This window comes from Solanum tuberosum, unplaced genomic scaffold (genome assembly GCF_000226075.1).
Source record: "Solanum tuberosum cultivar DM 1-3 516 R44 unplaced genomic scaffold, SolTub_3.0 scf00098, whole genome shotgun sequence".
NCBI classification, from domain to species: domain Eukaryota; kingdom Viridiplantae; phylum Streptophyta; class Magnoliopsida; order Solanales; family Solanaceae; genus Solanum; species Solanum tuberosum.
Window position 1 is genome coordinate 718111 of NW_006239026.1, and position 70897 is coordinate 789007.

At 33.9% G+C, this 70897-nt stretch overlaps 7 protein-coding genes across 9 annotated transcripts in view; 4 read left to right on the forward strand and 3 right to left on the reverse strand.

Annotated features, from left to right (window-relative positions):
- The first annotated feature begins 1533 nt into the window (after positions 1 to 1533).
- LOC107060828 (aluminum-activated malate transporter 8-like) lies at positions 1534 to 5663 on the forward strand. Its single transcript, XM_015309196.1, has 6 exons — positions 1534 to 1819; positions 2132 to 2275; positions 2734 to 3006; positions 3451 to 3575; positions 3948 to 4091; positions 4638 to 5663. Exons 1-6 carry the CDS (start codon positions 1534 to 1536, stop codon positions 5661 to 5663), a joined length of 1998 nt encoding a protein of 665 aa, XP_015164682.1.
- Positions 5664 to 6598: 935 nt separating this feature from the next.
- LOC102578535 (digalactosyldiacylglycerol synthase 1, chloroplastic-like) lies at positions 6599 to 11577 on the reverse strand. Its single transcript, XM_006348406.2, has 7 exons — positions 10966 to 11577; positions 9878 to 9910; positions 9432 to 9519; positions 8518 to 9002; positions 8159 to 8425; positions 7644 to 7993; positions 6599 to 7431 (listed from the first exon to the last, which is right to left on the reverse strand). Exons 1-7 carry the CDS (start codon positions 11533 to 11535, stop codon positions 6900 to 6902), a joined length of 2325 nt encoding a protein of 774 aa, XP_006348468.1. The 5' UTR covers positions 11536 to 11577; the 3' UTR covers positions 6599 to 6899.
- Positions 11578 to 14497: 2920 nt separating this feature from the next.
- On the forward strand, positions 14498 to 16951 carry LOC102578879 (uncharacterized). 2 transcript variants are annotated; one of them, XM_006348408.2, is made up of 4 exons: positions 14498 to 14659; positions 14764 to 14837; positions 16073 to 16712; positions 16746 to 16950. In XM_006348408.2, exons 1-4 carry the CDS (start codon positions 14640 to 14642, stop codon positions 16753 to 16755), a joined length of 744 nt encoding a protein of 247 aa, XP_006348470.1. In that variant the 5' UTR covers positions 14498 to 14639; the 3' UTR covers positions 16756 to 16950. The 2 variants fall into 2 exon arrangements, with proteins under 2 accessions (XP_006348470.1, XP_006348469.1); XM_006348407.2 differs by having other exon boundaries at positions 16073 to 16951.
- Positions 16952 to 17252: 301 nt separating this feature from the next.
- LOC102579428 (serine/threonine-protein kinase rio2) lies at positions 17253 to 22491 on the reverse strand. Its single transcript, XM_006348409.2, has 13 exons — positions 22346 to 22491; positions 21833 to 21953; positions 21706 to 21752; positions 21543 to 21613; positions 21329 to 21442; positions 21071 to 21246; positions 20905 to 20993; positions 20065 to 20182; positions 19767 to 19840; positions 19570 to 19617; positions 19182 to 19350; positions 18286 to 18408; positions 17253 to 17918 (listed from the first exon to the last, which is right to left on the reverse strand). The coding sequence occupies exons 2-13, from the start codon at positions 21914 to 21916 to the stop codon at positions 17652 to 17654; spliced, it is 1380 nt and encodes a 459-aa protein (XP_006348471.1). The 5' UTR covers positions 21917 to 21953; positions 22346 to 22491; the 3' UTR covers positions 17253 to 17651.
- An 8529-nt stretch (positions 22492 to 31020) lies between these two features.
- LOC102579753 (receptor-like kinase TMK3) lies at positions 31021 to 34782 on the forward strand. Its single transcript, XM_006348410.2, has 2 exons — positions 31021 to 33807; positions 33995 to 34782. Exons 1-2 carry the CDS (start codon positions 31425 to 31427, stop codon positions 34501 to 34503), a joined length of 2892 nt encoding a protein of 963 aa, XP_006348472.1. The 5' UTR covers positions 31021 to 31424; the 3' UTR covers positions 34504 to 34782.
- Positions 34783 to 38176: 3394 nt separating this feature from the next.
- LOC102580073 (testis-expressed sequence 10 protein homolog) lies at positions 38177 to 60052 on the forward strand. Its single transcript, XM_006348411.2, has 20 exons — positions 38177 to 38332; positions 38424 to 38496; positions 39393 to 39515; positions 40247 to 40416; positions 44060 to 44209; positions 44706 to 44855; positions 45859 to 45916; positions 46706 to 47028; positions 47764 to 47895; positions 49395 to 49514; positions 49831 to 49917; positions 50158 to 50277; positions 50411 to 50528; positions 50634 to 50759; positions 56542 to 56676; positions 57238 to 57386; positions 57492 to 57632; positions 57957 to 58280; positions 58777 to 58895; positions 59166 to 60052. Exons 1-19 carry the CDS (start codon positions 38276 to 38278, stop codon positions 58873 to 58875), a joined length of 2655 nt encoding a protein of 884 aa, XP_006348473.1. The 5' UTR covers positions 38177 to 38275; the 3' UTR covers positions 58876 to 58895; positions 59166 to 60052.
- A 7446-nt stretch (positions 60053 to 67498) lies between these two features.
- Positions 67499 to 70897, reverse strand: part of LOC102580399 (coatomer subunit beta-1) — a 9471-nt gene continuing 6072 nt past the window's right edge. For both annotated transcript variants that reach the window (XM_006348412.2, XM_015309235.1), the window contains exons 3-6: positions 69813 to 70322; positions 69231 to 69316; positions 68251 to 68494; positions 67499 to 67847 (exon numbers count right to left, since the gene is read on the reverse strand). In XM_006348412.2, coding sequence (XP_006348474.1) covers positions 68290 to 68494; positions 69231 to 69316; positions 69813 to 70322 — 801 coding nt within the window. In that variant the 3' untranslated portion in view covers positions 67499 to 67847; positions 68251 to 68289. The remainder of the gene's footprint in view (positions 67848 to 68250; positions 68495 to 69230; positions 69317 to 69812; positions 70323 to 70897) is intronic.

Sequence of the window (70897 nt, forward strand, 5' to 3'; positions counted from 1 at the left end):
GATTTTAATATGTATTAATGTTAATCTCCTTTCAATCAAATTTTAAATAACTAAAATGAATTATGTCATATGTACATACTATAAGATTTGTGACTTTCATGTTCATGTCATTCTTTCGAAAAATTCAGTGCCAGACATATATATTACAAGAAAGGAATCACACAAGTTAAATTTAGTGACTTTTTTTTAGTATCTCCATCCTCTTTTGTTTTATTTGGCTATTAGAGTAGATAAGATATTATTGTTATCAAGATAGTTTTACTAGTACTTATAATATTTCGACTTTCTATAACAACTTGTGTGTTCTACGTACAAAGCTAAATATCATTGTTGATATTAGTATGTACGAATGTTAATGTCCTTTTGATCACACATTAAATAACTAAAATGAAACAAATATCATATGTACAGGTTTATAGTTTTTATGATTGTGTTATTCATTTGGAAAATTCAGTGTCAGACCTACATAAGTAAGGAGAATCAAGCAAGTCAAATTCAATGACTTTTTTTTTCAAGTATCTCTCCCCACCACCCCCTCTTTTGTTTATTGGGCTATTAGAATAGATAAAATATTATTATTATTTATGACAGTCTTAATTTTACAAGTACTTGTAATATTTTGGCCTCCTATGAAAACTTGTTTGCTCTACAAAGCGAAATTAACCTTGTTGATTTTTAATATGTATTTTTGTATATCTCCTATTAATCAAGCTTTAAATAACTAAAATAAATGAAATGTCATATGTACATACTATGAGATTTATGACTTTTATGTTCATGTCATTCTTATGAAAATTTCAGTGTCAGACATATATATTACAAGAAAAGAATCAAGCAAGTTAAATGTAATGACATTTTTTTAGTAGCTTCATCCTCTTTTGTTTTATTTAGCTATTAGAGTAGATAAGATATCATTTTTTTAGTATCTTCATCCTCTTTTGTTTTATTTAGCTATTAGAGTAGATAAGATATTATTGTTATCAAGATAGTTTTTACTAGTACTTATAATATTTCGACTTTCTATAACAATTTGTGTGTTCTACGTACAAAGATAAATATCATTGTTGATATTAGTATGTACGAATGTTAATTTCCTTTTGATCACACTTTAAATAACTAAAATGAAACAAATATCTTTTGTACGTATTATTATGAGGTTTATGATCAATTTTCATGATCATATCATTCTTCTGGAAAATTCAGTAGCAGACCAATATACCACAAGAAAGGAATCAAAAAAGTCAAATTCAATGACTTTTCTTTACTAGTATCTACACCATTTTTATTTTATTTTATTCGTCTATTAAAGTAGTATGATATCATTATTATTATAAGATCACCGATTGGACACTAAAATAACACATACTCATGTACAAATATAAATTGTTAAAATATTCCACCTCATTTTTTTTCAACTATAAATTGAGGTTCTTGAGATTCTTTTATTACACAATTCTCATTCCATCACCTTTCACTCGTCTCTCTTCTTTCTCTTCCAACACACTTCATTTATCCTAAAAAAAAAGTATCTTCATGGAGATTGATTCAACAAATCAAGAAAATCTTAGTATTTTCACCAAGTGGTGGAACAAGCTTAAGGATTTTCCAAGAAAATTTCAAAAAAAAATTGAAAAAATTGCTAAAAACACAAAGCAAATTGGCAAAGATGATCCAAGAAAAATTTGGCATGCCTTTAAAGTGGGATTAGCTCTCACTTTAGTTTCTTTATTCTATTACACTGAACCACTATTTCATAACTTTGATCAACCAGTAATGTGGGCTGTCCTTACTGTGGTGGTTACTTTTGAATTTACCGCGGGTAATTCTTTTCTTTTTTTCATATAATAATTTTCCAATTTTTTACACCTAAAAAAATAGAAATTATCGATGGACAGTTTCTATTGTTAAACAACAAAAAAAACTCACCGTTCATCCTATTTAACTATGGATGTGATAAAAAAAAAATATTAGATGTCAGTTATTTAGCGATGAAATTCACAGCTAATTTCTAAATAACAAAAAAAAATTTATATCTAATCCTATCAAATGACGTATCAGCGATGAATTATCAAAAATCATGTTAGATACGAATTATCTAGATTTTTGATGTTTTATTTATTTATTTATTCAGGTGCAACCATATCAAAGAGCATAAATAGAGGAATTGGTACAGCACTAGCTGGTGCATTTGGTCTTGGAGCTAAATATTTAGCTGAATTAATTGGGAGAGAAGGGCCAAATCCTATAATTCTTGGGGTTTTGGTCTTTATTGTAGGTATGAAAATGTAAAGCATATTATATAATAAAATAATAGCAAAAAAAAATGTTAAACTGAATGAAGTCTACTATGTAAACATATTTGACTAATCAACAAATAAGTTTCAGAAAAAAAAAACATATATTGAAATTTATGGTCCTAACAAATATACTATACAAAAATACTTTTGAAATTGATGGTCATTTTCCAAACTGTCTTTAAAAGATACTCATAGATATGGAGTTTCAACTTTCAAGATTGAAACTCTATGACAATAATTATTTTTCTACTGAGCTAAAATGTGGTTGTTTGTAAATTTTTGCTATGTAAGTATGTCATAACATTTGCATAGTTGTAAATGTTTAAGAAAGATGTTATTTTTATTGGATAAACTAGAAATTTTAAAAAATAGAATTATATAAATTGAAACGAATTAAGAAGTACAAATTTAACCTTATTTCTAATGATATATACAGGTGCTTTAGGTACATTTACAAGATTTTACCCTCATATTAAGAGGAGGTATGACTATGGAACCATGATATTTGTCTTGACCTTTAGTTTGGTTGCCGTCTCCGGTTATCGATCAGAAAATATTTTTCAATTGGCTCATCGACGGATATCCACTATTCTTATTGGTGTCTTCACTGTCATGATCATCTCCATGATTATTCGTCCAGTGTGGGCCGGAGAAGATCTTCATAAGCTTGCTAGTACCAATCTTGAAAAGCTAGCAAGCTATCTAGAAGGTACGTTTTAATTTATATGACTTTATTTTATTTTTAATTTAGAAACGATTTAACTTTCAACTTCTTATTTACCTAACCTTTCAAAATCTGACCCCTATGTCATACTCCCTATGGTTCACATTAAATGATTTTCTAACCTTTTAAATTTAGTCTTATCTAGTTAAGCAATATTCCCTCTTATTAATTAACATTATTAAATAATTTCTTAATAGGAGTGTCAAAATGTAAAAGGAAAAATACTTTAAATGAACCTAATGAATTATATAAGATCGTAATTTTTTTTTAAATAACTTTTTTTTTCTAAACTCTATATATAATCAAACACATTCACATAAGCTGAAACATGCTGAATAATATCTAACCTTTTGTCACATGATCAGCTTAGGAATTTATGTGGAGCAACAAATTGAAAAAATTAAATATTTTTTTTTGTTGTTTTTACAGGATTTGGAAGTGAATATTTTCACATTTCTGAGAATAAAAGTGTTGAAGGCAACAACAATAATGAAAAGGGATTTCATGAAGTTTTTTTAAGTATTCTTGGTTCTAAGGCCACTGAGGAATCTTTGGTAAGTAAATCACATTACAATTCTCATAATTTTAAAGAAAAAAAAGTATAATTTTTCATCACTAGTCAAAACTTTTTTTTTCATTTTTTTGATAACATCCAAAAGAGGTTACTATTATTTGAGTATTTATTATTTGTCTGATTATGACAAGACATTTTCTTTAACTTTTTTAAATCACCTTTGTAACATGCATGAGTGTTACTTTCTAACGACTTTCGGAATTTAAGTTTTATTCACTAACGATATAAAAGAAATTCATAGTATGGATAAATTTAGTTAACAACTTTGATTGATAACTTAAACTCGATAGTCAGCAACATAATATAATAAATTACATTATATTGATAATATATAGTTTATTTGATGTTTCAGGCAAACTTAGCATGGTGGGAACCCCCTCATGGAGGTTTCAAGTTTAATCATCCATGGAAACAATACTTGAAGATTGGTAGTCTTGTTAGAAAATGTGCTTGCCATCTTCTAGCTCTTAGTAACCACATAAACTCGAAATCTCAGGTACATATATAAAAACACTCTTTTTATCAATCCCTTTTTTTTTTGTCACCTTGTGACATACATTTGGGGGGGGGGGGTATTTGTACGAATTACTAGAAACAGTTAAAAAACACCGCGTCTCATGACATTTATTTAAGAGGATAACCTACTTGCACAATAATGTACCGCGATATCATTTTATAATTTGTACATAGTAAAAACCCGAATAATTACTAAAAGACTATCAGTGTTTAAAAATTTGAACAACTTAACACAATTACATATATTTTGAATGGTCTAACATTTTGTAACACCAAAAGACAAAAAAATCAATAATGTTACATAAATTGAAATGAATTATAATATAATATATTTTTTGTTTATTGAGAAATTAAAACTTCTGTTCAAACATTTAGGATTGTATAAGAGCTTCTAATGTTTTTAGAAAAATGAGAACTTCTTTTAGTAAATGATAGTATAAAAATTATTCGTACTGATAATATATATAACTTAAATTTTATCATATATATAGTCAAATTAACATATTATTAATGATTAATTTTGTAGGCACCAAATGAATTTGAGAGGAGGACAGAAGAAGCATGCAAAAAAATGATTATGGAATCTAAAAAGGCATTAAAAGAACTTGCATTGTCCATTAAAACCATGGCACAACCAATTTCTTCGATACGTAACACAAAAAATGTCATTGATGACCTAAAACTCACACTAGGCACCTCAAAAACCCTTTTTCAATACGATGAATCGCGCGTCCTGGACTTTGTTCCCACCGCGTCCGTCGTGTCCTTACTCATCTCTGTCACTAAATGTGTCGATGAGATCTCTGAGGCTATCAAGGAGCTTTCGAGCAAAGCACGTTTTGAGAAGAAGAGTATGTCGCCGCCTCCACCATCCCGGTCGCATTGGCCGCAGATATTGCACCGTGGAACCGTGAATCCTATTGTGGAGGATGAGGTGGATGGTGGTGATTTGGTTACGATCGAGATCGGTGACAATGTAGAATCAAAGAGGAAAGTTGTAGTAGAGGAGGTGAATCCTATTGTGGAGGATGACGTGGATGGTGGTGACTTTGTTACGATCGAGATAGGTGACAATGTAGAATCAAAGGGGAAAGTGGTTGTAGAGGAGGTGAATCGAGTGAATAATCAAATAAATGCAACAAAAGAGGAATCTTTTGTTATTTGGATACGTGGAAGCACCGCAATGGCAATAGTGGAAGAGATGAAAACGCCAAAAAAGATGGGAGATTTTATGGACTTAGTTGATATAAAGCTTTATAATAGTACTCAATTTCTCGAATCATCAGAAGGAGTACTGACAGTTCTAGAGGGGGCGAATCAAGTGAATAATCCACTAACTGTGACGGAGGGAGAATCTGTTGTTATTGGGATACGTGGAAACACGACAACTACAAAAGTGGAAGAGATGGAAATGACTAAGAAGAAAGTAGAATTAACAGACTTGACAGATATAAAGTTTAATAATAGCATTCAATTTCTCGAATCTATATTGATGACCGTAACAACAGTAGTGGAAGAGATGAAAATGACAGAGAAAAAGGAAACTTTGTAAATTTAGTCGATACAAAGCTTTATGATAGCATTTAATTTTTTTAATCAATTGAGATAGAAAATTGTAAATAATTGCAAATGAAAGTGTAAGTAGTGAAATTTGTTAGAGTACTTCCCTTTCAATATTATTTTGTATGTGTAATACAAGTTAGTTTTTGCTCTACAAAGTGAAATTATCCTCATTGCTCTATCTACTAGTACTTGTAATTAATATTTTAATTTGAGCTTGATATATTGGACGCAGTGGCAGAGCCAGGAATTTCATGGACGACAGAAAAAAATGAAAAAAATAAAAAATAAAAATTGTTGCTACTGGCTCTTTCAAGGCGTGTAAATTCACTGGGCTACAACACCTTGTTCTGTCAAGGGTGTCCAGAATATGTTGATGAATAAAATTACAAAGCTAAGTGGAGCTTAAGCTCGACCCATTGTTCCAAATTGCAGCCGATAGCTGCTTTGCAAAAACTAAGATTCTGACAAAAACACTATAAGTTTTGCGCAAACTTACAAGTCCAGCGTGATAAATAAAATTAGCTATAGCATCTCAACAGTCAACTGGATCAATTCTATACAAAATAATTCTTCCTGTACTTATGCCTAGGGACTCCATTTGTATGAGATTAAGTTTGTAAGGTCCGATAACTGCTATCGATGGTAGGTGAGCATGTGCAAAAATAAACTTTATTTTTTATTTATTTAACAAGCACTAGGAAGCCAAGGGGTTTTCGAAGATTGATTTGAGATCTTGTATTAGGGACTATATGTAAGCACTGTGAGTTTCTTGTAATGTCGTTTGGATTAACAAATGCATATTTTGATAAGTTGGTGATTATATTTATCGAAAATATACTTGTATATACGTCTCTACGTTAATTTCATATATTTAATTTACAAAGAACCATGATCAACATGAAAAAAAATATTTGACACATTAGATAGACAAGAAGATATATCATAATTTTACAAATTTTACACATCCTATTTACTTTTCTTGCAGGTTTAACTGCATCACTAGCTACAAAAATTATCAAAACAAAACCTGGAACACTAGGGCAGGGGTGGAGCTAGGGAGCACGAAGGGATACATCGGAACCTCTTTGCAGAAAATTACACTATATATAAGATCAAAATTACTTTTTACGTGAAAATCCTGGTTACGACACTAATACCAGGTAAGGATTGGAGTTATGAGTATCCAAGTTACATCACACCTATACAGGTCAAATAAGGTATATAACTACCAGCCATAAATTGGGTTTTCTACCTGGGGAGGTAAGAGATGGAGATCTTCACAATGCTGCTTGTCATAATCTCGTGTTCCCGGTGTTGCACCTGAACACCACCTCACGAACTCGTTCCCTGTGAGACAATATTGTGCAAATGCCAGACTTCCATCAACCATCCCTCCGAGATTTGGCATGGAAACTGATTTTCCTATGCCCTTGATCCTGCTTTTTCTCCTGTCACCGCCTTTTTCACTAGTCAAAACCTTATCGAGATCAGAATATTCGATGAATCTCTGTGTTGCAGCTTCCCACGAAAGCTTATATTGTTCCTCGGGAGTGAGAGGCTGAGGCTCACCGGTCATTGCCTCTTTAACCTTTTCTACAAAGTCTTCTGATGTCTTATAAGTCAAGCAGTTAGGAAATGCCTGGAAGAACTCATTAGACGGATGATCTGCACAAACTACAAATTTCCCCATAGCGAGTGCCTCAGCTGTAGCTGTACAGAGTACATCACTGATACTAGGATTTATGAAGACTTTATAACTGCAAGCAAAAATTTATCGATCAGGAAAGGTGAACCATGAAGTACGAGATGGAAGTACATTTTTACGCAAGTAACTAACAGTCGCCTTTCAAATCCATTAAAGAACCAAAAAATATGCTTTCAAGTCAAAGAAAGTCTATGTATGCGTGTGTAAAGTATAGGTAGCACCTATGTTCTATCTAAACTTCGAAGTTTTAAAGCAGCTTTATACCTATGAAGAGAATCATCCGCGTGGTCTCTGCCTTTCATGAAGTTGACATTCAAATTTAACGTCCTAGCTGTTGTCTGCACTTCATGAGCATCTTCCCCGTTGCCAAACACATCCATATTAAAACCATCAAGGTCACTTTTGTGCTTCGCTAAAAGGTCTATTAACTCCCTGTAACCCTTTGCCCAAACCATTTTCCCTAAGAAGTATGCACCTTTAGAGAAAACTTGCTGACCGCTTTGTCTTTCGGCAGCCATTTTTTCTCCAATTTTTAGAAACTTCGGATTTACACCATGAACATTGCAGACCACAGACCTGGGTAAATCCTGTGTAGCAGCAGAAAGGCGAAGCACCTAAACAAGAAAATTAGCATTTCCATCAGAACCAGGATAAATAAAATAATTAGACATGATAAACACATGTCCAAGTGCTAACGCGTCTTTTGGTCTGTAAAGAATTTAATCAACAAATTTTCCTACTCCCGTCTTGGAGAACTCAATCAATCTGTAAAAATTTACCTTGTCACAATGCGCTCTTGTGACCCAATTATTTACGTGTTTCACAAGGAAAGCTTGAAGAGCCCCATTCTTCTCTCTTTTGATATACTCCAAATAATTTGTGTGAACAATACCAACGACATGGTTAAACTTATCAGTCCAGCGTTTGCCATGATGGTACCAATTTAGATGTTCTGGCTCCTCTAAGATTGCAATATCAGCATCCCTTGATGGGATAAACTGAGTAGTATCTCCAGCTGGTAGTATACTTCGCCTTTCCTTGGAGAACTGGAGAGGAAAACAAAGTGTCAAATAATCACAGCATTTCAGTAGCGTCTTTTTGTTTACTGAATAATATGCAATTAGTTTGCCAGGAATACCTTTCCAGGATAAAACGAAATCTTGAAATCAGTCTTGAAACCGACTCTTTCCTCAAGCCAATTCCGTATGTAGAGCTCCTGCTCTTCTGGTGAACTAAATGTAAGATTGTTTGGATAAACTAGTTCTTGGTCCGATTTACATAGCCATGGAACCAAGAGTGTAACATTCTGCCTTTCAGACTTGGCCAAATAAGCCGCTCGGAAGAGAGGATTGACAGCTGTTCCAGTCATCCAAGGTAGGCTAGCAGTTGTGACTATGGCTACATGTCTTTTACCATCTGATATGTTTTGCTTTGTAGAATTGCTCCAAAACCCACCTTCATAATGATGACCAGTACTTTGTAGCACACTGGCAATTCGTAGTTCTAGTTCATCATTCATATTATCGCCTTCGATCAGGGAAGAATCTCCTTCAGGTAAAGCACGTAATAAAAGTTTGTTCCGCCGTTTGCCGCATAAACTCTCTACGATCTTATCGGAGATATCTATAGTGAAATCAAAGACCCAGAGGAAATAGCATATGGTTTTAGTAGACAAAATAATATTGAGGTTAAATAGTATCAAATCAATTTTAGTGGCTACAATCAACAAAATGCACATGGTCCAATTAAATATAAAATGAATAAAACGAAGCAAATTACGCAAAAACGAAGCACATGAATCTCAAACCAGAATTATCAATAGCATCTACATCACAGAGACAGAGACCTCCAATAATCACATTTTGTTCTAGAAGCATGTCTACTTCAACAGATCAAAAACCAGATTGGATAAATCTAGCAGGTCGTCATGAATTAATATGATCGTAGCAAATGAAAAGAGAGAATATTGCAAGTAGAATAATCCAGAGAAACACAAACTCAGATCAAACCTACAAGTTTACAAAAACCACAAACCGTTTGACAGACTATTACCTCTTCTTATGCCAATTTGATCCAAAAATGGGCTTGACTGTCTAACCAAATAAGCTAACAACTCTGGCACGTCCAGTGGCGGAACTCCCTGCATAGACGAAGATCATGTAAAGGAACCAATAGCTTCAACCTCAGTCAATTTCTAGTTAAACATTAATATGTCCACTTTTCAAAAAAGATGTAGATCCAAAGACAGCTCCACTTGACATGTCATCGCTACTCCAATTTGTGTATTGACCTGGCTATCCTAATTTACAATTAAAGGTTATAATGGTCAGTTTATAAAGTTGTGTTTCCTTCGCTGTTCTTCAATCAAAATCGTCATTTCAAACTTCCCTACCTTAACCGACTAAGCAAAGCATTATTTACATAATACGTTGAAAAGTTCAAACACATCTAAAACCTTGCAATTACAACTTCACGAAATGTAAAAGTAAGACACTAACCTTCGACTCTTCTGGTTCCTTGCAAATTGATTTCTGGAAAATCATTAGACAAAACACAAAAACAGCAGATTAATCATGTGAAATCAGATCAATTTATGATGTGAAAAGGAAAGCCATGATAAGAAGCAAGTCAGATCAATTTTAATACAACGTTTCATATCAAACTCTCTTCTAAAAAAATCGGCATACAACTCTACGTTACTAGTAGAACTTTGACTTCTAGTGTAAAACTTGTATAACTAGTACTTACATAAATTATTGACTGCGTGAGAAACTATATATATTAATCACAATTCACACACAAATGCACAATAATCTTTGTGCTATAATTCCTCCATAGCTAGTCCGTGAAGCAAATGCCCGCTACTCGTTAACCTTATTTTTTTAATAATTCAACTTCCTAGCAAATAAGCATAAAATTAACATTGTAGCATTGGCTCAAAAAGTTCAAAACTTAAGTTTTGACAAAAAAGAAAAAGGTAGTAGCTTTCTGGGTTTTTTGCCAAAAAAAAAACATAACTTTTTTCTCTTTTGTTACAATCAACAACGACGACATACCCAGTGTAATCTCACAAGTACAGTCTGCGAAGGGTAGAGTGTACGCAGACCTTATTCCTATCTTGTAGAGATAGAGAGGTTGTTTCCGGCATACACTCTACTTAAATAAAGCATTTCCAAACAATTTGAAAAACGGAATACATAAATGAGAGCAGTAACAACAACAAAATAATGCAAAACGGAGAGCATTAACAACAACAACATACTCAGTATAATCCTACAAGTACGCAGACTTTACTCTATCTTGTAGAGATAAAAAGGTTGTTTCTGATAGACTCTCGACCTAAATGAAGCATTTCCAAACAATTTGAAAAGGGAATACACAAATGAGAGTCGTAACAACAACAAAATAATGCAAAATGGGAAGTATTAACAACAACAACATACTCAGTATAATCTCACAAGTGCGATTTGGGAGGGTAGTGTGTATGCAACCTTACCCCTACCTAGGCAGTTAAATGAGAGCATTAATAGTAACAACAACGAAATAATACAATAATTGAAGCACAAACAAGTGATAACAAACTTACGAAGCTCGATTTTACTTTCTCCATAAATTCACTATTCTTAATCCCTTCAAAAATCTCCACCGGAGACGACGAATTCGGACTCCTAATCTCAACCTCCATCTCCCTTAACCGATTCCTAAAAGCCCTAATTGGTTCCCAATTACTCAATTCCCCAAATTGCCTTTCATCCTTAAACCTCTCTCTTCTCCATTTCCCCAATTTCTCATTTTCCATTTCCGTTTCCGTCACAATTGCATTCTTAATTCCTGACAAATCAATTCGAAGCTTCCCTTTCGGTGCCCAATTAAAGTCCGGCGACGAATAAACCCTACGTATTTCCGATAATTTCGGACGGAGCTTCTTAACAAAGTCTATCTCTCCCGGAGTGATAGTAGTAGTTGCAGTAGCCGTAATTGTTGGTACTGAGTTAAGGAAATTCTCTAGTTCCTTAGCTCTGTTTCTGATGAGTTGTAGATCCGCGTCGGCGGAAGAACGAACCTCTTTCCATCCCTTAGATATCAATGAAAACGCTTTCTCCGCCGTAGACGACGACGACGTCGTTTTGGTCTCCGGCGGCTTGAAATTCATCATTTTTTTCTAGGGTTTTAGCAATTGCTCTGTTTTTTTTTCCTGAAAATTTGGAGAAGAAGAAGAATGGGTGGTTGAAATTGATGCTTTAACAATGGTGGAATGACACGTAGGATGACACGTGTAGTGGCTAGATTCCCGGGAGATGACGTGGATGGATGGAATTCGATGACGTGGATTTTACGATGTGATTGGGCCCGGACTGTGAATAGATTGGGCCTTGTTGGTATGTGAACAGAGTTTAACAAGAATTTGTGGATTGTGTGTAGCTACTTTTAGTATATTTTAGAGAAACTTTCACGTATAGCAAACAAAAAAATCATATTTGTATGTTATAGCAAAGTTTGCATAATTGCGCTCCATAGCAAACATATATATGTATAATTCGCTATACATATATACAAAAAGAAGCAATTGTATAATTCGTTGGCTCCTCTTCAGAATTGTATAATTTCGCTGGCAGGCCATTTGTATAAATTGTTGTTAGCCTCTCATTTGTATAAATCATTGACAAACATAAATTATACATTATACAAGCATAAAACTGGGCAGGGAAATTTATTTATTGTATAATTATAAGTGTATAGGACAAATATATATGTATTTGCATGTGTATATACAATTTTCTCTCGCTTTATACAAACAGAAACGCAATTTATACACTTATGTGTATAAAGCGAGAGAGGCAAGAACAGAGAGAGTGAGCGAGAGAGGAGAGTGGCGAGCGAGAGTTTGAGGGAGAGAGGCGCTGGCAAACAGTTTGCTACAGGACACAATTAAATCAAAGTGTGATTATACCATTTAATTTGAATTAATAGTTTGTCATTATGTACAATTTTCCCTATATTTTACACAAATCTCGTAGTATTAAGAGTTAATTGCATTTTATTCCTATTCTTTTTTAAATTACAAAATTTCTTAAAATTTAATGTTTTCGGATACATCACTCAACGCCTCGGTATGTCGCGTCTCGATTTCAGATACATCACTTAATTTCTTGATACATCGTGTCATGATTTTAGATATATCACTCAGCATCTGATACATCACATCTCGATACATTACCTTTGTTGATACAAGACACACATGTCCTGATATATTTCCTTTGTTTTGATACAAGACACACATATCGCGATACATCACGTAAGAGTGATGTATCCGAGAATAGGATAGAGTAAGGACTTTTGTAATTTTTTCAAATGATAGGAATTTTTAAAGAATATGATAAAATATGTTGTGTATTTAGATAATTTTTCCAATTTATTAAATTACTCTTATTCTTATTTTTTTTATTTTTGCTAAAGGATAAGTAAATTTCGCTACTATCAATAGGTGCGTCGTAGTGAATGCAGTTGCTTTTCTGTTAATCATAGGTCTCGAATTTGAGTTTTAGGTATAAAAAAATGTTAATAGGGAGTGCTATCCCCGAATAGGTCCTACCCAAGCAAATTTAAATAAGTCGGACTGAAATCAAGTATCAAACACCATATGGAAAATTTGAACAAAAAAATCTTGTCAGTACATACAAAATAAATATGAATTACTGACACATAATTAATATCACAACAATAACCACACCTGAAGTAATCTTATACGTGATATTTGAGAAGGATAAAATATACGTAAAATCACAAATTTTATATGATATATATAGAAAGAGTTTATTTTCGATAGATCCTTAATTTAAATAAAGTATTTCCAACAAATTTAAATTATAAAAATTATGCTAATATTACTGAAAGAAAAAAGATCCAAGTGCGACCACATCAATGATCAAACCCATCTGCATGAAAATGTGAAAACGTTCAATCGTCAACTAACTCTTATATTGTTTGTGTAAACGTGTAACACTTTATTTGGATGGTTTCATAATGTATCGTATCGTACTATATTGTGTTGTATTGTATGGTACTATATTGTTTTAATAAATACAATAGTTAGATAGATTATATCATTCTCCGTCGTTACATAATATCATTATCCATAATTTGAATGATAAACATACAAGAAAACTAGGGTGCGAGTAGAGCTACTATGATAAGGTAGGGTAAATGATAAAATAAAATTATTAAATAATAAATAAAGACAAAATAAGCGAAAATATTAAGTTAACGATGCGACCACACCAAATCGACCATCACACAAAATGGATCTTTTTCGTTGTTATCCAACGATGAATTTGAACGATACGATACAATAAAATTTAAGCAACAATAAAAACAAAACATTGTATTTAAGCTAACAATACATACAATACAATAGAACAGGTAACAACCATCCAAACAAGGTGTTAAGGTGATGTCATCACTAAGCTAAATATACGTCAATATTATGTTCCCTCGATCCATATTTACATGTCTACTTTTGAATTAACACATCTATTAAGAAAATAATGATTGACATAGTGAGTTTACCATTTTACCCGTATTAATTATGAAGTAGATAAATAAAAAATTTAAGATTTTCAAGAAGTTTTATCTTTTTAAAATTAATTGGAGGTATAACTCCCTCTGTCACTTTAAATTGTCATGTTGCGTTTTTTGAAAGTCAATTTGACTACTTTTCAAAGTTAAATTGGATTACATTAATTTGATATTTTAAACAAAAAATTTAAGATATTCAAAAATTATACGAAAAGTACTATAGATTTCAATTTTTTGCATATCAATATAATAAAAAAACACATTGTAAAATGTTCGTCAAAATTATTATCGTTTGACTCTAAAAGGAAAAATTATGACAAATAAAAGTGAACGGAGATTGTATATAAAAAAATTGTTCTTTCTTAATTTATCAAAATGGATAAGTAATTAATGACAGGCGAACGGAGATTATTATCTTTTTCCTCGAAAGAATATATAACCCCACCTCCATAGGCCACATGTTTGCTTAATAACGAAGCTTGCATAATTTTAAAGGGTAATTTCGTCATTTCACTAGCTTCAAACTCCATTGAAATCCGTGCCGTAAAGCAGACACAAAAAAAACACGAAGGATACGCGTCTTCTGTGTCTATCATTTGCTTAAAAGGCAAAAACGGTTGTTCTTGATCAAATTTTCAGCACAAAAGATTCATCATATCCTTCTGTTTATCCGAAAATTAAGAAATGGGGTTGCTTTCTAATAGGTAATCTGATTTTTTCCCAATTTTTTTCAATTTTTTTGGTGGGGTTTTGAAGTTTTTACTGATTTATCTTTTTTGTTTTGTTGATTTTGGTGAAATGATGACAGAATTGATAGAAGCAGCCTCAAACCTGGAGATCATATTTATTCTTGGCGCACTGCTTATATTTATGCCCATCATGGTTAGAATCTGAATTTTCTGCTTTAATCTGATATCTTAATGTTAAGGTAGAAAAATAAAAACTTTTTCTTTATGGTAAATAATGTTTAATTGGATATGTACCCAGAGGTCTCGGGTTCAAATTCCAAGTGATTTTTTCTTATATGTTAACTTGTTGGTGGTGGGTGGGAGGTGGCAGGTATCCGTGGAATTATGGAAATGAGATACTACATAGGGTTGTCCTAGATTTATTGATAGCATTTAAGGTTGATGTAGTAAAAAAAACTTGTTCTTTATGGTAAATAATGTTTACTTGGGTATGTACCTATTGGTGTGGAACCATGAGGTGTCTGGTTCAAATTGCAAATGATTTTTTCACCTATTTGTAACCTGTTGTTGATGGGAGGGGGCAGGTATGAGGTATCTCGGCGAATTATGGAAATGAGATAATACATGGGGTTGTTCAAGATTTATCGATGGCATTGAATTTTCACGAAGATTGTGTTTTCTTTTTGAATTGTGTCTCTGAGTATTTGGATTTTGCTAAGTTGCTGTTGTTTCTATGTTTTTAGACTATAACCAGTTAAATTGATAAAAACTTTGGTCAAGTACGAAAACTTGGAATCTGTTCTTTTCATTTGTCTAACTAAGCCTTGGTGGATAGAGTTGTGTGGTACATGTGTCAGTGGGAGGTAGTAGGTACCTCGTGAAATTAGTCGAGGTGTGCGCTCGTTGGCATGGACACCACGGTTATCATAAGCAATTAGGAACAAAATGCATTATCTGAGTGATCCATCTCTCTGATCGAGTAATTCTCAAGGGTTACTTTTTTCTGGACTATGTGCTTAGTCATAGACCTTAGAAGGCACTGCCAAAATGGGGTGGAGCTCATTCGTTTAATAAAGCAGTTAATTATAGAATTGAAGATGATCCAATGATGTTATTGGTAAAATCCTTTAGTAATTTACCTTCTCAAAAAAAAATCCTTTAGTAATTTGTTTGCCACAGGGAAGGGTTATCGGTCTTTCTGTATGTTCAAGGCAATTGGCTCGTTGCCAGTATTCACATTAGTCTAGAGAAGATTTGAAGTGCATAGCTAATGTTATCCAAGTGTTTGCGCTCCCCATGCTATTTTAATTTTGATCTTGCTTATGCTTCTGAATCACTTCTACCATCTAGTTTCCTGAATACCTTGATTAATAAACTATGGAATACAAAGATTATTTTCTAATCATATTGGATATGCCTAAATAACAGGTATCTATGTTGGGGACAATAAAGTCATTCACTTCACAAGACGTGGTCAAGAAGTAGGAACTGGGACCGTTTTGGATCATATCTTGGTAAGCTCAATTCCAAATCGATCTATTGTTCCTTGTACTGTTTGCACCCCACCATCAGATGGTCATGGAGTAGTCTCGTCATGTTTGGACTGCTTTCTTGCTGGAGGTATCCTCTATCGCTTTGAATATGCTGTAACTCCTGCTATCTTCCTCGCAAAAGCACGTGGAGGAACATGCACTCTTGCAGTCTCGGACCCAGATGACATTGTGGTTCATCGAGCAAACTACCTCCTTACTAATGGCTTTGGATTGTACAATGTGTTCAAGAACAACTGTGAGGACTTCGCCATCTACTGTAAGACAGGACTGCTCGTGGTAGATGATAGTACAATGGGACAAAGTGGACAAGCAGTGTCTATAATCGGTGGACCACTTGCAGCTGTTATGTCAACACCACTACGTCTCGTCACCACCAATGTGTATGGGATGGTAGCAACAGCTGTTGGGGTCTATTGTGCTAGTCGCTATGCAGCTGATATTGGCATGCGGAGGGATGTGATGAAAGTATGTGCGGAAGATCTAACAACAAGGCTAACAACTGGTTTGTTGCAGGTTGTTGAACCTAGCCTCGCAGTTTTGCCACCTACTGTTAGCTAGTATCATTTCTCGATATGTAATAACGCACTATAGAATCGGAAAGTGAGTTTTTTTTTATAATACATGGGAGCCTTTTGCTTTATGTCCTGAGGCTCTGTATCTGTTGCACCTTATTACGTGTTGTTTTGCCTCCAAAAGTTGTTGTAATGTGACTATTGTGATTGTGAATTTGTGATGTTTAATTTCATTTTCCCTTCCTCTTTATTTAGGTAGGGATATGTTTCTTTTTCAGTTTTGTAAAGTTTGCAGTTTACCTTTGTGTAGTCATACTCATACATGCAACTTGCAACTATAGTTTAGAGAACAACAGCAACAAAACTAGTGTATTTTACGGGTGGAGTTTGAAGAGGATAGAATCTACGCAGATCTTACTACTACCGAAAGACCCCCAAAAATATGTTTTAGTCAGATGATCAAGAAACTAGATGAAGGAACATAAATATTCACACTAGGATAAGATATGTAAGAATTTATGTACTATTACTTTTAGAAATATATCCACTAATTGTCACCATGGATTAGGAATAGCACAAGTTTTTTGTCACCAATCCAAATAGCAAAAGTATGACCAAAAATAGAATATCTAAGTAGTTCTTCACACCTACATAACTGTTTCTGGTTTATAATCTTTAGTAAATAACAAGTACATTAACAATCTTAAAGCCTTCATGTTCTGTCAAACATGCTACCAAAATTTTGAATATACAAGACAGACTGTTGGGACAAAGTATATCCAAGTCAAAACTGGATCATTCAGCAACTTAGTGATAGCTCCTCAATATAATAATATTTCCCTTGAACACCTTCGCGCCAAAGAAATTTCATGGATTGGTCTTCAAAAGACATTGAATAGCATATTCTTTAACAGTGTGTAGAGTCGTCTGGATTCATGAACTTCACCAGCCACTCAATTGCCTATGGACCTTTGAATTCTGTGAGGATTTCCCACCTTTGTCCTTGTATGTATTCCTCGAGGCAAAGTTCCTCTTGCCCCGATGGGCAGCTTGGATAGCCTTCCTCCTCTGCTTGCTCAGGCTTTTCTCTAGTTCAGGATCATCTTCAGACTCGGCCTCTTCCTCTTCCTCTTCCTCAGGATCATGCTCATCCCCAACTTGATGATTATCGTCGTGCTTATCATCCCCAGCTCGATGATTAACGTCCTCCTGCAAGAGAATATCTTTAGTAAATGCCACAGGAAATGTTCTCTTTTGCTTTACAGCAAAGCTTAGTATTTACAAAAGTGGTTCATTGGTCGTCATCTCTTTTTTTATTTTGATTTATACGAGAACTGTTTGAGGATCATCTTATGTTCCATATTTGTGGTGAAATTCATATTAAAGTTTTAGGCTCCAAGTTTGATATAATCGCACATTACTGTGTTCAAGTAATAAAGAATAGTGTGGAGAATTAGGTCCTAAATCCCCTTATCAACGAAAAGAACCAGAAACATTTCAACTTATGACTTTAATCTGAGATCACTACAAGTCTGTCTCTTCTCTCTTTCCTTCTTAGTGGAGAAAGAGGAATTACCTTCGACAAGTCCAAGGACTCCAGCTGCTTGACGTTTGTGTTGTTAATGTCTTCTTCATCTTCTTCATCAGCAGTTCCTTCATCGTCAGAATCTGACTGCTTTTCAAGTTCTCCCTCAATCAACTGCAAACAAAGTAAAGAATAACTACAAAGTCAAGTACAACAAGCGATTCAAGTTCAAAATGGTAGGATATCACAAAGCTGCAATAAGTTTTTCTTATACATGTACAAAAGAGTAAATGGTGCTATATTTGACACAAGACGAAAGACAATGTCGAGATAATCATGTGCCAGGGCCAGAACAAGTGTCTTCACAGCATTCCAGCACATCCCACAAAACCAGTCCCCCAGGTTTTCAGAAAGGAAAAATCAAAAGCCGGCAACTTCATGCCTTTAAGTAAGCTTACCTCCTTCAAAGATAAGTGACCTAGCCCCAAAGATTTTGGTTAAAATAAGTAAAGTCGTGGGGCTGCATGGGAAAGTAGAATCAGAAATCCCCATGACTGTGTAATGATAACCATGACAGGAACAGCATACCATAAAAGGAAAAGAAAATACTTGTTCCCAACAAAATCAAGCTGCCAGCTTAAAAGACAAAAACTTTTTTCCCGTTCTCTTTTGTTGCCTGTCTATTTCCTTCAACGGCAATAGAATATGAATATCTAAGTTACTCAGCAACAAATACCATCACATTTTTCACAGTTGCAATATTCGAAGTTAAGTTTCCTGAATAATACAACAGTCAGCTTCATTGGGGTTCCAAAAGAAGTCATTCAATCTAAACACAGTTTTCTTTATTTGTTTCCCTTCTTACTGGAATAAAGCTATCCAGAAAGTTTCTTCTTCTTCTAGTAAGGTTCACAAATTGTAGTTGCAATTGAGCTACTTGACTGTACCTTTTCAAGCTCATCTTGATCCTTTCTCGTAAAACCACTGGCAGCAAGTTCTTTGTCCAAGAAACCGCTGTTCTTGTTTATTTCAGAAAATTGGGGGCGACCAACTTCGTCTATCTCAACCTCCAAACCATCAGAATCATTTTCATTTTCTTCAAAGGACATATTGTACCTAAACATAGGTAAGAGAGGTAAACTATGAGCTCACACTTCAAAGGAAAATTCAACATCTCAAATTCATATGTAGCAGCAAAATAGTTATCGGGATAAAAAAGTGACTCCATAAGATGAGTCCCAAAAATACATCATAAAGTGGAAGAAGTCTTCACAGTAGCGTCTTGGTCAAACAGATGAACTTCTCCAATTAAACAGAAAGGAGTAATTCACTAACCGCTTTGCAAAGAACTTATAGATGCACTCCACATCACGATCAAAGTACCTAAAATGTAGAAACTTGTATCAGGAACAGCAATTTTGCTAAGAGCACAATCTATAGCACACAGTGGTCCAGATGAAGGGGGGAAACTAACAAGAAAAACAGAATTCTGAAAGACTGTTTAGACGGAATAAGATGGGAAAATATCTTACATCTGAGCGTTAGGATGAGAGACTGACACCATTTGTGGGAAATCAATGATGGTGACCTTTTCATCATCATCAATCTGTAATCCAACAAGTTACATAAGGATTATTAGCGAACTGATGAACAGGTCTAATATAAGCCTATACAATGAAATTCAGAGCAATTGAAATGGGCAAAGAAATGAAAAATGGAACAACATATTCCAGTCGCACACTGAGCGAACGAAGCTCACAAGAAACAAAAAGTTATAGCAGTTAAATATAATGATAACTATAAATAAATCAAAGAAGGAACATAAGATACCATTATGTTAAATTCATTAAAGTCACAGTGAATAAGCCCGTGTTCTGCCAAACGAATAACAGCAGCAATGATTGTTTCAAAAACCACGTCTGGGTTTTGCAGCTCCCTAACCTGCACACTATTATGACCATTTTTATAAGTTCTACAGTCACTATTTCTAGGAAGAAACCAAAAATACAACAATAATGCACACATAGCCGAAGATCAAGAATATGTTTTTTCTAAGGTTAAGTTCATAGATAACAATTTCTTTTACAGATTAACATTATTCTCATAATGCTATTAAATAGAGTATCCAAGCATTCCATGTATCTTACAAGGAGTTGTTGCTATAAGTACAAAATATATTAGTTAAGGTTATAAGGTTTATGCAGGAGCGAGAATTGCTAAATAGTATTTTGGGAAGAAAAGTTAAAATTACCAACTTAGTTAAGGTCAAAGGTCAGTTTAGCCACATAATTTGATCATATGAAGGTACATGAAGCTAACATACTTAAAGAAAGGAAAACCACAGAACATGATAGGAGAGCTGCTATGAAGCAAGCTATGCAGAATCCAATTACTACTATACCAAAACCGCAATTACTGAAAAATTACGGTTATACTAAACCTCAAATACCACAAAAACTATATTTTTCCGGTTATGATGGTGATTAGAAATAAGCAACTCTTCTTGCATCCTTATGACTAATATTATAAAGCTAGGTATAGACTAAAATGTTGCATATGTACTGGTACGTAAATAAGTAAATAACACCAAGTTTACAGAAGTTTAGAGATATTAGGAAAATCAAGTTTAACAGATAATCTCCATCATTACTATATTTGTGCAGTACTTACAGTGGATAGCCTGGGACAAGTGACATAATCACACAATGTCGATTGCAATCCACAGCCTGAGGAACAGGAAATCCATGTTCTTCTAGTGCCTGTTTACACAAGTGTTTAAGATCAAACAAATCTCCAAATTCAAAGACGATACGGCAAATTAGAGAGCTGCACTTACCTTCATAAAAGCAAACTCTTTCAAGGCAGCAAGCCGCGATAAGTACAGCCAATTGAAGCTACTACGATGCCTCAAATAGTCACGTTTTGCTTTTACTGCCCTAAAAGAAACCCTACCAAGCCTGTGCAACTTCATTGCAAGAACTGTGCCATCTTCCTTTACAACCTCAAAAATATCTATAAAAATTGGATACATGGAAGTGTAAATTATAAAGTAACAAAAGCATAATTAAACACAAGAATATTGATAAAAGGTTACCAGACTCTTTTCCAACACCAATTTGACGACCCACTCCATTAAATATCCCACGATTAACCAAAGTCTTTATCGCAAGGAAATCATAACCAAGATAGGTGAGTCGAAATCCATCATCTACACAGCAATGTTAAGAAATAAAATTCAGAATAAAAAGGTAGCCAGAATACTATAGTTTTCAAAATTTTAACAAAACAAAAACAATCAAAACACTCACATTTAGAAGAGTCATGATGCACTAATTTGTGCTTTAGCAAATTCTTCAACACTTTATATGTGCCTCCATGCCTAAAAACAATTGAACATAACTATAAAAACACAAAAAATTTAACAAAACAACACAACAGCTAATGTATTTCAATTCAGAAAAATCGACTAACTTGAGGCGAGCAATCCGGTCAATGAGCTCACAAGGTACAATCTCATGCTGAAAACAACAAAACAAGAACCATCATAAATTGAAAAGAAAACAAATCAAAGTTGAAAAGTGTGTAAGATTTTACAGACATTGCGCATTCCCATCTCAACAGCAGTAAGGACCCTGAAATCATCTTTCGAAAGGTATCTCAAAACGTTAACATCCAACTTCATCTTTGCCTCTGTTGTTACTGTTAATGATTGCTAATACCTTTATACAAAAACCCACCAAAGATTCAGTAATTTAGACAAAATACTGAGAAGTTTGAGGATTATAATCAGCTCTAAGAACTACTATACAAAGTTAGTTTTAGGGCAGACAGAGAGAAGATAAAAGGAACCAATTACACTAGCTAACGGCTGCTATCTTGAACACCAAAACATCTGAACCTAAAAAAGATCATAACTTTACAAAAGATAAACAAGAAACATGTAATGGGTCGAAACCCCATATCAAATAGAGCACAGAAATCATTGAATCTTTGATTTTTATTCCTGTTCTATACACAACAACAACTGTCCCCCAAACACAACAATATACTAAACTAAACAATTGGGTTTCTTAAAAAAAAACTTAATTGATAGAATTAATACAATACTTACTTGTTAATGGAAGATTAGTAAAGAAAGATTGAAACTTCAAGAAGAGAAAAACTGAGTTGCTGAAGAAAATTAACCGAAAGTTTGAAGGCTTGAGCTAGTGAAGGAGAAAGAGTTCTAAACAAACCTAGCTGAATCCCTAAAAAAATATTTTTCAAAAAAAGAAAAATTATAATTTTAAAAAAAAATTATTTTATTTTCCACCCAATTTTGATTCGAAAATGCTAGGTAAAATTTATATTTATCAAATTAAAAAAATTAGGTACAATTTTATTTTTTGGAATTTGATGTGTAAAAGTATTTTTTTAAAAATATATATATTGTTCAAATATAAACTACAAATACAAAGTATTACCCTCCTAAAATATAGGGGTGTCCATCAGTCGGTTCGGTTCAATTTTATGTATTATCGGTTCAATTTATCGATTTTCGGTTTTTAAATATGTTAAACCAATAACCAAACCAACGAGATAATTTTTTATCCATTTTCATTTTATCGATTTTGATCCTTAACGGTTCGATTTTCGATTTAACCAATAAGAAAAAATACTTATAAAACAAATATATAACTTTTCTAATAAATTTGATGTGAAACACAATAATGTAACTTTACAAGTGCTCATAAAATAGAAACAACAATAACAAACATCTATACAAGCGTAACACAAAGAGAAATTAAGAGGATAGGGTTCTTATTTTAGATTTTAACGCTTTTTATAATGTAAAATTGTGACTCAAAGTCACTGTGAAGTGTGAATTAAAGGCTAAAGGATAAAGATAATAACTACTAAGGTATTGAGATTAATATATAACTAGTAAAATTACCCATGCTTCACGCGGAAATTTAATGTCACGGAATTTATAAAATAATACTTAAAACCTATCGGGCATTAAAACTAAACACTATATTATCTTACACACAAGATTACGTAGTAACAAACATTAATAATGTAAAACAAAATGAAAATTATTACATCTTATCATTTATCCTTGATTGATAACATAAGCATAAATTAATTATTGTAAAAATACATATCAGGATCTGTAACATAAGCAATGATGTCAGTAAGCCACTCAACAGGAGCAAAGTACCCAAATATTTAATTGTGAAGAAGAAGAAGAAGAGGTTCAGAATTTTCGTTATTTTAAAATGAGATTTCTATCAGAAAGGTTACAACTATTTGAAAAAGTTGCAACCCTTTGGAAAGGTCACAACATTTTATAAAAGTCACAACTTTTCATAAAAGTCGCAACTCTTCATGAAAGGAGAAGACTTATTTTGGAAATAAATAAATTAACAGGGAATTATGGTTTGTGGTGGCGCCATGTAGGCGGGCCTAATGTTCTCTTTTATATATATGTATGTATGATATTTATGTACAAGTAAAAGTAGTAAATTACTTGTCTTAATGGGTTATCGATTAACCCAATATTAAAAATCAATACCGAACCGATAACCCAATAATTTTTTTTATAAAACCATTAAAAACTATTAACCCAATAACAATAAACCAATAACACTTTTATCGGTTCGGTTTATCGATCGGTTTGATTTTTGCACACCCCTACTAAAATACTTGTTCGGAGAATATTTTTGATACAAAAATATTTAACAATAATAAGTTGATTTTGACCAAACAAGCTATAAGTGGTTATATATAGTCTTCCGCATCGGACGATACTTGCATTAAAAAATTCTTCTTCCTTTTTTTTAGGGGGAAAGGAAATTCATTCGTAATATGGTATCATATTGAAATTCGACTAATTCGAATTTGTCGTGTATGGGAAAATGTTCTCCCTACTAAGGATTTTTCTAACTCAAAGTTTGAAATCAGAATTTCTGGTTAAGGAAAGAACAAACTTTATCCGATGCACCACATTTTTTATAACAGTATTGAAAAATTTGATTATATGATTAATCAAAACTTCTAAATTTTTAAAATTGGCATTAATTCGATAAATTGATAATTTTAATTATACAAGTTTAAATTGATCGAAAAAATAAAATTGAAATACATAATATTTGGATGGGCTTCAATTTTTTCGATTTTGACCCAACAATACCCAGTGGACTTAGACACCAACTTGAGAGTGGAAAAGCCCAATGGGCTTAAACAGCACTCACAAAAAATATTTGAAAAAATTAATCTAAATAGACATTGAATCAATTGTTTAAACTAAAAAGGGAAAATTGTATATAATATCAAACTATTAATTCAAATTAAATGCTATAAATATACTTTGATTTAATTGTACCCTATAGCAAACTATTGCTATTTTCGCCACTCTCCCTGGTGGAATCTCGCTTGCCACTCTCGTTTGGTGGCAGTCTCGCTCGCCTCTCTCGCTTTTATACAAACACAAAAGTATAAAATGTGTTTGTGTTTGTATAAAGCGAAAGGAAATTGTATATATACATATATTTTCGTTCACCTTTCTCAGATCTCGCTCGCCACCCTCGCCTCTCTCGCTATACAAACAGAAACGAAATGTATAAATTGCGCTTCTGTTTGTATAAAGCGAGAGAAAATTGTATATACACATGCAATTACATATATCTTTGTCCTATACACTTACAATTATACAATACAAATATTTTTCTGCCCAGTTTTTTTTGGTCTTTCTCTCTTTCTCGTTTTATACATACACAGATTATACAATTGATCTTTTGTATACAATTGCTTTCTTTTGTATATGTATAGCAAATTATACAACTGCCTTCTTTGTATATGTATAACGAATTATACAACTGTTTTTTTTGTATATGTATAGCGAATTATACATATATATGTTTGCTATAGAGCACAATTATGCAAACTTTGCTATAACATACAAATATGAATTTTGTGTTTGCTATATGTGAAAGTTGCTCAACTAAAAATTATGTGTATATATACACATGTAATATCACAAAGTGAGGTTTGAAAGAATAGAATGTATCCAAATATTAGTTTTCAGATAGGGTATGTTTTGGTACGTTGTGTCAAAATAGTTTCCCTTTTGGCGTTAAAACTCTTGTTGTTATGGGTAGAATGTTGTAATAGAAAAGTAAATATAGTATAAAAAATGATTTTGAAGAAAATCAAGTTGTCATAATAAAATATTATTACAATGAATGACCGTTATAATAAGATTTGATTGTATAGCCTAAATATAATTAGTTTTACGGTCAGACATATATAACGTTATTTTCATCTTTTAGTTACTTGATTTATAAGATTTCATTGTTTATTTGCTAGTGAGTCATCTAAGTTGATCTGTTAAAATGTGATTGAGTAATACAATAAAAGGTCAACTATGAACTCCCTTTTAATTTACTATCCGAAGTCTAATATCTATTTTGCGATTCGACTAATTTAAATTCGAGTGAAATAGTTTCACTTTGACAAATACTAAGCCTTTCATAGCAAAGACGATCACCTGCATTCTCAAAACTCAAATTCGACAGTTGACCTTTAATTTAAAAATAAAATAAAATTATCACTCCACCACCATCGTTAACGACGTGAATATTTTGTTTTTTTTTTCTTAATATTGAAAATTATTGTAGCAGACTAACCAATTATTGATTGTAACGTGGACCAAATAGATTGAATAATGTAGAAATTGGACCAAACAATTTTTTCACACTTGTGTGGATAAGAATTCTTAATATATTTCAACAATGTATAGCTATTGGTCCAAACAAATCTTCTTCTTTTTCTTAATAGTGGGGTTGGAAAATTCAGAGAGTGGCTGATTTTTTTATATGTAGAAATAACAAACGAATCGATCGGATCGACTTGAAAAATGAAAAGATTGTTCACATTTACTTATTCATTATATAATAATAATAGTAATAGCGTATTCAGTGTACTACCACAAATAAAATATGAGGAGAGTAGAATATACTTAGACCTTAATTCTATCTCATAGAGATAAATAGCTTGTTTTCGATAGGTCATAGGCTATTCCGATACTAACAATAAATGTCCATTTGTATTTGTCTAGTTTAGAAAAATAAGAGATAATTTATTATTTAATATTTATTTATTTTTTATTGTTAAGTACTAAAATCAAATCTATTCATTTCTTAGCATATATATACTAATAATTATGTTGATATAGTAAAATTACTAATTTATTTATTATTTTTTAAAGATGTGTTAAATTTAAATATGAAGAAATAAACATGAACGAAGCAAATAATAAGGTAGAAAATTCTCCAAATGTTTATAGAAAAAATTATGTATCTCTCTCCCAATTCAGTATATGTGTCTTTAACTAAACTTTCCTTTCTATATATGTGTCGTGCGTTGCGAGACTCAATTTATATAATAGATATTAAATCTCCTTTCCTCATTTCTTTTGCATTATTTTCACCTTTTGGTCACTATCATTAATCCAAATCACTTCCAACTTGCACATAAAATGCACCATGTTATAATATATTAAATACTTTTTTCTACTTTTATGTGGGCCCACACATACATTAAAGTTAATTAAATTATAATTAGCTCGACTAAATTATGAAAATTTTATGAAGCTTTATAAAATTCATATGCACTTTTAAAAAAAATCCTAAAGATGGAAGGACTAGCATACCCGGAAAATGCGTTAAAAAATCGAATCAATCTCAGATGACATTAATTTTTTTTAAAATAGTCATTATCATCAAATTTTATCTGATAAGAATTAAAATTTCATGACGATATCGATTTTCCAGTTACTAGAATCGAAAATTTGAAATTTCATAATAATATCTATTTTTCAATTACGAGAGATGTAAAATAATTATTTGTAAATTTTTTCCTTATGTTAACATTAATATTAATATCAACTCTAGATTTTGGTACTTGTTACAAGCAATGTATTTGAAGACAGAAGGCATTTATTTATTTAGATTTAGCAGACAATTGCTTTTGCCTTTTGTTATAAAATATTCCCACAAATTCTACTCCAAATATTGACCAGACCCACTTTGTCTATAGGTATCATCTCATAAAGCAAGATAATAATTAAAAATATATGTATTTTTATTTTATTCAATTTTATATTTTCGTTTATTAGGATTCATAATGAATTGACAAGTTTTACGTTGGTCGTCGAACTTTGCACAATCCTCATCTTCCTTATGTCCTCCATATTGTGAAAAGAAGTGAGCAGTGACGGACCTAGAATTTCAACTAAGGAGTATCAAAATATAAAAAAGAGGGTCAATATGTACTACTATATATACATACAAAATATATTTTTATTTTATCTACACAATGTAATTTTTTGACGAAGGGATATCGATTGATACCCCTCAGCTATATGTGACTTCCTCACTGAAAGTGAGGATTCATATAGCCAACCTAGCTAACTACCTATGTGTTATGTTAAATTTGTTTTGATATTCAGTCTTTAATAGTAATATAACATATTTCCTTCATAAAGAAATTCAAAAAAACACATTTCTTAACTTATTAAATGTTATATATGTTTTACCAAATATCACAAGGTTCAATATCAACATTTATCAATAATTAAGGAACTAAAAATGTTATTATTTCAAAAAAAATAATATAATTTTAAAACTAAGTCATATACCCATGTAAGAAAGTCATAAATTATCCTCTTGGTAGTTAGAGTAATATTTCTGATGTTCAATGAAAGAACCATAGTTTTTCCTTAAAACAAAATAGACCATTCAATATTTTTGCTCAAATTTCAAAAAGATTGACTTTTAAATTTTTCTTTGATGTATATTTATTATTATATGTTGATAGAAATTGATAGGTACATGTGTGCTTAGCATCAAAATTAGATTTTATTTTTTCTTGGGTCGACAAATTGATCTAATCTACCTTATTGTCGTTAAAAGAAAATTATTTAACTAAATCTAAAAGTAAGAAAGTCTAGATTGAACAACACAAAAAAAAGGACAATATAATTTGATAATCGAATTCTATTCATTTCTAGAATACAAGAGTGATGTTGAGTGAAAAATATAATAATATTCGGTAGAAATTGACTCATTAGTATAGTATTTATGACAATTTTAAAATCTCATTTTATTTGATAATATTCTGACAAAAAAATTAATCGAAAATTCACATTTTTTTTTGTACTTTACACCTCTAAAATGCAACTTAAATGGTTGTGATATTGAATTACCACTCACTTCTTATTGATTTATTTATTACTACTTATATTTTCTTCAATAATTAGGGTTTAAATGTGATTAATAATACTAATCTTTAAATGGCATTTATGAAATTTGTAGCACATAGAATGGTAATTCCAACACCGACCTAATAGTCCCTAAATAAACTTTAGATAAAACATAAGATCTTTGTCAATTCAAAGACAAAAATACTTTCTTTTAATTAAATAATAATTAGCATTAGCATGTTTTTTTAATTAAGGCAAAACAAAAAGTAAATTATAAAAGTGTTATTATGGCCCCAACTTTTTGACCTATTTTAACTTAAGTCCCCACAAATGGGACCTCATTTTGTCTCCACCTTTGTGGTTAGGCTTGCTTTGCAAAGCATGCCCCACCAAGATAATGACACACTTAAATAATAATATTAATTATTTTTTTAATGACGGTGGTGTTCAACTCTGTTCATGTGAGCTTCTTCACATTATCGATTTAAGTTTGAGTAAAAAAAAAAAAGAGTCACAGTAGACTATCAGCTAGAGTAAGATGTGTTATTTCATTCAGTACTTTTTATATTCACTAGCATGATATCAAATATTTTTGTATATCAAAATTAAAATACCAGAAACATATCACCAAATATTTTTGTTAAAATTTGAATTCGAAATTGTATAGGTCACTCCACTTTGTTGATTACTAGGCCATATTGTTATGTGCTTCTTAAATATTTAATAATTCTAATTAAAAAAGAAGAAGAAGAAGATATTAAGAGTTCAAATAAATACAAGGTAATAAAAATATCAATTGGCCTATATTATATATTTATTTATTTTTTATTTAGTCACTCGGTGTTTGATATATTATTGTGGGTTTGATTGGTTTAAATTTGCACAGAAAAACACTTTGTATCATAATTTTTATTTTTTATTCCAGACTCAAACTTGATACCTATAATTAAGATTTAAGAATAGAAAAATTCTATAAATAAAATTGTCCCATTATATTTGTAATGTTCTATGAGGAGAATGATTGATCCAATTTGTGCATTAATCATCCATTGATTATTTACTTATTTTTTTACTTTTTTCTGGAGATATCCTATTAAGTTCAATAAATAATGTATGTATGCCAAATAAAACAGTGATTTAAAATTATATTTTGTTTGTTTTTTGTTTTCTTGGCTGGGAATCAAAGTCTTCAAACGTAAGAAACAACAACATATATGTCATTATATATGGAAAATCATTAACTTCCAAAAAATATATATGGAAAATCAAATATTCAAATTTACATAGTTTTAATCATTAAAAACTCTACCTACTAATAATGTAGGAATATCAAAATTTTAACTTTTACTAACAAATATGCAACTACTTAAACTTCATTGGTACAATTTACATTCATGTGCATTAATAATCATGTTTTCTTGTTAGGCATGCATTAAATAATTAATATTGAACCTGTTATAAAGTAGTTTACAAATTACTTTTGTAAAATATTTCTATATAAAAATAAAAATAAAGCTAGTCAAAAGTATGATAAAATTAATATTGAACCTGCTATAAAGTAAACCACACATTTTGGGATGGGAGGAGTAGTACTTACTTTTGAATTTTGATAGTATAGACTAATAACAATTAAAATTCAATAACTTTTGTGGAGTTATTCCCTTTCTTCATTTGTTTCCGTCCGATATTCGATATTCGTTTTAAATGTTCGATCAATTTTAGTTCATGATATATTTTTCATGTCTAAACATGAGATTTCTGATGCGGTTTATCTTTTTTTTAATAAAATTGAAATAAAAGACTTTTTATCCAAAAAAAAAGAGATTTTAAATTAAATTTTGGATATATATAACTCACATATTTGAAAAACTAGCTTAGAGGATGAGGATTATTGTCCACGTCTTATAAGAGCTTAAAATTCTATTTATTCACGATGTGAGATATTTCATTCATCACTCCTTCAATATAGAGACATGTATTTTCACCTCCCACAATTGCCCGATTTCTTAGGGCCTCGTATTGAACCTAACTATGATATTATGTCAAATTGGATCTTGAACCTTACTAAAAATCCAAAACTAACCCAAAATGAAGGAGATTGTCCAAACTTTATAAAGAGTTCAAAATTTCATTTTTTCGCCAATGTTATATTCATCACTTCATATTTTGCGATGGGGAGAGGGGTTATACTCATTCAGTGTTTAGTATCTGTATAGAAGTCCGACTAAATTCAGATTTACGTCGGAAAAGTCCCACATTAGAGTAAACATTCTCTAACAAAAACAACTTTGTATCTAGAGAACTTAAACCCAAAACCTCTAATTAAGAATGAATAAACACTTACCACTCCACCGTTCGATCACTTTGTATTACTTCCACAACCAACCCTACCAGGTCCATCTTGAATGTGACTGGATGAAAAACATGAACCCAAAAAAAAAAAAAAGTTACTCCAATTAAATACATACAGATACATGCTTATGAAAAAGACCATAATACCCCTACAAGTTCTTGTCTTCAAGACAAATTTTCCCTCTAAACATACCATTATTATATGGTATAGTTTCTCACTTTCTTGGATTAGCATTCCTCATATGAAAAATCCACTCTTTATGGTCATTTCTTGCTACTAAATCTTCACTTATAAAAAAAAAGATTAAATTTTTTGGATTACTCTGTAAAAACTACTGTGTTGTCAGCAAGAACAACACCATAGTAGTAGCAACTAGCAAGCATTGTGCTTTTTCTCACTCCAATTATCACTCTCTTTCTCCTTTTTTGTTTTGGGGTTTAGTGATCTGAACCCCATGTTTTCCACCTCTTATTGTCTCAAGATTTGACATGGGGGTCTTCAAGAATCAACCTCATTAGGTGGCAAAGATTGTAGCTTTCTTGATTTTTGTTGTAGTGGGGTTTTTCTTTGTTGAATGTTAATGCAAATGCTCAAATGTTGTTGCTTTGTGGATCATCTATGGAGGTTTTTTTTCACCACATATGGTTTGTTGTAGCTCTGTTTCTTGCTTTTGCTTCACTTGTTTTCACTGTCACTGACCCTAATGACTTGTCTGTTATCAATGAGTTTAGAAAAGGGTTGGAAAATCCTGAGGTCTTGAAATGGCCTGAAAATGGTGGAGACCCTTGTGGTTCTCCAGTTTGGCCACATATTGTGTGTAGTGGTAGTAGAATTCAACAGATTCAAGTTATGGGGTTAGGGTTAAAAGGCCCTTTACCTCAAAACTTGAATAAGTTGTCTAGGTTGACACATTTGGGGTTGCAAAAGAATCAATTTAGTGGAAAGTTGCCATCTTTTAGTGGTTTGTCTGAATTGAGCTTTGCTTACTTGGATTTCAATCAGTTTGACACAATCCCATTAGATTTCTTTGATGGACTTGTGAATCTACAAGTTTTGGCTTTGGATGAAAATCCTCTAAATGCCACTAGTGGTTGGTCATTGCCAAATGGGCTTCAAGATTCAGCTCAGTTGATCAATTTAACAATGATAAACTGCAATTTAGCTGGTCCTTTGCCTGAATTTCTTGGAACTATGTCTTCTTTAGAGGTTTTGTTGTTGTCTACAAATAGGCTTTCAGGGCCTATTCCAGGTACTTTCAAGGATGCAGTGCTGAAGATGCTTTGGTTGAACGATCAGTCGGGTGATGGTATGAGTGGTTCAATAGATGTTGTTGCAACAATGGTGTCACTTACACATCTTTGGCTTCATGGGAACCAATTTTCAGGTAAAATCCCAGTAGAGATTGGTAATCTAACAAATCTGAAGGATCTCAATGTGAATACAAATAACCTTGTTGGATTAATCCCTGAAAGTTTAGCAAATATGCCATTAGACAATCTTGATTTGAATAATAATCATTTTATGGGACCAGTTCCTAAGTTCAAGGCTACTATTGTTAGTTTTATGTCCAATTCTTTTTGTCAAACCAAACAAGGAGCAGTATGTGCCCCTGAGGTTATGGCACTTTTAGAGTTTCTTGATGGTGTGAATTATCCTTCTAGGCTTGTTGAATCATGGTCTGGAAACAACCCTTGCGATGGACGTTGGTGGGGAATAAGCTGTGACGATAACCAAAAAGTTAGTGTCATAAACTTGCCTAAGTCTAATCTTTCCGGGACCTTGAGTCCTTCAATCGCGAACCTTGAATCCGTTACTCGCATTTATCTTGAATCAAATAATCTTTCTGGTTTTGTTCCATCTAGTTGGACTAGTTTGAAATCTCTGTCTATTCTTGATTTGAGTAATAACAATATTTCTCCACCTCTACCTAAATTTACCACCCCTTTGAAACTTGTTCTAAATGGAAATCCAAAGCTGACTTCTAGTCCTCCTGGAGCAAATCCTTCACCAAACAACAACACAACGCCTGCAGCATCACCTGCGTCGTCTGTACCATCTTCACGACCCAACAGTTCAAGCTCTGTGATCTTTAAACCCGGTGAACAGTCACCCGAAAAAAAGGACTCAAAGTCAAAGATAGCCATAGTTGTGGTTCCTATTGCTGGTTTTCTACTTTTGATTTTTCTTGCTATTCCACTGTACATTTATGTCTGTAAGAGGAGTAAAGATAACCATCAAGCTCCAACTGCTCTTGTGGTTCATCCTAGAGATCCATCTGATTCGGATAATGTGGTCAAGATTGCGATCGCCAATCAGACTAATAGAAGTCTTTCCACAGTAAATGCAAGTGGTTCTGCTAGCATACACAGTGGTGAATCCCATATGATTGAAGCTGGGAATTTGCTCATATCGGTTCAAGTACTTCGGAATGTGACTAAGAATTTTTCTCCGGAAAATGAACTTGGGCGTGGTGGTTTTGGTGTGGTTTATAAGGGAGAATTAGATGATGGGACACAAATAGCTGTCAAAAGAATGGAGGCTGGTATTGTTAGCAACAAAGCTTTGGATGAATTTCGATCTGAAATTGATGTTCTCTCAAAAGTACGGCATCGACATTTAGTGTCTCTACTGGGATACTCTGTTGAAGGTAGTGAAAGAATTCTGGTTTATGAGTACATGCCACAAGGTGCACTTAGTAGACATCTTTTCCGCTGGAAAAAGTTCAAGTTGGAGCCTCTCTCTTGGAAGAAAAGGCTTAATATTGCCTTAGATGTTGCTAGAGGTGTGGAGTATCTACACACACTAGCACATCAGAGTTTCATTCATAGAGATCTCAAATCCTCAAATATCTTGCTGGGTGATGATTTCCGAGCAAAAGTATCCGACTTTGGACTCGTGAAACTTGCTCCTGATAAAGAGAAATCTGTGGTCACCAGGCTGGCCGGAACTTTTGGATATCTGGCACCTGAATATGCTGGTAAGCAATTTTTTGCTTACTTTGTCAAAGAGAAAAGATGATTTTTTAAAATGCATGTTTATATGACAATTTTTACTTTTGCAGACACCTAGAGTTTGCTCAACTCAATTCTGATGTATAGCATTTTATTTTTTTGCATACCAATGTACTGTTTTCCGAACTAACATGAGATGTTTATTTGATCCAGTTACGGGTAAAATCACCACGAAAGCTGATGTCTTTAGCTTTGGTGTTGTGCTAATGGAGTTGTTAACTGGGATGATGGCACTAGATGAGGATAGACCTGAGGAAAGCCAGTACTTGGTTTCGTGGTTCTGGAATGCCAAATCCTCTAAAGAGAAGCTTATGACAGTCATTGATCCAGCTCTAGACGTGAAAGATGAGATAACCAAGAGCATTTCCACCTTAGCTGAACTTGCTGGTCATTGCACTGCAAGAGAACCTGGTCAACGGCCAGATATGGGCCACGCTGTAAACGTGCTCTCCCCACTTGTTGAGAAATGGAAGCCTCTTGAGGATGATCCAGAGGACTATTGTGGTATCGACTACAGTCTTCCCCTCAATCAAATGGTCAAGGGCTGGCAAGAATCGGAAGGAAAAGACTTAAGTTACGTGGACCTCGAGGACAGTAAGGGTAGTATCCCTGCAAGACCAACTGGATTTGCAGATTCATTTACATCAGCTGATGGTAGATAATGGAGGTACTTCTATGTAGTAGATGTAGATATCAATTTTCTTTGTATTGTGTGAGATTTTGATCGTATTTTCCACGTGCCTTCGTTCATTTCTCCCCCTTCAATGTGAATGTATTAGATATTCAAACTATGTGTAGCCTCAGTTCCTTCTGTAGATACAAAATAGTGATGAAGGAGAACTATACATCGGTTAAACTCCTCGCTCAGTCACTATTTTCATCTTCTATATACTATTGTGAGATTTAAGAGCATTTCTTACAACTTTGCTTATTTTCGTCGTCTAGTTTGCTGCTTCAGAAGTTCTGTGTTGAGAAACATACTGATGTTGAGATAGCCTTGTAATAGAATATGTCGCTTGATTCGATGAATCTAACCATATGGCTTCTTCCTTCTGCTCAAATATGGCAACACTTGGAGAAAGTTAACCTTTATGCTTCCCTCATCACTGCTGTTTTGAGAAAAAGTATAACATATGTTGCTCAGATTCTTCAAAAATATTGTCGAGTGTGTGATAGATCCTTCGAAAGCTATGCATTATTTAGAGTATCCAACACGAGTGCAACATCATTTTTTAGAGGGTTCGAGCATAGTATTAGATATCTCATTTTGTTGATCACATTTTAATTTTGAAGTTAATATGTTCTTTACCTTTGATCTTTTAGCACTTAAAAAGGCATGGCTTCTAGTAATCCTCAGTTATATTGTTCTGACTCTCTAAAAATATTGCCGCACGAACCATCGACATATTTGAAGAATCCGAGCAACACATATATAGTCCCTCAGTGAGTCCTCAAACACCATTAATACAATAATTTAAGTTTTCTTGAAGGGGAAGCCTTGAAACGATGGTACTATTATTTTCATATGACCTACAGTTCACGGTACGGTACAGTTGCTTGGAGCAACATTATAGTTGTCTCCTTGTGATCTATAGGTCACAGTTAAGTTGCATTGGAGCAACCGTACAATTGTCTCCATGTGACCTTTAAGTCACAGTACAATTGTCACCGTGTGATCTATAAATCACGAGTTTGAATTGTAGAATAAGATTAGCACTATCACTAATTTAAGGTTGAAACTGCCATTCAAAAAAAGCACAAATTTCCAACAGAAACAGTTGACATTGTCAAAATCTAGGTGAGCAGAAGGATTGTCATTTTCAAGTATCAAAAAATGGTCTTTAAACTAACCAACAGATTAGATTACTTGATTGACATGGAATTAAGACTATAATTTGTACACTAATTAATATAATTAGTATAATTCAAGGGGATGTAGATTTTATTACCATCATTCATGCATGAGTCACTTTATATTTGGTCCACATATTTGGTGCTAGTCCTTATCACTTTTCATAGGTTTCCTAACCAAAATATCAACTAAAAAAATCACAATCTTGTGACTCTCCTAACTTTTTAAAAATAATAATAAAAAAATCATTTCATGGTTGGTATCCTTTTGATTAATCTGAATTTATATTGCGTAGGATTCATTAAAGGATAAAGCAGTTTCAAACGAAATATCTTATTTTAAAACTTATGATTAAGAATGTGAAGATATTCAATGACTCTAATAGTTGTTTGTGATGTAATTTTGCATGATGTTGACAAAATTTTGCCCTTTAACTTCAACTTACAAATACGATCTAGAGAGCAACTTTGCTTATATAAAAATAAGTGGATAATTTTCAAGGATGGTAAATTTTAAGTTGGTTCTGGTTTTTTTGAGATGTCGTCTTTTTTATTTTGACTTGGATTGCATTCAATATTTATTATGAGGCTCGACTAATTTAAATTCATGCAGAAAAAATTTAGTTGAAAGGTATAGTGCTTCCTAATCTCTATTAATGACGATTTAATTTTTAAGACTCGAACCTAATTAATGTTTGGTGGACACATCATCAATATTAAAAGAAGTAAATTAACGTTAGTAGGTAAAAGTTAGTTAATTTATAATAGTTTCGGACAAATTTCTAACTAACTTAAATTTGAGACGTAATTTTTTATTGTCATAACAATTTATTTATTTTTTAAATAAAATAAAATAGGAGCTTTAAAAGTTAAATCATTTTAGGCATTTGAATATGATTTGATTGAGATTTTCTTAATTTAAAAAAAGGAAATAGTTTTTGAAATTAATTTGAATAAATATATTTGAAAGTTGAAATTATGTTTGGATATGAATATATAATTCTAAGTTTTATGAGTAAAAACATAAACTCCTACCAAAAATATTTTCTTTTTAAGTTTAAAGTTAAAATAATGAATCAAATAATTATTCGTATTTAATGTTTACAATATATTTGACGTATTTATTACATGATTTTTTAATCACTAAATCATAGTTAGTTAATACCTATTTTTATATTAGTTTATACTTAATCGTAATAACTTAATATGATTTATGTAAACTTCAAGTATCTATAAATATATTTATAAAACAATTAGCTAGCAAATTCCTTTCTTATACGTCACGAACCCATTAATGTAAAAGGGTTGGAGAAAATTTACACACGAGAATTTTAGTAGCTCAATTGGTTGACTACGTCAATTTCATCTTATTGGTGAGCGTTTGATTTCCCACATTGTAATCAAACAAGAAAAAAAAGAATATAACCTTAACTAAAATTCGTGAGCTGTATTATATTTTATGACTAGTAAAATTACCCACACTTCGCGCGGAAATTTAATATCATGGAATTTATAAAATAATACTTAAAACCTACCCGTCATTAAAACTAAAACACTATATTATCTTACATACAAGATTACGTAGTAGCAAATATTAATAATGAAAATGAAAATGAAAATTATTACATCTTATCATTTATTCTTAATAACATAAGCATAAATTAATGACTGTAAAAATACATACCATGATATGTAACATAAGCAATGGTGTTAGTAAGCCACTCAACATGAGCAAAGTACACAAATATTTAATTGTGAAGAAGAAGAGGAGGTTCAAAATTTTCGTTGTTTTAAAATGAGAAGAAATCTCTCTATTTAGAGACAACAAAGGGTAGTGTGAACAAATGTTTATTGTGCCTTATCGAAAATGTTACAACTATTTGGAAAAGTTGCAACCTTTTAGAAAGGTTACAACCTTTCATAAAAGTCACAACTTTTCATAAAAGTCGCAACTCTTCATTAAAGTTGCAACTTTTCATATTCATAAAAGCCATAACTTTTCATAAAAGTCGCAACTCTTCATTAAAGTCAAAACTCTTCATAAAAGTCACAACTTTTATAAAAATCGCAACTCTTCATTAAAGTCAAGACTCTTCATAAAAGTCACAACTTTTCATAAAAGTTGCAACTCTTTATTAAAGTCGCAACACTTCATAAAAGTCACAACTTTTCATAAAAAAGGAAGACTAGTTTTGAAAATAAATAAATTAAAAGGGAATTCTGGTTTATAATGGCGCCACGTATGCGGGCATAAGATTCTCTTTTATATAAATATATGATTTTAACCTTTAAATCAACTCAAGACAATTAAAGCAAGTTTAATAAATACTTTACTATTTAAATTTTCTTTTAAAAAATTGTAAAACAAATTTACTTATTGGTGAATTTAAATTACGTATCAATTGAGTTTTTATATGAATTAATAAATTAAAAGAATCAAAATAAATTAAATAATAAAATAAGTGAATTATAAATTTTTGTCTTCTTCCTTCCATGTGCCTGCTAAAGCTAAAACCCTACTGATAAACCCTAATTCAAATTGCTGAAAAAAAAAATTATAGTGACTTTCATCCGCCATTAACAATGGTCAAGAACAAAGCTCAATCCAAGAAGCAGCAAAAGCGTGGTGTCGATTTCAAAGTAAAAAAAATTCAATAGAATCTTGAAATTGTTATAAAAATCGATTCTTGTTTTTATTGAACTGGGATTTTCATATTTTTTTTGGTTGCAGAAAATAAGAAGGAAGATTGGGAGAAAATTGCCTCCAGCCCAGAATGCCACCAACACTGAAATCAAATCAAAAGGTAAAAAAAAATGCTGAATTTGTTTAGCTGTATTTTCCATATGTATTGTGTTTGTGTTGTGTATATATGGTTTCTATTGTTGGAATAGGTTAAAAATAGTGGTAAATTGGATAACCCCTTTTTCTGTAATTGTATGTTTGGATAGTTTCATCCATTTTTTTGAATTAAAGTTGGTGCTTTAACCAGTTTGGGTTAATGGGTTCCAATTAGTTATGTGAATTCAGGTCAAAGTGATCTCTTTTCACGATTAATGATCTTTCCGAACACACTAGAAAAGGTAGAACCTTTAGCAATATACTTCTAATGTCTAATCAGGATCAACTAGGAGAGAAATATAGAATTGGGTTGAACTCTTCTTTGAGTGTCAAGGTAATAACTGTGAATAGTCATTGACTTCTGGGAAAGAGTAGGAGAATGAGACCTATTATGGGACATACCATTGTGTTCCATTCCACCTCTTAGAAAGAAAAGAACGCAAGTAAAAATACTTAATAGCATGGTGATACATTTTTATACGAAACTTCTACCCCGAGCATACGCAATCGAATCGTAGACAGTCGAGAGGTCCGTCCCTTTTTCGGCTTCCTCTGCCACTATTGGCCACTGGTTCATGTTCAACACCTTTACTGCCGGTTCATTTGTTAAATCCAGTTCAGCAGCTACTGATACAAACCAGAAACGAATACTACTTTTATTACATAAAGTACGATTGTTTACAGAAGCAATACAAGTATTGCAGTTTTATTTTCAAGAAAAAAAGAAAAGAAAAAGATCTTTCAGAACGAAGTATAACACCCTATCTTCTCTTTTAATTTCTTCCCCAAAAGTATAACACTCTTATCTGCGGTAGAGGAGAACTGACGAATTAAAGTGCTTTATTGATGCCTTAATTGCAGCAATTATTCTACCTGAGCAAAGTATAGCTTCAGAGAAGGCTGGTTTAGCTGTGAGCAAGAAAGGTTTAACCTTGAAAGAGCTTCTTCAGCAAACAAGTCATCACAATGCGAAAGTTCGTAAAGGTACAAACTTGTTAAGATTATTGCTTGTCGGGGACAACGATCTGAATATCATGCAGTTTGCTACACAGTAAAGAGTAGAAAAGTGAAAAAACAGAATTGTTACACTTTACCTTTCTGATTTTTCATTGTGTTTCAAAAAAAAAAAAACAGAAGAGAGAAAGAAGAACAAATCAATCAATTGATTTACATGGCATATGATCTAATCAAGCAAAGTTGCTGCATTTAATCAATTCTCCTTTCGGGTGGCTCCCGAGGTGAAGTGATAAAAGCTATGAGAAGATTATTCCAGAAATTTCAAAAAACTCCGCATCATGCAATGTTGTATCTGTTTGCTACTTACACGTTATGTGTGCCCTTTGGCACTTGCATTCTCCTTCTGTTCTTTTTTTTGCTTTTTCTCTTTTGGTATTCTGTTTTCCTTTTGGTTTCTATTTGGAAAAGAAGCTTTCAAGTGGCAGTATAATGATTATAAAAGACGAACTTATGTCACTCTTCTAGAGCTAGCCTTTCACTGCTTTAAAGTTCACTTTGTGTTTCTTTTTAAGTCATTTTTGTTCCTTTGGTTAGAAAAAGATTAGGTGTCTGGTGAACATCCTATATTGAGTAAGGCAAGTATTTGAGATTGCAAAACATGTTCTATCCATATTGTTTGCTTTTATGCCTTATTTCTTGTCTTTGTAGTTATGGTATAATGTGGTCGTTACCCATGTTCAATCTCTGTTAAATTTCAGATGCATTAATCGGAATTAGAGACGTTCTTCTTAAATTCCCAGCTGAGTTGAAACTGCATAAGCTTGCTGTTATTGAGAAACTGCGGGAACGTATCAGTGATGATGATAAGTTGGTCCGTGAAGCACTATATCAACTTCTCAAATCTGTTATTTTTCCGGGCTGCAAAGAGGTAGGTTCTTAAACCTTTTTCTTCCAGTCCTCTCTTCATCACCTGACATAGTTTCTAGGAGTGAGAGTGCATTTGGTATGCGTACTACTTTTACACTTGTAAGCCTCTTTCTTCAACACTTCCTAGAGAATTTATTCATCACGTGTAGTAGTTTCCATGCATTACAATCCCACTTAAGTGACCATCGTTTTTTTTGTTGTACTTCAACAACAACAACAACATACCCAGTAATCCCACGAGTGGGGTTAGGGAAGGATATAGCGTACGCAGACCTTCTCCTACCCCGCCAGAGATAGAGAGGCTATTTTGATAAGACCCTCGGCTTAAATAAAGCATATTCAAGCAGTTTAAAAAGGGAACAGAAACGAGAGTAGTAACAACAACGAAACAATGTGAAATGGAGAGCAGTACACAACATAGAGAGGAAAGAACAGTAGTGACAGCAAAATAATGCAATAGTCGAAGTTCAAAAAATAAAGGCGATAACCAAATCCGAAGAATAAGAAACTACGAGAATAGTGCTAATACCACTAGTAAGAAAGAAGGTCTAAGTACGACCACCATGCCTATCCCGCAGGAAGTGAGAGAATGCTCAACTACCAATTAAATTTCTACCTTAATTTGCGGCCTCCAAATAATGCTGTCAAAGGTGTGCTTTAGCCCTGAAGCGTGGCTCAAAATGTGTTTTGCGCTTCACCTCGCTTAGTGTGCGTTTAATTGGTGTTATAAAAGGTTCCAAGGCATACTTTTCCTTGCCAATGAGCCTCTTCTGAAGAGGCGACGCTAAACAATTGATATTTTACTTTATTGTATATTCAGTTTCTTTGTGAAGAATCCCCTTTCTACAAACCTTTCTATAATATAAGAGAAGCTCTTCGAGCTTTCTTCGCATGCTTGGCGGCGTTGGCGCATCCCCTTTCTATTAGTAAGGTTCATATAAATGTCATTCATGCTTATAATTGTTAGTCTAGGACTAAACATATATATTTATATTTTTTCTCCTTTGCGTCTTTTTTCATTAAAAGCTCATACTTTATTTGTGCTTTGCTCTTAAAATCCCAACAAAACTCAAGAGCTTTTTTGTGCTTTTTGGTTTTCCGTTGCCAACTTCTCACACCTCTTTATTGGGTTTATCTATACTTCTCCTCTTCCCATGCCCAAACCATCGTATCCTCGCTTCCCTCATCCTGACCACCTGAAACCAAGTGAGAACTATGCCTAAATAATCGAATTGAGTCTCAACTGCATCACTAAAAAACAGGGTATCAGTGAATCATGAGCTGGTTTAGGCATAGTGAATCATGAGCTGGTCTATGTTGTTATACCTTCTGTGAGCATTAGCCATCTTGTGAAAGAACTTTGTATTCTTGTCCCCTTCCTTCAACCAAAGAGCTCTTGACTTTTGCCTCCAAGATATTTCTTCCTTCTTTAACAGTTCTACATATTCAAGAAGCAATTCATGAAAAAGGCAACTTGGAAGCTTTGTTTCCAGATATTTTCAATCTAGCTTTGTTCCAACAGAGATCCATAGCAGAGTTATGGATGCCACAGAGGTGAAACTTTGCCTTTAGGAGGCATCTAAATGACTGGGAAATTATGAGAGTTGCTGAATTCCTTAACACAGTGGACACCTTCAATGGGCTTCAGATTGGGGAGGATAAATTATGGTGGAGTGGTAACAACAAAGGGGTATTCAAAGTTAACGAAGCTTACAGGATGGTGGACCAACCTAGTAATCATAATCTAAACTGGCCATGGAAGCAAATTTGGAAAAATAGGATACCTTACAAAATATCCTGTTTCATCTAGTTATTAGCCAAAGAAGCAGCTTTGACTCAGGACAATGTGATGAAGAAAGGGATAACCTTATGCTCAAGATGTTTTCTTTGTAAGGAAACATATGAGACGGTGAACCATCTGTTTCTACACTGCACTTACACCCTTAAGCTGAGGAGAATATTTCTAAGTCTCAAAGGCATCTCCTGGACCATCCCCAGGAAAGTCTCAGAGGCGCTGAAGAGCTGGGAGGAAGCAGGATTACATGCTAAAAACAGAGATAGATGGAGAATTATCCCTGCTGCTATATGGTGGTCAACCTGGAAAGAGAGGAATTCTAGGTGTTTTGAGAGCATAGAGAATAGTTTGCAGAAGGTTAAACTAAACTGCATTATGTTGTTATGTTTTTGGTGTAACCAGATATACTCAAATGAAACTGTCTCTATAGTTGATGTTCTAGACTCAATTTAGGTTCAGGACAGTGAAATTTGCAGTACATATGTATATAAAGTTTCAGTACAACCCATGTACTGGTTGTGATATAATACCAAGTTACTAAGTTCAAAAAAAAAAAAAAAAACAGGGTATCATTTGTAAACAATAAATGAGAATTTGATTCTGTCCCTACACCCCCAACCGCAACATCGAAATCCTTCAAGCAATCCTCCCCAAGATAGCTCTCTCTATCCTGCTTAGAGCTTCCATAACTGGAATGAACAAAATTAGTGATAGAGGATCCTCTTATCTCAGACCACTCGAACTTCCAAAAAACCCACACGGGTTAACATCCACCAACACAAAATCTCACTGAAGAGATGCAAAAATAAATCAATTTCCTCCACTTCACCCCAAATTCCATTTCAAGCATAATGGAATCTAGGAATTTCCAGTTCGCATGAGCATATGCCTTTTCAAGATCAAGTTTGCACAACACTCCTTGCTTTATCCTCAATCCACCACTTTGTTTACCACCCCTGCATCTAGAAAATGTCTAGTGAAGCATCTATAAGATAATCGAAGAGATGCAAAAATAAATCAATTTCGTCCACTTCTCCCCAAATCCTATTTCGAGCATAATGGAATCTAGGAATTCCAGTTCACATGATCATAGGCCTTTTCAAGATCAAGTTTGAACAACACTCCTTGCTTTATCCTTGAGTCCACCACTTTGTTTGCCACCCCTGCATCTAGAATATGTCTACCCTTCACAAAAACATTTTGCGAAGTAGAGACAGTCTCGTCTGGTCTAACACTTTCTCAAGTCTAATAGAAAGCACCTTAGAGATTATCTTATAGATGCTTCTGGAAAGATATGACACCTAGGCCTAACTCAACCCCAAAAGCTAGCTCATGAGGGGAGGTTTGTCCAAGTCCATTTAAGGAGACCAATTTCCCATCCCTCTACCGATGTGGGACTTCTTTAACAGCTTCCCACTAAACTAATAGGTTTATAGTCCTTTGTGCTCCTAACTCCCTCCCTTTTGGGGATGATGATGATACTGAATGAAGCATTCACATTATCATTGAAGCAATACAAAATGTGTGTTTCCTCTGCTGTTAATTTGATTTCCATGGGTGAAATTTTAAGAAGAGCTAGAGTTTGCTTCTATTGCCTTCAATGTTTACTGTTAGTTCCATTTCTGCTTGTTCGTCTTGAGGTTTTCAGATTATGTTAAACCTTCCCATGAATCCCCTGTTTCTGCTTGTGGTTTTGCTGTATCTGCTTATATTCTCTTAGTATTGAAGTGCAGATAGCTGTATTTTCTTTTTGCTGTGATTATGGATGTTGTTTGTTTGAATTCTACAGGACTTCGTATTATGTTTCACCTATAAAAGACGGGGCTGACACTATTTGTTTGTGTTGCAGGATAATAAGGGGCCAATTAATTCCTTGATGATGACATATATATTTAATGCAATGACACACATGGCTATTGAAGTGCGGTTGATGGCTTTCAAATTTTTTGACCTCTTGATCCAGTATTTTCCATCTTGCTTTTTGCTGTATGCTGAAAAGGTAGATACATAGGTTTTTCTTTGTGGGAAGTTTTAATATTGCTCCAAATTCCAACTTGATGTTTATTTTGGCACTGTTTTAGTTGTTGATGGTAATTCTCTATCTATATCTTGATTTAAAAAAAAAACCTTTTCTATATTTTCTTTGACTAATACATTCTAGAAAATTCCAGTTCAGATGTGGGATGTAAACTTTGATAATGTGCTTAAATATAATCATATTTAGGTTACTTATCAGAGAAGAAGAGTCTTGCACTCTTGCTTCTGTTTTTCTCATCCCATTGTCTTTAAATTGATGAAACTGCTCTTGCTGTATAGTGGTGTTTCATGACTATTCTTTTGCTATGTCTTTCTAAACTTCTTCATGCACCATTTTGTCTGATGTAAGATCTTTATGTAGCATTCTATTGTATTTCATTTTCATTTATTCTGTTAGGGTTTATTGTCTTAAATGCCATGATGGAGTTTTTCTCTCAATAAGCTTCTTCTTTTTACAGATTCTCCAGAACTACGAGGACATTCTGCAGAAGAACAAATTTTACTTGCAAGACAAGGGCAGGCTAAAGAATGCCCTTGCTGGGTTGGTTCGCTGCTTGTCTCTGTTACCGTGTAGTAATCAAGGAGAAGGCGACTCCTTAAGTTACAATGTACTATCTCGTTAATTGTACCATCAGCATACTCAAGTGCATTCTTTTTTGAAGGTTTATGGTTCTGTGTTAGTTATAGTAAATTATTTTTGTATTCTGATCAGAGGAAATAATTTGTTTTGGTAGTCAAGAAAGTGTGCAATGTTTAATTTTGCATCAAATCAGACTAGTTGATGTTTCTGGCTCTTATGGGCACTACTCCACATACTTATTCTGTCTTATCTCCTATTCAGGTTCTATGAAGTTTTATCTTCTATGATCCGACAAAAGCATGTTTTGTTATTCTGTTAGGATCCATGAGTAAGTGTTATGGAGGTTTTAGCTAATCGTCCAAGTCAATAACTTGATGCTCCTTTGAATAATAATCTGTAGGTTAAATCTTGACAACCGAGAAGAGGCGAAAACTTACCGTCTTTGTTTTCAGTTTTATAGGTAAGAAATGTAGTGACTAGTGAGCACCAAGCTTGCCTACTTGTACAGTGATGTGCGGATACTTGTATTCAGTAGAGCTCCTAATCACCATAATCTCATCGAAAAGCTTAGCCAATATAAGATACTGCTAGATAACGTCTAGTTTTAGCCTCCAAATATTTTTGTACGGTAAAAGGGGTGGGGGGACTTGATGTTGAATAGAATGGAATGTAGCCATGCTAACTGTAAAATTTGGAATGCATGTTCTAAGTTGCCATCATGGTACACAATATAAGATTGATGACTGGCCTATTCTCTTTATTTATCCTTGCAAATTCAGAAAATCCTCCTGCATATGGAGTAAGTTTCTCCTTTCCTAGTGGCATTGCTAAAGTGGACAATTGTAATTTAACTTTCTTTGATGTGCATGTTACCTTTTTTATGTTGGTATTTCCTTGTTTATTAGGGGTGAGATAGTTCTGTCAGCTAGTGGTAGATGTGCCGCAATTTACCCTTTAATTACTGCCAAAGTTGTTCTGTAGTGTGCTTGCAAATACTTCCCTGTAAGATGATTACTATTTCATTTGTACAGGATGCAACTCGGGCTAGCTTGCATGCTTTTGACCTTGATCTCTCTGATAAATCTACTGGTAAGACTCTGTTTATTTGAACTTCCAGTTCTCCTTTCATTTCAAAGACCAAGGTTGCTTATGATAAATCCTTGTAATGGATATAAACACACCCCTCGTATACTTAAATGCAACTGATACTTAGATGAAACCTTTGACTACTTATACCAACCATTAGGGTGTTGGTAACATTTTTTATCCTCTAGATACACAATGTACAATCACATGATATCTGGTCCACAAAAGCTTAGATGATCTCCTTGATTGTGTTAAACATCTAATAAACATGGTATCACTTGTGGACTATTGTTCTTCCATTGGCCAAAATACCAAAACATTATCCAATTATTAACTCCACTACATAGTCCCTAGGGAATCTGTCTAGTGGTAAGAGTGTTGAGCATGATGTGTGGGTTAGGCGCACTTCGCGAGTTTGAACCCTGTTCAAAACATGGTATTTAAGTGGAGAAGGATAGAGCCTGACCCATTGCACTATGTGCTAGTTGATATTGGGGGATATATCGGTTAGTAGAAAAACTCACATTACCTATGCTCTAAGCAAAAAATAACGCACCATGAAGAGGTTGAAAGCGACATCTTTAACAATATTTTGAGTTTTGTCCAAGGTCTCTGAATAACTCCGGTTGCCTCGCCGGCACCAGAAAAGTTTCTGCTGAAGCTTGGGGTTGCTTACAGTCCAGTGATGATCTATTGGGATATAGCTCCTAGCTGCATGCATTGTGACTTTCAAATGGTCTTTTTTCTTTCGAGAGTTGCTGAAACTGAATCTAGATGTCATTTGTTTTGCAGATCTTTCTGGTGTTGTCAACAAATTGACAGATCTCTTACCCGTTCTAGTTAGTTGCTTCCAGGACTTTAGTCCATTAATCCACTCCATGTCCCATGTCGATGTGCAATCCTTCGATTGTATGTCGTTTTTACTTCAAAGCATTGATCTTGTGGTCAGGTTCTTTGTTCATGCGTCTGGCAATAATCAACACGACTTCCAAAATCTGGCACCTGCTTACAAGAAAAACAACCTTAGTATATGTGACCAAAGTATATCAGCAGTGACTTTAAAAAAGTTATGGGATGAGTTTCCTTTAAGTCCGAATCATTGCTTGTCAGAGAAGGTATAATTTCCTTATTGATATTATTTTTCTTCATCCATGTCGCTCTCTATTTATATTTAGTGTTTGTTTTCTTGTCTCCTTAACTTAACTTTTCTTCCTCCCCACCTCCCCCGCTTCCCCTATGCTTGGAAACCAGGGAAGGGAAGACACAGGTAGGGAAATGTATTTTTTCCCCTCAGTTGTTAGTTTTCAAGAGAAAGACGAAAGGAAGAGGAAAGTAATGATTTTCTTGTGGGACCACCTATATTTTAATATCTACATCTTTAAAAATAGGTCTTGAATGCTTGAACTTGTTAAATACGCCAGTCTAAGTAAACTGAATATCTCTGTTCAAAATGTTCTTCACGTAGTAATTAGCATGTTAATTTAATGCCACATGCATTTAAAGTTTGAGCCGTGGTTCAAACATTCTTAAACTAGTTTTAGACTTCAAAGAAACAATACGGTTTTATCAGCAACTAAAGGTTTGAAACAAGAATGCTAGTCCTTCCTATCTTGCATCTCAAAAATATTGTCATCAATCTTGGCAATCATTCCAAACAAGACATCTTTGCTAGAATAAAAGTAGACCATGAGTTACCTTGTTGATGTTCTTACAAATTTATTGTTAAAATGCTTATACGTTATTGGGTCATGGATGCAATAACTTCTCTTTTTCTTTCTGTTTTTCTTTTCATTTTGTCCTTTTTCATTGAAAGTAATTTTTCTATCTTATTTTTTAAAAAAATATTGCAGGACGGCGACCGATATTTCATGCTGAATATTGTAATTACAGAAATATTTCTGCATCTAAGTCATGGGTCTAAATTGTCACCTGCATTGCTGGAAAGATTTCTGGAGTTCATTGAGAGTTCTCTATCTGAAAAGGTTTGTGATACTGAATTTATGAAAATTCAGCTGATTTTAATTTTTATCCCTATGAATGAGAAGTAAGCCCTTCATTTACTTAGTTTAGAGAAAAAGAAACTTGGGAGTTAAATTAGAGAGCTAAAGGACAATACTGTTGGTGTGAGGTTAATGTTTGATATATTCTGAACGATAATGGTGTTTTGGGATTCGTTAGAGTTTGGATAGCTCATAGAATCCAGAGACAGGGAAGATGAGCAGGGATAAGGGAATCAAGACCGACAGATTACATAGCAAGAAGCCTATAATCTCCAGGAATCAATGTGAATTTAGCATTAAAAGAACATTGGAAGCAAATAGACAATGAGAAAGTGACCAACTAGTGGGGATTAAGATTTAGTTGTTGCTGTTGCACTTAAATTAGGTTCAGGTAGGCCAAGTGTGGGATTTTTTATGAACTCTAAATAGCAATTGAAAGCTGTGAACCTGTAAAAGTTTAAGAATTTTTCCATTGAAAAAGCAACTTAGGAATGAGAATGTCATTGCTGAACTTACCAGCTAGTGTATATTTCACCATGCCCCAAATATTTGGTCATCCTGTTTTAGGATGGTATTTAATCCACTTCGAAAGTGTGTATGTGTGTGTGTGGGGGGGGGGGGACAAATCTGAGGGGATACATATACCTTTTACGATTTTACCATAAGAAAACAGCGAAGCCTTCTATCTTGTTGAGCATGGTGGCTCTTTTAATCCTCAATCAGGATCTGGGTGGTTTGGCTCTTTGGCTCCTAAAGACTAATAGGAGTTGTTACACGTATTAGTAAAGCCCTTTCTCTATATGCAGAGAACCATAGATAGAAATCTTGCTTCAAGGTTAACAAGCATAATTTTAGAGGTCTTTCAGGAAAAACGTAACAAGCTTAGAAGCAATTCCTATTAAGAGCATGTTATATGGAACTAACTAAAGACAAAAAATGCCCCCCAGTAGTCTTCAGTTAATTTCATTGTTTTCTCAATGTTCACTAGGTCTCTGCAGCATACTGCCTGACTGGTGAAAAAATTTCTGCTCTCTGTATCCTTCATTTCTTAAATCAGTGAGCTGGTTTTACTTGGCTTTCTCTCTCAACAAAGAAAAAAGTAAAATGTTCACATTGAAGAATGATATTTAAGTCATAATTTTCTAACATTTTGGTAATGTAATCCCGGAAAATCCTCTGCCTGTAACCTTTCACAAAAGAAAAGAATAAGTAAATTAGCTTTGGCAATAAAATTAATGCACAACGGGCAGAGCTTGAGATAAAAATCTAAATGTTAGGCATCATTACTGCTTATTTATTCAGCTCAAAGCTAGATTCTTCGTAGTTGCGTGTTTTCCCCAAAAAAATTCAGACCTTTGAAAATTTTTGCTTTGCTTTTTTTCCTGTTTCATCTCTCTAATTGTGTTTAAGTTGTCTCTCAAGATGAGTATCTGTGTCTTAGTCCTGATGGTATGCTATAATAGAATACCTATATCCTGCAGATTCACAATGGCAGAGAGGCTGGTAAAGTACATCATGAGAAGCATTTAATTTCACTGGTTGCTTTTATCCCAAAACTCATTATGCAAGTGTCTGTTGCTTGGAAGTCACGTATCCTTCAGGTTTGCACATCAAACTGAAAAACCTATACTTTTAAGTCAAGTGTCTCTCTAGTAACTTCATCATTTTGTTTTCTTGATCTATGGTTCAGTCTTGTCAAGCAGTTCGAAGAACTATAATTTTCAGTTTTAATATCACATATTGGAGGAATTGAAAAAAAAAAGTTTGACGTTGATTATGTCCTTATTCCTTAGTCTTTAGCATGCCCTCAAATTTTCAACTGTATTTAGACCCTAGGATTATGATCCCCTTTTGATTTGTTTTTCATGTGCTCTGCGCTGCCAGTGTTAAATAGTAAAAAATTTCAATCTATTGCAGGCTTTTACGACGGTTTTTGAGAATTGCAGTCCAGAGTCCTCAATGAAATTGGCTTGCCTTTCTGTTGTTGAGGAAATGCTACTTCCTGTAAGATTATCTATCAAAAGAGCACATTTTTCATATTCCTAGCGTATCTTTCGAGTGTTTACATTTTTAATTTGTGATAACTCCTTGTCTTAATCGAAGGGAAGACTCCTTTTGTCTGGTTGCTGTTATCAATTGGATGTGTAACTTGGATTATCTCTTGTTGCTAAACAATCAGCACAAGGTTGATGTCCCTATATGCTTTCTTCGTTGAATCTAATATCAAACTTTGGGTGATTGTAGGAGCAGAATTGCCTTTATCTGGATCCCAAAGATCTTGAAATATTAAATCATAGTACATGGATAGGGGAGCTTCCAAAGCTGTTAGTCCTCTTAGGTGATAAACACCCATTACATGCAAAGGTACCTACTTAGCTACCACCATACTGGTCTTTCTTGGGATGAATTTTATGCTATATGCATAGCCATTTGTTCTTCAAGTTTTCACATTGAGCTGAACTTCATCTTTTGCCTCCACAATAATTGCCTCTTGTAGGCTGTGTTACGTCTTCAGCTTCGTGTTGGACAAACTGCTAATTTGAACATGACACCGGCAAAAGAATATGACAATATGCAGTACTTTATAAGAGCTTTCTACTGCACTTACTCCAATGGTACTTAAGATTCATCTTCATCTAGTTCTAACTTTTATTTCTTTCATAATTCTGAATCTCACATTATTAATTCCTCACATGTTTTCCCTTTTTCTTGCACTGTAGGAACAGTAAGCTATGGTCCATTCATGAGGCTTCCTAGAGATATTCAGGAGCTCTCTGTATGCTGCCTGTATTACTTCCCTTTCTTGGACAAGGTGCTACTCCAGTCTTTAGCCTCATGCTGCATATGTAAGTATAACTCCTTGCCATCAATGATTTTAATCTCCTTAACTAGATGGCAATATCAATGCCCTTTACAAAACTAATTGGTGTTCAAATTGTTGAATTGCTTGATGTGTGTGATCATCTGATCTAAAAGCTTGAGCTGTTAGAAAGAACACACTTTTATATACTTAAATATGTCTTCGGCACGCCTCCTCATGTGCGGGCCTGATTCATTTTTCATGGGCCAAAATGTGTAAATCCTTTTTGATAATGGATGGCGGTGAAACTTGAACCCATGACCTATACCTGCTCATACCATGTTAAAATAATACTAATAAATTTCTCATTGACCTTTCTATGTTTAGGAAACCGTTTAACCCATGTTGGCATCGAGAGTTTCCCATTTGGCTAGTGTTTCCATCTTGATTATCAGCAATCGACATAGGAAGAGGGAAATATGCCTAATTTTAGATCAAGATTATGACTTGCCCCTCCAAAATTAGCCTCACATCTTAAAACCTTTCCTCACGTGCGTAGCTCAAAATTGATGACTATGTCTCTTCCATTGCATTTTATAACAGTCTAATCGTATGCCCTTGCAGCTTCTTTCTCACTGTCAAATAGTCCTAAATAGATATACTTCCTGCCCCATGTGTGCTTCCCATCATCCACATTTGTGCAGAGTGACCCCCGAGACTTTAGTCCTCTCATAACATTCTTCTTTGATGAAGTTCTACTTCATACCTTCTTTATAATCACTAATGCTAAAATCTTTCAACAGAATATAACTAAATGATTTCGAGAACTCTGAGACTTGGGTCCTCTCCTACTCTTCCTCACTTATAATCTCTGCTACAGAGACGTAGCAATTTCCTGCTCATTTGAAGCATCGTAATTGGCCAAAAGATCCAACCACCACTGTTGCGGCAACTCAGCCTCTGCACTTACCAATAGAAATAACTCACTTGATCTTCATGATTCCTAGTCTCTTCGTAGTCATCCCCTTTCCTATGTGTTTTCAGTATATCAAATGCATAACCATTGCAGCGAATATCTGGACATGATACTAATCATCACCGACAGTACTAGACATTTCAATGTAAACAATGGAGGAATTGGAGGTCCTAGAATTCTCCATTTGGGTGACAGTTCGTTGAGCTTTTTTCGGTGCTATTTTCCCTTGTACGGAAACGGATTCCACTGGAATATCTGGAAACTAAGATTAAGATCAACCATCTCAAATTCCTACTGCAATATGTCCAAAGTTGCACTAAAAAATCTTAAAAACCAAATGGAAATTTGATTTATAGAATAAAAAAATCAGGAATTCAAGAGAACAATCAAATTATGGAGATTGAGTTAAGTTTCAGGGATATAAGAACATGGCAAGTGGGTTGGGGGTGGGAATAAAAAGGAGGATATCAAGAGAAAAAGGAATGTGGTAATACACACACTACACAAATACATTCCTCATGTATGACACTTTCAAATGTATAATATAGAGAGAGGAATGTGGTAATAAAAAGGAGGATATCAAGAAAAAAAGGAATGTGGTAATACACACATTACACAAATACATACCTCATGTATGACACTTTCAAATGTATAATATAGAGAGAGGGGACAATGATGAAATGGTAATTACATTGGTTTTGGGCAAAGAAAGATGGATGGAAGGGGGAGACAGTTACCAAATGTTAGAGCAAACAAAGAAAACATTAGGCCGATACCACCTGCCGGTAGCAGAATCTATTTGGATCTCTACCAAGATCGTAGAGGCTTTGATACTATCTTGAACTGTTTGTGTCTGAGCATCTCATCTAAAAGTTTAATCGGTTAGAGAGAGCCCATTTTTATACTTTATTATGTTTTCAATACAAATGTTGCATGATTTGCCTAGTTGTTCAGGGATTGGTGGGGATATTGTTATTTATGTGTGTGACCATCTTATATAAAAGTTTGTTGGAGGGATACACTTCTATTTATTTAATATCTTCAACATGCTCCCTTGACTGCGAGCTTGTTTTTTTCATTGGCCAAGCACGTGGAAAGTCTTTTTAATAATGGGTGCGATGAGAGTCGAACCGAAGACCTCCACTTGCTTTGAGGTAATATTGAAGTGTGTGGCCATCTCATCCAAAAGTTTAAGTTGTTTGAGAACATACTTCTATTTATTTAATTATATCTTCAACAAGTGTTATAGCTGTTTTGTGAGTGAATCCCATTAATTAAACAAGAAAATAGAAAAGAGGCTAGGAAAATTGAAGGCGCAAAGCTAGGAGTAGCAAAATGGAGAGAAATTGATAGAGCAGAAGAAGGGCTGGATTACTGGTTGAGTAAAAATGTTTGTGTGATTGTACCTGAAATATCTTTGAAAACTCTTATAAAGATAAACCACATGACTTGGATTCTAAGGGTACTTGCCAAATGAGTTACTTGACACTCCCATGTCCTCCAACTCCGTGGGGGTAAGGTGTGCCTATTGATCTGGTTTCAACAATGTCACTGACAACCTGAATAAAACCATCTCTAGCATGCCCCCAAGGCCTAGCTCAAGTGGCAAAAGGTGGAGGATTTGTGGCTTAGGTCACAGGTTCAAGCCCCACACCATGCAAAGCGAAGCCCGGTATTTAAGTGGAGAAGGGTAGAGGGGCGGCCCCATTATCCACCGAGTTTAGAAGGCTGTGATTGGTCCAAAGGGCGGGTCACAGACGGATTTCTCGGTTATTAAAAAAAAAAAAAAACCCATCTCTAGCATCAATAATGTTTTTGCTCCTAGACAGTTGGACTACCATGAAGGCATGCCCTATTCTTTTTGAGTTACAGAGAGTGCAAGTGTGTCCATAACATCAATTTTCATCACATTCCTGCAATGCTCAGAGCATGTTGGATTGAAATCATCAGGTCGCAATTCCTTTAATAATTCTTTACGTTTTTTCCACCTATCTCAAATGGATTCTCAAGCAATTCCTTTTCAGTCGTACTAATTCGTCACATATCAAAATATTTCCAACAAATTGTTGTCTCCAATCAATGTTCTCATCACAAGTGTTGATAATAATAATATATTATATCATCGTAACTATCATCTTCTTCCTCCAGCATATGCCCATTAATTTGTAGCTTGTATGGAGCATGTTTACTGCATTGAACCAGAGGATCATTCTCTTTTAAGGTTTTCATTGATGTTCTCTTAATATTATACTAGGTAATTTACCCGCACTTCGTGCGGACATAAATAATCTTTCGAAACTTTTGAACAGCCTTTCCAATAATCGACTGTTATTAGAAAAAAAAAATTTAGTAGGTTTTAAGAACGTTTCAATAGAAATTAAATGATTTGACATTATCACATATCTCAAGAATTTTAAATATATAATGAATGATTAAAAATATCTTGATATCTAATCATTTTTATCTTTTACATAATTTATCATAATATATGTTTGATGATATAATTTTCTTGTTAAAACTGAGTGATGTTTTTATGTAGTGATTAAACAACTTTTTTTCTATTTTTTGTACATGAAAAATATAGAACTGATAATTTTATGGTTAGAATAACTCCTTGTTAAAAACAAATTATATAAAGTTTTCGATAATCAATATTAGTTATAAATAAGTTAAGACCATTAAAAATGCACACCACAACAACATAAATAATTTTTTTGAGACAATCTACTTGTATGAGGACAAACGTTCATCACTTTTCGTTATTGTTACATTGTTACTCTAACAAAATTTATAGAAGGAGAAAAATAAATTTGAAACAACAGCAAAATAATATTGTTGACCCTTTTAGAAATTCATTCTTCATTAAACTGCTGCTTTGAAGGCCTGTCTAGATGCTTCATCAATGCAACTTTACGATTTTTTCAGAAATATGTATGTATAGTTGTTACATTATGAAAGTACAAGAGGATAAAAATGTTGAATTCTAGACTCATGTTAAAGAAATATTCTTGAACATTAAACAATTAAAAATGAGTCTAACCTAGATAACTCAAATGCTCAGCAATGACTTGGGACATGAAGGACAACAAATTTATGTTAATAGACATATGTTTTGTAGCTTAAGATATTACTTTTATTTAGAGTAGATTTTGTTTCATATTCTTCAAATTAAGCTTGCTGAAAATAGTCTAACTCACACAAAAAATATTTAGTAGAGCTGAATGAGAAGGAAAAAAAGAAAACATTAAAAGGACGAAAGCTTTGTCCAAGTGAGATCATATACGTAGCAAACGAAAAATAATCAATACAATTTTAAGGAGACAACAAAACAGCTAGAAAAAACATATATTAAAGGGAGTAAACTATGAGATATCCAATGATGATAGCCAATCATTCTAACCAGAAAAGTTCTCATGTTTTAAAATAACATACCTCAGAAAATTGACTAACACTTCAATCAACTTTCAATCCTTAGAGTATTAATAATATCCAGTGATAAAATTTAGTAAAAATAGATAACAACAACATAAAAACAAAAAATATGGGCATATTAAGTTATTAACTCTCAGAGGATTTTCTAAAGAACACAAAATCTCATCTTTGTATGTGAAGAAATGACGTTGTTAATGAACAAATTAGAGATTTGTAAGGTTTTTTTTATCGTACCTTCAACAATTCCAGTAGAGAAAACTTGCTTGAATACTCAATTAATGTTGGTTATTTAATATGTACTAACAAATACTTATAACAATAATATTGTAGAAACATAAAAAAATAATTTAAAGCATGTACTCAAAAATAACAATTAATAATATAAGCATAAATTAATGACTGTACTCTGTAACAATAGAATGAAACATAATAGGAAAAAATACGAGCCCACTGAATACACAGTGTCCCCTTAAGGAAATTATTCCCCCTTAGTACCCGAGATTTAAAGGAATAGATCCTCTCAGGAAAGAACGATTCTATTCACCAGTGTATTGATACAAAAAAATGGTGTCAGTGAGTCATTCAACAGGAGCAAAGTACACAATTATTCAATTGTCCAGACAAAAGAAGAAGAAGTTCAAAATTTTCGTTGTTTTAAAATGAGAGGAAATTCCTCTATTTATAAACAACAAAAGGTAGTGTAAACAAATGCTTATTGTGTCTTATTAGAAAGGTCACAACCTTTCATAAAAGTCACAATTTTTCATAAAAGTCACAACTTTTCATAAAAGTCGTAACTCTTCATAAAAGTCGCAACTCTTCATAAAAGTCGCAACTTTTCATAAAAGGAGAAGGCTAGTTTTGGAAATAAAATAAATTAAAAGGGAATCCTGGTTTGTGGTAGCGCCACGTAGGCGGGTCTAGGGTTCTCTTTTATATATATATATATATATATTTGATGTTCATGAATCATGAGTGTCACCAATACGTCAGTGTTCCTTAAACTTTTTTTTTTGCGTGTGTATGTTTGTGTGTGTTTACTGTAAAATTGGATGGGATTTTGATAGAAGTTGATGTATGTTCTTTCACGCCATGACGGTTCCAGTGAATGACCTTCTTATTGTTTGAATTGGTTCTAAAATATTTTAAATAAACGTTCTTCTCATGTCTCAGGAGAAATGATGACTTTATAGGTTCAAGCATATTTAAATAAATGTTCTTCTCTTGTATCGGGAGAAAATGTTATACTTAAATAAAGGGAAATTCTCTTTGGTTAGCATCTACATGTATTGTTACAAAAGATGATTCAGTCAAAATTTAATAGAAGAAGCGCAAACATATACTTTTGGTGCTACTCTCTTGTATGAGTATGAGCAGTCATCCTCACAATACTATTTCATCTATGGTTGTCTTAATGTAGGTCACGAGTTGGAACCATTTATCCTTTTCCGAATCATGGAAGTTCTACACTCAGCCTACAAGGCTGGCCATATCCAGATTGCAGATTGCATTAGCTTCTTCATCACTTTGCTTTCACGCTTTCAAGTTTATCCTGGTACTTTCTGAATCAGGCTTTTTGGTGTTTCCTCAGTACTTTTAAGAATTGGAAAACTATAAATGTGTAGCCTAGTAATCAATAAATTGGTATTTAATGGAGACAAGGATTTAAATCCCAGAGGTGATTTCTCTCATCTGCCTAAGCGTTGGTGGACAAAGTTACATGTACTTGTGTTGGTGCTAGGTAGCAACTAGCAAGTGGAATAGTCAAGGTGTGCACAAGCTGACCCAAATGTTATAGTCAGTGTGTTACCTCAGATATATTGGACTAAAAGACATAATTATTCCCTAGTTTATTGATTAGCCATTAAACAATCAATAAAGAAGAGAAACCGATAGAAAGATTACTGCAAAAAATTTGGCAGGTATTGAGATTTGAGTCTGACTAAGAAATAAGAGTCCCTTGCAAGGAACTCGTCCTTAAATATTCTGCATTTTATTTTTTATTTCCTTTTTGGCTGTAAAAGTACTTTCTGTTTCAGACACCTTGTTACTTGTTCTTTTGCTGTGACCTATAGTTTATAAATATTAAATCTGGAACCTGGATGCTTTTCTGCAGAGAAAATTGATCCTACTGAGAAGCACGAAGGGAAGTCAAATCGTGGAACCTTCAAAGCAGTTGTTAGGGCTGTTTGTTCTTGGTTGTCGCAGATAGGGGATGATGTGCTCGTTTTGCAGATGCTGGAGAAAATTGTTCTTGATGAGATAGTGAGTTAATCAGTAGATGCTGTATTGATAAGGTGTTTTTGTTTTGGGATAGATGATCATGATATTTCTCCAGTCACTTAACTCTTGGTTTTATTTGTTCTGCAGTCTCACAAACGACCAGTAGACAACATTTATGGTTTTATAAGATTGCTTATCACACTAGACTCAAAACCTACTAGACTTTCTGAACAAACTATCAATAGACTAAGCGAGGTCCTTCCAGAGTACTTCTTAGATGTTGTGAATGTAAGTATTTTTTAAGTCTCCTTCATTTATCACTGGTTAATTTCCTGTAACCTTATGTACTGTTCTTTATACATATGTTCAAAGTTTTGTTGATTGCTTGTCGCCTGATCTTTCATGATGTTAAGATTATGTCTCTGCCACTAACTTGTATTTAGAAGAATTCCAACTTGTAACTCGAATATATAGAGGCCCATAAAGCACAAAAAATGAAAGCCCATCCTCTCAGAGCTTTGATTTGCATGGTTCGTGGAATTTTTTTCTTAATATCATTTGCTTGTAATACCTTCAACTCATGGCTTTTCAATTGTTTTAACTTTGATGTAGAACATTCCGGAGGAAGATGACGAGTCTACTAAATTTATGATTCGACAGACAAGGGATTATTACCTCCTTCCGTGTTTTTTCCTATTTGATAGGAGCAATATGCTGTTAAATCAGATATTGGAAGTGATGGAATCATTTATCAGGGGAAATGCTTCGTCACGTTTGCCTCATCAGAAAGGTGCCTTGGCGAAGGATCATTCAAGCAGAATTCTTTCTGTAGTCTCTGTTCTCTTACTTGTGCTTGGAGATATTAAAATGCAGAAACTTCTTCTATCATGCAAGACAGCGATTAGAAATATATTAGAAAGCATGCACACACTTGAGGTATGACATCAAACTCTGAGCTCAAGCTTCCAGTTTCCCAAGTAACCTTTGCATATAATACGAGGTATTTGTAATGTATACAATAAGGTTATTGTTCCTATGTTCTAATTTGTCAAGAGTCGTGGAATTATAAATATTGGTTAGGATGCGTAATAATTTCAAGTGCTGCTAGCTTGTCCCTTCTGAACCATTTAAATTGATAAATGAGTGAAAGTTTTAGAAAGGAAGTCATTTATTACGAACTTTCAAGCTTTCAAGAGTAAGAAGTTTCTCTTTCAGGTCTAATATGAAGAAAGGATCATTTACCTTGTGCATTTGTGCAATGACACTTGCTAAGAAACAGTTCCATTAAGATTGTTGAACGAAACTGTGTATTGGTTTGTTCAGTGAAAAGGGGAAAATACAAGCGATGGGGGACTACTTCGCTGGTTCTATGTTTCTAGTATTGGGCTTCATTTGGACGTGTATTTACATGTAATCAATTTTGTGTTTGCAGTCTTCTGAGGATATTACAATGACAATTGAAGAAAGACATAAAATTCGAAGTGCTTATGACATATTGACTGCAGCCGTTAGCACATTGGAATACGACTAACCTGGAATAGTGTATCCGAGGCAAGTCTGCTTATCTGCTACATAGTATGTGTGCTTGTACAATCTGTTTTGTTCTTGAGAAGGACGTTAACAGCATAGATTACACGAACAGAAAATTTGTCTTGGATGAATCAGAAGTCTTTAAGTATGTTTGGTAAAACCGTTATAATGCTTTTCCACGTTTGACTTATAATTTAGGGATGTTTTGTGCTTTATGAAGTGATACAATTTGCAGTACAGGATGAATGTTTCACTCTCAATGATCATTCATTGACATTTTACCATCTGCAGACTCTATGCAGTTCATGGTAAAGAAAGAGATCGACAATGCAATCGTCATCCAATTATCTTTGATGACATCTAAAAGCTAATGTTCACTAATTGAGCGGGTAAGTAGGACTTTTGTTCTGAAGGCATTTCTCAATCAAACATAAGGACATGTCTTGAATCCATATCAATTTTCATATAAATGCCTAAATTTGCCAAGGCAATGGTATGTTGTACATGACATAATTACAATATGTCATAAGAAAAACATCTCATATTGAGACTAATTCGTCTGCTGGGACATTCTTTAAGCTGTATTCCCTTGGATATATCGTTGATTTGAGAATGCAGAAAAACTATGGGACGCCTTTGGCAGTTTGACAAACAGAATGCAGTATGCTATAAGAAATCCAATAGCATTCTTCCGAAAGTGTCAAGTCTGTTTTGCTGCAAGAACTCAAGAGATATCTCTGCCAGTGGTGAACATCTCAAGCGCTGCTAAGTCACAGTGTAAGCTGTGTGTTGTCTTGGACTCTATCCAACCTCAACTCGAGTGATGTGATGATACGTATACTATTTGGCGATTTTGGTTTTCCCCGACATATACATACCAACTACACTCAAGATTACATCTGATACGGATTTCCTGTTGTAGTCACCACCCTACATTTTGTATTGACATTTTTGAGTTTGTATTTTAGCTATAACGAGAAGAAGAGAAAATTAAGCTACGAGCTCTTCTTCTGGCTGTTCGCGATGAATTATACTAGTAAACGTTCTAGTGAAAAGTGTCTTCTTTAGATGTAACGCAACAAGATGTAATTTGCCATGTCTCAATATGTTTTTTTTATGTGAAGAAGTACGTCGATTATGAAATATTTTTGAAGTATTTTGTATCTTTGCTATGAAAATGTTCATTTTTCATAAGATCTATGGTTGTTATTCAAAAGGTTCAATAATGTACATGTATTGGACATTTGGAGGTGTAGATCCTGTAAAAATGTGTTAGTTGGCAATACTATATAAAATTCATTGACAAATATTAACACACGAAAACTTGAGATAATCTTGAATTTCTATTTTGTGGCTCTAATATTCAGAAAAAGTCCTGTGGATCATGAATATGTTATGGGAATCATTCAATAGGTTGTCACAGATGGACTCGTAAAATTTTAGGTCAAAAAGTTTAGGTTGATAAAATCCAAAAAAATCATGGACTAATTGTGAGTATACGTAAAGGTTCCCCAACTCATTACGGAGGTCTTCATAATTTTGGGTGCTCCGGGCGCCAAATCCATGGACACACGAAAAATTGAGGAATTTGGGCGATTCTTAAAAAATGGCTTGTAAATGCGGAAATGGAGTTGAAAAAATAATGTGAGTATACGTGAAGGTTCCCCAACTCATTACGGAGGTCCTCATAAAGTTTTTTGAGAATTTTTTTTTGGGTGCTCCGGACGCCAGATTTATAGGCTAATACACCAAAAATCGAGAAATTTGAGTGATTCATAAAAAGGGCTAGTAAATGCGAAAATGACGTTAAAAAAATAGTGTGAGTATACGTGAAGGTTCCACAGCTCATTACGAAGGTCCTCATAAAATTTTTTGAGAATTTTTTTTTGGGTGCTCCGGGTGATAGATTCATGGGCTAATTCGGGTGATTCTTAAAAAAGGACTTGTAAATGCGGAAATGAGAGTTAAAAAATGGTGTGAGTATACGTGAAGGTTCCCCAACCCATTAATGAGGTCCTCATAAGGTTTTTTGAGAAAAAATAATTGGGTGCACCGGGCGCCAAATCGATGGGCTAATTTAACACACGAAAAATCGGGGAATTTGGGCGATTCATAAAAAAAGGCTTGTAAATGCGAAAATGAGCGTTAAAATAATGGTGTGAGTATACATGAAGGTTCCGTAACTCATTACGGAGGTCCTTATAATAAATTTTGAGAAAAAAATTTGGGTGCTCTGGGCTCCAAATCCATGGGCTAATACACACGAAAAATCAGGGAGTTTGGTCGATTCCTAAAAAAGGGCTTGTTAATGCAGAAAATGAGAGTTAAAAATGGTGTGAGTATACGTGAAAGTTCCCTAACTCATTACGGAGGTTCTCTTAAAAAAATTTGAGAAAAAACTTTTGGGTCCTCCGGGCGCCAGATCCATGGGCTAATATACACAAAAAATTGAGAAATTTGGGTGATTCTTAAAAAAGGGCTTGTAAATAAAGAAATTGGCGTTAAAAAAATAGTGTCAGTATACGTGAATGTTCCCCAACTCATTACGCAGGTCCTCATAAAGTATTTTGAGAAAGCAGTTTTGGGTGCTCCGGACGCCAGACTCATGGGCTAATACACATGAAAAATCGAGGAATTTAGGCGATTCTTAAAAAATGGTTTGTAAATGTGATAATGTGCGTTAAAAAATGATGTGTGTATACGTGAAGATTCCTTAACTCATTACAGAGGTCCTCATAATGTTTTTTAAGAAAAAAATTTGGGTGCTTCGACCGCCAAATCCATGGGCTAATACACACGAAAAATTGGAAAATTTGGGGGATTCTTAAAAAATTACTTGTAAATGCGGAAATTGACGTTAAAAATGTTGTGAGTATATGTGAAGGTTCCACATCTCATTACAGAGGTCCTCATAAAGTTTTTTGAGAAAAATTTGGAGTGCTCCGGGCGCTAGATCAATGGGAAAAATCATGGAATTTGGGGGATTTTTAAAAAAGGTGTGTAAATGGAGAAATTGGCGTTAAAAAATGGTGTGAGTATACGTGAAGGTTCCCCAACTCATTACGGAGGTCCTCATATAATTTTTTGAGAAAAAAAATTTGTGTGCTCTGGGTGCCAAACCCATGGGCTAAATTTGGGCGATTCTTAAAAAGGGCTTGTGAATGTGGAAATGACAATAAAAAATGGTGTGAGTATACATGACGGCTCACCAACTCATTACAGAGGTCCTCATAAAGTTTTTTGAAGAAAAAATATATTTGGGTGCTCTGGGCACCAGATCCATGGATTAATACACACGAAAAATTGAGAAATTTCACAGATTCTTAAAAAAGGGCTTGTAAATGCGGAAATGGGCATTAAAGAAATTGTATGAGTACACGTTAAGGTTGTCCAACTCATTACGGAGGTCCTCATAAAAAAAATTCTCAAAATTTTTTGGATGCTCTGGCGCTCGATCCATGGGATGATACACACGAAAAATCGGGGAATTTGGGCGATTCTTAAAAAGGACTTGTAAATGCGGAAATGAGCGTTAAAAATGATGTGAGTATACGTGAAGGTTCCCAACTCATTACAAAGGTCCTCATAAATTTTTTTGAGAAAAACTTTTCGGGTGCTTCGGGGGCCAAATCCATGGGCATTCACACGAAAAATTGGAAAATTTGGGCGATTCTTAAAAAATGACTTGTAAATGTGGAAATGGGCGTTAAAAAAATGGCAGGTGTATACGTGAAAGTTCCCCAACTCATTACGGAGGTCCTCCTCACAAAGTTTTTTGAGAACACAATTTTGGGCTCTGGGCTCCAGATCCATGGTCTAATACACATGAAAGTTAAAAATAGTGTGAGTATATGTGAAGGTGTCCCAACTCATTACGGAGGTCCTCATAAAGATTTTTGAGATTTTTTTTTGGGTACTTTGGGCTCCAGATTCATGGGCTTATACACACGAAAAATTTGGAAATTTGGGCGATTCTTACAAAAGGGCATGTAAATGCGGAAATGAGCGTTAAAAAAATGGTGTGAGTATACGTGATTGTTCCCCATCTCATTACGGAGGTCCACATAAAGTTTTTTGAGATAAAAAATTTTGGTGCTCAGAGCGCCAGATCCATGGGCTAATACACACGAAAAATCGATAAATTTGAGCGATTCTTTAAAAGGGGCTTGTAAATGCGGAAATGTGGGTTAAAAAAATGGTGTGAGTATACGTGAAGGTTCCCAACTCATTACGGAGGTCCTCATAAAGTTTTTTGAATAAAAAAAAATTGGGTGCTCTGGGCGCTAAATCCATGGGCTTTAACAAACGAAAAATTGGGAAATTTGGGCGATTCTTCAAAAAGGGATTGTAAATGCGGAAATGAGTGTTAAAAATGGTGTGAGTATAGTGAAGGTTCTCAAACTCATTACAGAGCTCCTCTTAGAGTTTTTTTTTAGAAAAAAATTTGGATGCTCTGGATGCAAGATCTGTGGGCTAATACACACGAAAAATTGTGGTATTTGGGTAATTCTTAGAAAAGGGTTTGTAAATGCGGAAATGAGCGTTAAAAATGGTGTGAGTATCGTGAAGGTTCCCCAACTCATTACGGCGGTCCTCATAAAGTATTTTGAGAAAACAATTTTGGGTGCTTGTGCGCCAGATCCATGGGCTAATACACACGAAAAATCGAGAAATTTGGGCAATTCTTAAAAAAGGGCTTCTAAATGTGGAAATGGGTGTTACAAAAATGGTGTGAGTATACGTGAAGGTTCCCCAACTCATTACGGAAATTCTCATAAAAAAAATTTGGTGCTCCGGACGCAAGATCTATGGGCTAATTATTAACACACGAAAAATCAGAGAATTTGGAGGATTCTTAAAAAAGGGCTTGTAAATGCGGAAATAGAAGTTAAAAAAATAGTGTGAGTATATGTGAAGGTTCCCCAACTCATTACGGAGGTCCTCATAAAGTTTTTTGAAAGAAAAAAAATTGGGTTATTCGGGTGCCAGATCAATGGGCTAATACACACGAAAAATCAGGGAATTTAAGAATCATTTAAGTGATTCTTAAAAAAGGACTGGTAAATGCAGAACTGAGCATTAAAAATATGGTGTGAGTATACGTGAAGATTCTTCAACTCATTACGGAGGTTCTCATAATTTTTTTGCGAAAATACTTTTGGGTGATTCGGGCGCCAGATCTATGGGCTAATACACACGAAAAATTGAGAATTTTGAGTGATTCTTAAAAACGAGCTAATAAATGCGGAAATGGATGTTAAAAAAATGGTGTGAGTATACGTGAAGGTTCCCCAACTCACTACGGTGGTCCTCCTAAAGTTTTTTGAGAATTTTTTTTTGTGCTGCGGGTGCCAGATCCATGGTCTAATACACGCGAAAAATAAAAAAAAATTAGGCTATTTTTAAAAAAGAGATTGTAAATGCGGAAATGGGTGTTAAAAAAATGGTGTGAGTATACGTGAAGGTTCCCCAACTCATTACGGAGTCCTCGTAAAGTTTTTTGAGATTAAAAAATTGGTGTTCCGGACGCCAGATTCATTGGATAATACACACAAAAAATTAAAGAATTTGGGCGATTCCTAAAACAAGGCTTGGAAATGCGGAAATGGGCATTAAAAAATGGTATGAGTATATGTGAAGGTTTCCCTATTCATTACGGAGGTCCTCATTAAGTTTTTTAAGAAATTTTTTTAGGTGATTCGAGCGCCAGATCTATGGGCTAATAAACATGAAAAATTAGGGAATTTGAGCGATTTTTCAAAAATGGCTAATAAATGTGGAAATGAGCGTTAAAAAAATGGTGTGAGTATACGTGAAGGTTCCCCAGCTCATTATGAAGGTCCTCATAAAGTCTTTTGAGAAAAAAAATTGGTACTTCGAACGCCAGATCCATGGGCTAATACACACGAAAAATCGGAGAATTTGGGCGATTCTTAAAAAGGGCTTGTAAATGCGGAAATAGGCGTTAAAAAAATGGTGTGAGTATACGTGAAGGTTCCCAACTCATTAAGGAGGTCCTCATAATTTTTTTGAGAATTTTTTCTTTGGTGATTCGGGAGCCAAATCCATGGGCTTTAGTACACATGAAAAATTGGGGAATTTGGGCGATTCTTAAAAAAGGCTAATAAATGCAAAAATTAGCATTAAAAAAATGGTGTGAGTATACGTAAAAGTTTCCCAACTCTTTACGGTGGTCCTCATAATTTTTTTGAAAAATATTTTTTGGGTGATTCGGGCACCAAATCCATGGGCTAATACACACGAAAAATTGGGAAATTTGGGTGATTCTGAAAAAAGGGCTAATAAATGCAGAAATGGACATTAAAAAAATGGTGTGAGTATACGTGAAGGTTCCCAACTCTTTATAGAGGTCCTAATAATATTTTTTGAGAAAAAAAATTTGGTGCTCCGGGCGCCAGATACATGGGCTAATACACACGAAAAATAGTAGAAATAAGGTGATTCTTAAAAAAGGGATTGTAAATGCGAAAATGGACGTTAAAAAAAGGTGTGAGTATACGTGAAGGTTCCCCATATCATTACGAAGGTCCTCTTAATTTTTTCGAGAATTTTTTTTGGGTGATTTAGGCGTTAGATCCATGGGCTAATACGCACGTAAAATAAGGAAATTTGGGTGATTCTTAAAAAATGACTAATAAATGCGGAAATGAGCATAAAAAAATGGTGTGAGTATACGAAGGTTCCCCAACTCATTACGGAGCCCTCATAATTTTTTTGAGAATATTTTTTTTGGGTGATTCAGGCGCCAGATCAATGGGCTAATACACACGAAAAATTGGGGAATTTGGGCTATTCTTAATAAAAGGCTAATAAATGCGGAAATGAGCGTTAAAAAAATGGTGTGAGTATACGTGAAGGTTCCCCAATTCATTACGGAGGTCCTCATAAAGTTTTTTAAGAAAATTTTTTTGGGTGCTCTGGGCGCCAGATCCATGGGCTAATATACACACGAAAAATTGGAAAATTTGGGAGATTCTTAGAAAAGGGCTTGTAAATACGGAAATGAGCGTTAAAAATGGTGTGAGTAGACGGGATGGTTCCTCAACTCATTACGGAGGTCCTCATAAAAAAATTTGAGAAAAAACTTTTGGGTAGCATTAGGCGCCAGATCAATGGGCTAATACACACAAAAAATCGGGGAATTTTGGCGATTATTAATAAAGGCTTGTAAATGCGGAAATGAGCGTTAAAAAAATGGTATGAGTATATGTGAAGGTTCCCTAACTCATTACGGAGGTCTTCATAAAGTTTTTTTTTGAAAAATAATTTGGATGCTCCGGGCGCTAGATCCATGGGCATTACACACGAAAAATCGGGGAATTTGGGCGGTTGTTTAAAAAGGGATTGTAAATACGGAAATGTGCATTAAAAATGGTGCGAGTATATATGAAGGTTTCCCAACTTATTACGGAGGTCCTCATAAAAAATTTTGAGATAAAAAATTGGGTGTTCCTGCGCTAGATCCATGGGCTAATAATACACACGAAAAATCAAGAAATTTGGGCGATTGTTAAAGAAAGGGTTTGTAAATGCGAAAATGCGTGTTAAAAAAACCATGTGAGTATACATGAAGGTTCTTCAACTCATTACGGAGGTTCTCATAAAGTATTTTGAAAAAAAAAATCGATTTCTTCGAGCGCCAGATCAATGGACTAATACACACAAAAAGTTAAAATAATATTGAATTCTTATTTTGTGGCCCCAAAACTCTAAAAAAGATCGTCATGGATGGACCCATAAAATTTGAGCGAAAAAGTATGGTTCAGCAATACAACATAAAAATTATGGTCTAATACATACGAAAAGTTGAGATAATTTTGAACTTCTATTTTTTGGCTCCAAAATTCCAAAAAAAAAAAGAAGTGATGTAACATTCCATATATCGTCATAGATGGATGGACCCATAAAATTTGAGGTCACATAGTATGGGTTGGCAATACTCTAAAAAACTAATAGCTTAATATACACGAAAAATACATATAATCTTGAATTCCTATTTTTTGGCTCCAAAATTTCAAAAAATAGTGGTGTGGATCATGAATAGGCAATGAGAATCGTTCAATAGGTCGTCACGGATGGACCCATAAAATTTAAGGTTAAAAAGTTTGGGTTAACTATACTCTAATAAATTCATAAACTAATACACACGAAAAGTAAAGATAATTTTGAATTCATATTTTATGGCTCCAAAATTCAAAAAGAAAAAGTGGCATGGATCCTGAATAAGCATGGGAATCGAGAAACTCAACGCCACTATTCTGATTCAATTGGCAACTGGTCGTCTCGGATGGACCCAAAAAAATTTAGGTCAAGAAAGTTGTGTTAGCAATACTCTAAAAAAATTCATGGACTAATAATATACACACGAAAAGTCGAGATAATCTTGAATACCTATTTGTGGCCCCAAAATTCCTAATAAGTAGGTCTTCACGGATGGATCCATAAAATATGAGCTTGGTACAACAATATTCCAAAAATATCATGGACTAATACATATGAAAAGTGGAGATAACCTTAAATTCCTATTTCGTGACCCCAAAATCGTAAAAAATAAATAAAAAATCATGGACATATACACAAACATGGAATAGAGCAAGAGAATGTGAAACTAGGAAACTAACTAAAATTTCAATATATAATATGGCACTGGAAACTGAGTTGACTTTGTTTACACAAAAATGGAAATCAGGAATTGGAAGTTACAGAAAGTAACAGGCAAAGAGTGACTTGTACCAAATTCATTTAAATTACAACACAGATAAAACAGCACTACTCTCGTGCAATTTCTCTACAAAAAAAATGTCCTCAAATAAGAGTAAAATGCTCGAATTTGGCGTATCCGAATCTAAAAGTGCAGTAATACAATTTCTACAGGTTTACTCAATAACCCCAGCACTCCTCCAAGCTACAAATGGGAGATGTGAAGGAGTCTCAGATTCATGTTTTAATAACCTGCAAACAGGGAAAACCGATTAGAGGGTACTCATAGAAGCCATCCACCTAGAAAACGACACTTATGTTAGTAAACAATGCGATGAGTTCCTAGTCAAACAACCTTGTTCAACAAATTGTTAACCAATTACTTCGACTGAGACTGATACAATTAACAACTCTGATCTGTGTCACATTAAAATGGTACCCAGGGAGTAAAGTTACCGAGTGCAAAAAAAAAAAAAATGGTACCCAGGGAGTGATATCTAAAACACACTTCTAATATATAGGTATTTTGTATACGTTTCCGTGTGGTTTCCAGAAACTGCAGAAAAGCAAACCCCACCTAAACTAACAATTCAATGAAACATACGAGGCAAAGACAATTAAGTTGTAAAATGTCTTTAAAGATGAAGTAGGATACCGTTGCTGTCTAGGAGAGGACCATAACAACACGATAAGATCAATTGCCTCCCTTCTGCTTGAGTGTTATTTTGTCTCCCAAGCTAAGAGCAATTCCTTGTGTTTTGCTTCTTATCCTAATATAACCACTCAGCTTGCCATCTGATTGCTTTTCAATGCTCAAATTCACCAAAGCATCCTCTCCAAACACACTTTTTGCATAAAGATTAGCAGCAAGGAATCCACATTCATTTTCCAGAGCAGATCTGGAATTATGTAAGAAAGCAAATACCAGAAAAGTTATACATTGATCAACAGCCATGCACCACAAGGAAACAGGACTTAAATGACTTAAGCAACAAACAAGAAGCATGTTACTTCTTTCTCTTGATAAATCAACTCACAGGTAACTCCAACATGATACAAGGAACTTATAAATATATTTCGACACACAATTACACATGTGCACATATATATATATATGTAGAGATGTATACTAAATACTGCCTGACATATGCAGCGGGTGAAAAACAAAAACTAACCTTAAAGTAATTGTGAACCTGAAACATCCATTTGAATATCTTCTAAATTTGGTGCAATTAATTTACATTCAACAAGTGTAGATGAAAAACTGTTACAATAAAGAAACTGATCTCGAGATGATAGAAAAAGAAACTAAATAGTAACCCTCAATTAGAAGAGTACTAGACAAATGTAATTTGGAAAAAAGAATCTCATTTCTTGGTCAACACAATATGATTCTTGTAGATGAAGTTAAAAAAATTCTACGGAAGTAAAAAAACAAGGCTTGTTCCAACAGTTTGTGCAGCATCGCCATACAGTTAAACAAATGTTGTCTATGAAGAATATATACACACTCTACAATGTAGATTGTATTTGATATCAATAAAAACAAAACAAGAAATAAGAAAATGCAAATTAAAAAAAAATCAAACAGCAATTTCCATAATATAGCACATAACAAGTGACCAGAGAACTCACGGTGCAGTCAGGCACTTCATGTTGGTTGATTTGATAATATGGTCAAGAAATCCTTTTTCATCTTGAATGACAGTGTTGACAGCAACCTGCAAAGTATAATATTAGCCTGAGGTGCTCATGGTTTTGATCAGACCACTTCAGTCTGGGCTATTCATCAGTGCATAAAATTATAATTCATGTGTCTGTTGCTCTGTTATTTTCACAGTAAGACACAGAACAGTCCACACGAGAGTCTAATAGACTCAAATGATGTACTTATTAAATCAAACAACTTCATTAAAAGATAAAGATTCAAGAACACACATCAAAGAAACATATTTTCTAGAGAATTATATCACCTTCGGACCACTAATTTCCTAAAATTTTTTTGGTAAAACCCACTTGTAACCCGAATTTTGAAGGCACCCAAAAAAACCCAGAAATCATGTGACATAATTCATCAAAACAAAAGAGGAAGACTTTGTCTCAATTTCTCCAACTCAAAGGAACAGATCTTTTATGACATCAAAAGGCTTAGAGAATTAGAAGCAGCAAAAAAAGAACTATCAAATGATTGTGAAAAAATAAAGAAGGGCATTCTACCTTGTTTTCCCACTCAAATTCAGCCCACATAGTTCTAAAAGCAGCCTCACTGCAAACAGCAGGAGAGATGTAATCCATGATGTCAATATGGATATCATTGAGCACAACAACAGTTCGCTCAAGCACATTTGAAGACTCATAGACAATGTTACCAAAAATCACTCCAGTCTCGGTAGAAGACACCTTGATATTAGCTTTTATCTGCTTGCTTGACTCAGTAGCTAAAGTATAATTCTGTGGACGCTCAACGAGCTTAAGATCACCCATTGTTGCCAGTTCCAAACACAAATTCTGAAGTGTCTCTTTGGTTCGATTTATTACGGTAACATCTAGGACAATGTCATAGTGATGAACTGTTACATATGCTTCAGCATAAACAGGATCACTAAATCCTGTAAGCTGCAGTACCCGGCTTAGCTTATTAGCATCATTCTCGTCCTTGACGAATTCTCCAGTGGCACGTTTCAAATCATCCTGGACTTCATCTTCCAACTCCAGTTGGCTCATTCCCTAGCATACATATATTTAGTTAGGACATGGAGAAGCAACTATTGCATTGATTCTAAGCACTAAGGGAGAAAAAAATGAATTAACTAGACAAACCCTCGCATGATTTAGAAACTACTGCACAAATTAGTTAAATAAGGAGAATGATAAAAATAACTTGAGCCTTAAAGTAACATAGGTTCTTTTCAATTAAGACGAGGCATGGATAGTGAAGATTCATATAGCCGACTGTAACTTGTTTGGGATGGAGGAATAAGGTGTAATTAAGTTACAGTCAAACATTCTTTAGTGGGAGGACAAATGGAGAAGGTGATAGGGATTGCATAGTGGGGACTAGAGCAAATTGTGTCTTCGGTATATTAATTTATAAAGAGCCTACATTTTGTATCCTACCCCTTTTTTTTATAGCAACAAAAAGTAATTTTGTCCTACACGTTTTAGCTGCACACGTAATACAATAACCTTAGGAACATGTGCAACCATACGACCTTCTCTTTAAGTCTTAACACCATCATTGTGGATGGAAAAGCTCGTGCTTTCCACAATCCACATGACCTAATTATCAACCTTTTTGGGGC

Bases quoted from the DNA above. Each gene is read 5' to 3' on its own strand.
- LOC107060828 (XM_015309196.1), top strand. From the start codon at position 1,534: ATGGAGATTGATTCAACAAATCAAGAAAATCTTAGTATTTTCACCAAG. The intron at 1,820-2,131 runs GTAATTCTTTTC...TTATTTATTCAG, and splicing joins TACTTTTGAATTTACCGCGG to GTGCAACCATATCAAAGAGC. The intron at 2,276-2,733 runs GTATGAAAATGT...TGATATATACAG, and splicing joins GGTTTTGGTCTTTATTGTAG to GTGCTTTAGGTACATTTACA.
- LOC102578535 (XM_006348406.2), bottom strand. From the start codon at position 11,535: ATGATGAATTTCAAGCCGCCGGAGACCAAAACGACGTCGTCGTCGTCT. The intron at 9,520-9,877 runs GTTAGTGTCTTA...TCGTCTATGCAG, and splicing joins AGGAACCAGAAGAGTCGAAG to GGAGTTCCGCCACTGGACGT. The intron at 9,003-9,431 runs GTAATAGTCTGT...ATTTCACTATAG, and splicing joins TCAAATTGGCATAAGAAGAG to ATATCTCCGATAAGATCGTA.
- LOC102578879 (XM_006348407.2), top strand. From the start codon at position 14,640: ATGGGGTTGCTTTCTAATAG. The intron at 14,660-14,763 runs GTAATCTGATTT...AAATGATGACAG, and splicing joins ATGGGGTTGCTTTCTAATAG to AATTGATAGAAGCAGCCTCA. The intron at 14,838-16,072 runs GTTAGAATCTGA...CCTAAATAACAG, and splicing joins TTATATTTATGCCCATCATG to GTATCTATGTTGGGGACAAT.
- LOC102579428 (XM_006348409.2), bottom strand. From the start codon at position 21,916: ATGAAGTTGGATGTTAACGTTTTGAGATACCTTTCGAAAGATGATTTC. The intron at 21,443-21,542 runs GTGAGTGTTTTG...ATTGCTGTGTAG, and splicing joins GCATCATGACTCTTCTAAAT to ATGATGGATTTCGACTCACC. The intron at 20,994-21,070 runs GTAAGTGCAGCT...TTGTGTAAACAG, and splicing joins AAGAGTTTGCTTTTATGAAG to GCACTAGAAGAACATGGATT.
- LOC102579753 (XM_006348410.2), top strand. From the start codon at position 31,425: ATGTTGTTGCTTTGTGGATCATCTATGGAGGTTTTTTTTCACCACATA. The intron at 33,808-33,994 runs GTAAGCAATTTT...TATTTGATCCAG, and splicing joins TCTGGCACCTGAATATGCTG to TTACGGGTAAAATCACCACG.
- LOC102580073 (XM_006348411.2), top strand. From the start codon at position 38,276: ATGGTCAAGAACAAAGCTCAATCCAAGAAGCAGCAAAAGCGTGGTGTC. The intron at 56,677-57,237 runs GTACTTTCTGAA...GCTTTTCTGCAG, and splicing joins ACGCTTTCAAGTTTATCCTG to AGAAAATTGATCCTACTGAG. The intron at 57,633-57,956 runs GTAAGTATTTTT...ACTTTGATGTAG, and splicing joins ACTTCTTAGATGTTGTGAAT to AACATTCCGGAGGAAGATGA.